Source organism: Coffea arabica, chromosome 11e (assembly GCF_036785885.1).
Source record: "Coffea arabica cultivar ET-39 chromosome 11e, Coffea Arabica ET-39 HiFi, whole genome shotgun sequence".
Lineage (NCBI taxonomy): Eukaryota > Viridiplantae > Streptophyta > Magnoliopsida > Gentianales > Rubiaceae > Coffea > Coffea arabica.
The window spans coordinates 17112496-17184584 of NC_092331.1; the positions used below are offsets into that span (position 1 = coordinate 17112496).

Genomic DNA, 72089 nt, shown 5'->3' on the forward strand with positions numbered 1-72089 from the left:
TCTCTTTCTTGATAAAAGGATTATATTGTGTACATGTGAGCTCTTCCTAAAGGAGACTATTCACTTGCAAAGCACTATGAGGATCTACTTGGAGAAGTGGTCAATAGAAAGTAAGTTTTATTTACATTCTAATAATAGGACACATAACTTAGTCTTCAATGTTCCTTTTTTTTATTTTTACTTTTAAATGTATATCCATTGTGTCATTCTCTTATAGTTATCTAGTACAATCTTTGGTTAGAAACTACACGAAAAGTTTCAATAGATTTGTAGCACATCTTACCAGAGATGAGCAGAAAAAATTAGTTAGTGAGTATTCAATGACCACTATACAATTTTTTACATAGGTACTATTCAAACAATATTACATTGTACAAAAGTACTCAATTTTTTCTATTTGACTACAAGACACAAAGATGTAGTGTCAATATTCCCAAGTGAAACTCTACAACTTTACACAACAAATCGTGGGACTTCATGAGTCTTCCTCAAACAACCAAGCAAAATCTTAGCATTGAGAATGAAATAATCATAGGGGTTATTGATATTGGAATTTGGCCAGAATCAAAAAGTTTTAGTGATGAAGGTTTTGGCCTTATACCAACGAAATGGCAAGGAGCTTGTGAAGGTGGTAAAAACTTCACGTGTAACAAGTAAATTTTGTAATTTCAATCAAATTTATTACTCTGTACATCAAAATATTAAGGTTATTCATGAATTATGTGACAGCCCCACCTCCCCCTAAGGCGAACCAAAGGGTTCGGCAGACCGCCTCCCCAACTCTTGCCAGGACTCACTCACTCACTACAGTCCTCAAATAAATTACAAAGGATATCTCAAAGTAATACATCAAATTCTCCATGAATTACATATCAAGCGAAACGAAAATTAGTTTCCAAGCGTGGAACGTACACATGCATCCGTTCGATTCCAAACATTCATACAATCCTAACTATTACACAAGATAAGTCTAAAACTCAAACTGTACAGGGGACAATCCATCCAGTCACACGAAGAACTTAATACAAGCGCTTCCCTTGCCTCGAGCCCTGTGGAGAGAAAATATATTTTGGGATGAGCTAGAAGCTCAGCGAGTGACCAGTAAAATTAGTAATCAAATAAGCTTTACAGTAGTGCATTTAAATGATATCAAGAATCAGTGATCAAATGTGCGTATATTGCTCTTTTGAGCCAGTGAAATCCTTGTACTTAAATATCCAATGCTCCATTAGATCAGGTAACAGATAAACAGAAATAAGGAGCCATCATGCTCCAAAGAATTTGTAAACAGTAGTGGAGACATTGGTCTAAGCACAAGATTTTCCAAGAACTCATTGGAGCCAAAATGTCATGGCACACACACAAACACAAATGATATGCAATCGAGTAACCAATGCAAGAATTAGTTCAAAAGTAACTTTGAAAATAGTTGAGGGATCACTCACCAACCATGGCTCACGAACCGTATCCATCATACATCATTGCCTTGCTCAAGTCGAAACCCTAGATTACAAATATTAGGTCAAGCAAAGGAATTCTAACATTATCAAGCTTCTATCACCTTTTGGCACTTTAATCACAATTGAAGCTACAGTTACCGGATTGAAACGAATCTTATGGCGTTACGAAGCTAAGACATATACCAACATTTCTTATGAAGACCTCCAAAGCCAAATCGTACATTTTCATGGACAAATATCGAAATCTTAGAGAAAAATGGAAACTGTCCGTGAAACAGGGTTTAAGGGCAGTCAAGGGTATTTCGGTCATTTCACAAGCTATAGTACTCCGATCAATCTGAAATTTTGCAGGTAGGTAGTTAACTCAAATGTCTACAACTTTCATGTTTTCAGCAAAAGCTGGTTCGGTCTAAAACATAGAGAAATTGACAGTCCACTTTGAGTCCAGAAATATCACTAATATGGAACTTATCCTCCCAACTTCCAATTCACAAGAATTTCCATAAAATTAATCAAGATCAACTCAAATTCAAAACAATCAAATACTGTCAAAGATTGGACAACATTTCCCCTTAATTTTCTTATTTTCCCTCCTACAATACAATACCAAATATATCTCAATTCAACCACATTTTCACATACAAATCATAGCCTATAAAATACACCTAATGAGGGCCACAATACCCTTAAATCTTAACCAATTAAGAGCACAAGAACCAATCATAAGAAAGCCCCAAATCAAAACCCTAAATCTGAAATTTTTTGCACAAATCTGAAATTTTTCGCAAACAACTGCAATTAACGCACAAAAGCTCCATTTAACACAATTTAGAGCTATCAATCCAAGGCTAATCATAACCATCATGTGAAAACAGAAAAATTCCCCAAAAATCAGAAAAGTACTATAATACTACTTTAAATCAAGAAATCTCTCACAAAACTATGCAGTTAACAACTATAACCCACTACTATACAATTATTAGAAGTAAAAGAGGGGTTCTTGACAAGTTACCTTAGAAACACTAGAAAGATGATAGCTGAGTACTTCCCCCTCACAAATCACTTCACTAACACCTTTAATCCTCCTTAGCTAGCACTTGTACGGAGTAGATTGAAAAACAAATGGTGAAATCCTAGGATTTGAGAAAGAAATTGAAGTAGAATTTGAAGGCCTTTCTCTCTTATTTTATCTCTCAAAGTGCCAGCCAAGCTGAAGCAAAAGAATGAAGAAATCTCAGCCAAAACAAGATAAGAATAAAAGAAAAACAGCCGGTCTAAGTTGGCTGCCAGACTGCCACGTCACAATCCAGCCGGAATCTAGCCGGATTTCAGGCCGAATTCAAGGCAGTGGCTGACCAATTTTTTTTCAAATTCCAACAACAATCCGACCAGCAATCCGGTCAAGAACTGGCCGGATATGCGGCCGGATTTGGTACAAAATTTTTCCTCCAAGAAATTTTCTTTTTTTCAAAATCAAATGACACGCTCGTCCGTTTTTCCAACGAAGAGACCTACATCCTCACACTCATTTTTTTCGGGGCGTCACAAATTACTAGTTATTTTTGCAGCAAAATCATTGGTGCTTGATACTATGAAAGCTTCTTGGACTTTTCTAGAAATGAAAACGGTGATGGATCACATGCTACTTCAACAACAGCAAGGAGCATTGTTGAAGGTGCTAGTTACTACGGAATTTCAAATGGTACTGCAAGAAAAGGGGTACCTTCAGCACAAATAGTTATATATAAAGTTTGTTCTACTAAGTGATGTGCAAATGCTGATGTACTAGCTGGATTCGATAATGCAATAGTTGAGGTGTTGACATCATTTTGGCTTTTAGAGAACTACGATATCCCAAAATTTTGAAAGATGATGTTATAGCAATTGGTTCCTTTCATGCAATACAAAAAGATATCCTTATTGTAAATACAGTAGGAAATAACAATTTTGATGCAGGAGCTACAACAGGCAATGCACCGTGGATATTTACTGTTGTAGCAAGTAGCACAAATCACAAGATCATTACCGAAGTTGTCATTGATGATGGAACTTCATTAGTAGTATGTGTTACATATCAACTTATTTTCGTTTAGGTGCAAGAAATATGATGTGTAATGGTTGATACATAATAGTCAATCTCTAGAAGAATTTGGTGAAATTATTTTGAAAAATTAATTGGCTATTTTGATTTTATTTTTGACACTAAACGATACAAGGTAATTCTATCAATTCATTTGATTTGAACGAGACGAAACTTCCTTCTATAGATGGAAAGAATTTTGCATCCTATAGTGACCAATAAGCCAAGTAAATTTAAATTTTTGTTACCTAGTTATATGCCATCTTTTGTTGTCAAAGGCTTAATATGTATTTCTTTTATATTTTAGGGCTTGTTTTGGGAGTTGTATGAAAGAGGAGGTAACAGAGGGAAATATTGTACTTTGTGAAGGTGCAATCACTACTAAAGAAACACGGATAGTAGGAGCTCTTGAGTAATTATACTTATAGATGAATATGATAATGCCTCATTGGTTTCTTCTCTGGCTTCATTAGTTCTAGATTATGACCAATATGGCCTAGTGGAGAGCTAAAAAAATTCTATTGATGCGAACTTGAATCTCCAAACTCCTGCTCTTGAAGAAATGAATTGCACAGGCAACGGAAGGATCTCTATCGACCAGGTTATGAATACAAAGATGGAACAACCTCGACTCCTCTAACTTGCGAAATTACGAATCTTGAACTTAATCTTAACCCACAACTTAACAAGATAGTGATCCAAGATGCGATGGTAGAATAGTGCCACAATTCAACGTGGTCTTAAATTGATGAGCCAAACTTGAATAAAGAAGATACAATTCACTTTGTATCAAGGGACGCTCCCAAAGGAATAAGAAAGAGAAACTCTCAATTTTTATTCATCTCATAATTGTCTAACTCCTGAAAAATTGCATAAGGTTGGCTAGTTATAGTCTTACAAGACTCAAAAACCTAATCTAAATTGGAAACAATACAAGTTTCCTTATTTGACTTAGTTTCTAAACTTGACACAACTTCCTAAATAAATTTGAAAGCAATTAACTACTTTCCTAAAACTCTAACTCGACTAGAATAGGAAATTAGCTAACTCAAATTGGCTTAACTATAGTTAACATGACCTTAACCTTTATTTCTCTTATTAATGACTCAAAAATAATTTAAGACTAACTCTAATTAACTAATAATTATTGCTAAAAACTTCAGATTTTCAATGATTCTTGAGCCCGATTTCACCATCAACCATCATTAGAATGTGAAGATATATAAAACGAATTTTCTTGGACTTGAAGGGGATCCAGATCTTCATGTTCTCATCATTAGTTTGGAGAATCGAGTTCACATCAGTTGGTATCAGAGTTTCGACTCTTGATCTAGATTAATATCTTTTTCTTTTCTTATTTTCCTCTTTGTTCTTCTACCAAACCCTACCCAATTCAAAAAAAAAAAGAAAAAAATTCTATTCATCGTTCTAGGATTTGAATCTCATGTGATCACCTTTGTTATCATTTGATCAATTCTTATTTCTTGTTGAGTCATCTTTGTTTGTGTTTTATAGAGCCAAAAATGTTCATGGAGTACTGTTCATGGCACTGTAGTAGTTACTGTTCATCCGCGTACTGCTGTAGCAGTACTGTTCATCCAAAAAAAGAATTTGCTTTGCTTACCTTATGTTTATCTCTTGTTGTTGAGTCTTGTAGTTGGTTTGGTAATTTCTTGAAATTCTTGGATTGCATAGTGGGTTTTTGAAAAATCTTAATACTTTGAAAATCCTAAAGTTCATTTTCTTGAATCTTGAAATGCAGCTACCTTGTTTTCTTGAATTGGCAAGTTAAAAAAAGAAAGGAAAAAAAGGCTGCCTTGCGTTTGGATTTGGAAACTGAAAGGGATTTGAAATCTTGTTTCCAAATTCTTGATTTCTAATTCTTTTTGGACTTGGTTCATATTATCAACTGCCAAAATCCAAAAATACACTTAGGAAAGCTTCCAAAAAAAATAGCATTTTACTTTCCTAAAGTGCATCCATAAACCATTCAAACTAATCTCCAAATTCCAGTCATAATGCATACAATCAGGTAGGAGTTCTAGGTTCCTAAAATTTTTGTCGAATTGTGTCTTTTTTTTTAAGTTTCATATTTGATTTGTCCATCCTTGAATTGCCTCTAATTTTCATTCCTTGTCACATACCATCATGAGTTGAATTGTTGGTCATTCTTGATCAATTGTGACAAATTCATATTGTTTCAAGGGTTGTGATTGAGGACTTGCAAGAGTTGGTGAAATCAATAGAGTGTAATACACTTTAGTGATACACAAGTGACAAGTATATACATGTGAGCTTGTGCGGTGGCAAAAATATCTTTTGTTTCACTAACTTTTTACAGGTTCCCTCATACATCATGGCAAGCACAAGGTGTATAAAAGCTAGTTTACAACTCGTCTTCTTGATCCTAAAGGAGTCAAAGAAGTTGCGTTACGTGGTATAGATGAGAAGTTGAACATTGTCAAATCTCAGTTGCATGATTGATTTTATACTCATTGTGGTGTCAAAGATAAAACCTGTAGTTTGGCCATTGATGGGAGCTGTAAAGTCAATCTTGCAAGTGCTATCATAGTTGAGAAATTAAATCTTCCAACCATTGATAATTTTCAACCATATAAATTGCCGAGTGCTCATGGTGATGTTTGGGTTACTATGCACATACTTTTACCTATTCAAATTGGCAAGTATGTGGATGAGGTGTTGTGTGATATAGTTCCAATTCAAATGCCACATGTGTTGTTGGGAAAAGCATGAATGTTGAGGTGAGAAGTTAAATATGATGGATATACTAATAAGTATTCCTTCTTATTTAGTGGTCGTCGTTCTGCACTTGTATCACTTACTTATGACCAAATTTGTATTGATCTAGTATACGTGAAAAGTGAGCATGAGCTTGATAGTATGAAGGAAGAGCTAAATGAGGGAATTGTGACTGATGATGTAAAATCCGAGGGAGTTGAAAAAGAGAAAGAGACTGAGTGTAATGGGACAGAAAAGTCAGCTATTGAGTTAGCTATTGAGCTAGAAAAAAAGAGTGAAATTTCTAAAAATGAGCTGATTTTAAATAAGGGTACGAGATCCTATGTTTTTTCTAACAATCTTAATTTTGCTTTGTTTAGTGTTAATGGTCTTTTGCAGGTTGAGCGAATTGAAGTAAAGATGGTTTTGACATGCACCATTTCTAAACCTTTTGATGGATTGATGATCTTTCAAGAAGTTGCAAATTTCTATCATCAATCTATGGCAAAGTGCACTGCCTTCATAAACAAGTCTCTTGCGTTGGAAGGGAGTTATCTTTTGAATAATTTTAAAGTTGAAATTCCCACTTTAAATTCTGATTTTTGTGTTTGTTTGCATTGTTTAATAGTTCTAGTGTATAATTGAGTCTTTTTCAGTATTGCAATTGTTTGTGTTATAAGAATCTTGTTTTGAGTCCCTATAATTCATTTATTGTCCTTGAGTTTTGTGACCATTGTGTTAGTAATTGTGATGCATGTTTAATTAGCAATTCTAGTGTGCCGTTAGGGTTTGTTAAAAGTCAGCGAATGATGCATGGAGTCGAAGTCTTTTCTACTTCTTATCAACTAGGTGAGTTTAGCATTTATGAATCTTTCATCATCATTCATTCCTCTTCTTATGTGTTTGACCTAGGTATCGATTCAAGACTAAATCATTTTCATAGGGGAAGGAATGATAGAGGTATTAAAACTGTTCTTTGGCAAAAAGACCAAATGATTCGTATTCATGATCAAATTGAGTTCCCGACATGCTTCTTGGATTGCATTTATCAAAACATTCCCCGAGTTACTCCTTTGTAATCAAGTACTCAATTTGAGGACAAATTGTGTTATTCTTGGTTTTGATGATCACAAAGTACTTTGAAATGTTTATCTAACTCTCTTCAAATATAAGTATTTTTTGCCTATCAAAGAATCAGGTACGAATATGTCAAGTAATGAAAATCAACCAAAAGAAGAAGCAAAAACAGAGCACTCATGTCGGATGTCCGAAAGGAAGCTGTAGGACGTCCGAAAGGATGAAGAACATCAAGAAGTAAAAACAGGGCACTCATATCGGACGTCCGAAAGGAAGCTGTAGGATGTCCGAAAGGATGAAGAATATCAAGAAGGAAACTCTGTCGGACGCTCGTAAGGAAGCATCGGACGTCCTGAAGGATCGGACGCATGCTTCAGACGCACATCAATCTCATCGGACGTCCTAAAAATTCCACAAAGCTTTGATAACTCTCTGGACGACGTTCGGACACAGAAGCTCGGACGATAAAATCCCATCAGACGTCTGAACAACAACTTGACTGATTTTCGGACGATGGGATCGGACGATGACTAAGCTGTCGGACGTCCGACATCCCCAACGACTAGCTGACTCTTCATCTGCCTTTTATCCGTTTGAAGCATTAATGAAACCCATTTTTGGTTCCCTTCAAATACAAACGATTCAGAACAAGACAGGGACTTTTGCACATTTTGTTTACAAGATCTCAAGAGATATTTTAGCTTGAAAATAGTCTCCAAGACAAGATTTGTTCTCCAAGTGGTGTGAATTTCTTGTGAGCATTTCTCTTGTGGTTGAAAGTTTCATTAGTGTAGCTTTGTTGAGGGTTATCTGAGTGATTGTAAAACTTCTTAGCTTGACTAAGTGTAGCTTAGGGCAAGGAGGAAGTGCTCCCTCTATTGTACATCTAGTTGATCATCTTTCATCAAAGAGAAGTTGCTCAACCTAGTGATTGGTTTTCAAGTTTGAGGAAAGCTTGGTAGACAATCGGTTTGATATTCTATCTTGTTCTTTTTGTTTAATAAAATTCTCATTGCTTATCTATACTTGTTTTTCTAATCAACATTGCTCTCTTCTTCTAATCTACTTGGTTGATTATTACTAAAAAAGAAGGTAAATTTTTATTAAGGAAAAAGTGCATAAATTTGATTAAGATTTTAATCAACCTAATTCACCCCCCTCTTAGGTTGTCTTTGGGCCTTACAATTGGTATCAGAGCTTGGTCTCCTAGAGATTAAGCTCAAGCGGATTGGAGTAAAGATGACAACTAATCATGCCATGTTTGTTGAGGGGCAATCTGTCACTAGGCCTCCCATGTTTACTGGTTCCAATTATGTTAGTTGGAAAGAAAGAATGATTATCTTCTTGCAATCCATTAATATTGAGCTATGGTTTATTGTAAATGAAGGACCGCATGATGCTAACTTTCTTGATGCAGAAACAGGTTTGTTGCTGCCAAAAACTAGAGCTGAGATGAATGCTCAAGATAGAACCAATCTCACGTTGAATGCCAAAGCCATGAATGTTCTTTATTGTGCCTTAGACTCAAATGAATCAATTAGAGTAAAAGGTTGTAAATCTGCTAAAGAAATGTGGGATAAGCTAAGAGAAATTCATGAGGGTAGTGACAACGTGAGAGAACAGAAAAAGTCTATCTTGGATACAAAGTATGAATCATTTAAAATAGAACCCCTTGAAAATATTGACAAAATGTATTACAGGTTCAATGACTTGATCAAAGATCTCGAGGTGTTGGGCAAAGAATACACCTTGGGAGAGAAAAATAGGAAAATTCTTAATGCATTGGACAAAGAATGGGAAAGTAAAGTGACTGCAATAGAAGAGGCTAAGGATTTGAATTCTATACCTATTGAATCTCTCATTAACTCACTAACCTCCTATGAGTTGAAGTTGAAAACTAAATTGCAGGAGGAAGAGGATGCGAGATCAAAAAGAAACATTGCTCTAAAGGCAGCTCAAGGTGAAGATGATCCAGCTCTGTTGGATGATGAAGACTCGGATGGTGATGATAATGATCTTGCTCTCATCACAAAAAGCTTCAAGAGAATCTTAAATAAAAGGAAGTTTAGAAGGGGAGGACCTAGCAATCAATTCCAGAATCAGTCCTCAAATGCAAGGTACAAAGGAAAACAAGAATTCAACAAGAAACAATTGGACAAATGCTACGAGTGTGGACAGTCTGGACACTACGCAAACGAATGCTCTCTAAAGAAAAAGAAAGATGGAAAAGCTGATCGAAAGCCAAGGTTCAATAACTTCCAGATTACATGGAATGAATGTAACTCAGAAGGTGAAATTGAAGAAGAAGAAGAATCAGCTCAAATGGCCTTCATGGCTATTGGAGATAATGAGGTAACTTCCATACACTCTCAATCTGATAGTGATGATGAAGATGATGATGATCTTGAATCCTTTGTTGAAAAATTGCATAAAGCCTTGAAGGAATCTTGTGATAAAAACAAGCAGCTAAAACAGAAAATTGTCTTTCTCATTCAAGAAAATGCAGGTCTTTTTCAACAAAATAAACAACTAAAAGCTGACAATGAGTGTCTTGTAAGAGCCTGATTTGATGTTCAAAATGAACTTGATAGAAAGACAAGTGTTTGTAAAATGCTAAAGGAAAGACATGGAGATTTGAATAAAAGGATGGACAAGCTGGATGAAACCTTAAAAGCTAGAAAACAAGACTATCTCAAAAAGACCATGTCAACCACCTGTCTTTCTAATCAGAAAAGAACATTAACACACAACAAAAATGCACATGGTTTCACTACACATAGAAGGAGTGGATTGAGATTTATCAAACCATTACATGTTGAAAACTCTTCCATTATGTGTAATTTTTGCTGTCAAAGAGGACATTTAAATGGAGATTGTTATGTGAAAAGAAATCTGAACAGAGGAATGAGATGCATGTGGTTAGTTAGACACAATGCTAACTATTGAGGACCCAAAAGTTAAAGGGTACCAAACACTCTTTCTTCTCAGGGAAAAGGCTCAAGCAATTCCAAATGGTTTTATTGATCAAGAAATATATGTGAATCAACCCCCCGGTTTTGAAAATTCAAAATTTTCAAATCATGTGTTTAAACTCTCAAAAGCATTGTATGGGCTAAAACAAACTCCAAGAGCTTGGTATGAAAGATTGAGTGGTTTCTTGATTGAAAATAATTTCAAAAGAGAAGTTGTGGACACCACACTGTTTACTAAGCAAGTGCTAAATGAACTCCTTATTGTGCAAATATATGTAGATGATATTATTTTTGGTGCTACTAATGAGTATCTATGCAAGGATTTTTCCACCATTATGCAAAGTGAATTTGAAATGAGTATGATGGGAGAATTAAATTTCTTCCTTGGACTTCAAATACATCAAGCCATAGAGGGCATTTTCATAAATCAAGCAAAATACACTAAGGAATTGTTGAAAAGATTTGGCATGGAGGATTCAAAGCAAGTTGGAACTCCAATGTGCACTTCAACAAAACTTGACAAAGATGAAGAAGGTAAACACGTGGATGAAAAGCACTATAGAGGTATGATTGGAAGCTTACTTTATTTAACCGCAAGTAGACCCGATATTATGTTTGTTGTTTGCTTGTGTGCTAGATTTCAATCTTGTCCAAAAGAATCACATTTGAATGCTGTTAAAAGGATTTTTAGATATTTGAAATGTACATTAGACTATGGTCTTTGGTATGCTAGATCTAGTGAGTTTGCACTATATGGATATTCGGATGCTGATTTTGGAGGTTGTCGTATGGATAGAAAGAGTACAAGTGGAACTTGTCACTTTCTTGGTAATTGCTTAGTCTCTTGGTTTAGCAAGAAACAAAATGCAATCTCTTTGTCTACAACCGAAGCGGAATATATTGCCGCTAGTGCATGTTGTGCTCAACTTTTATGGATGAAGCATACCTTAAATGATTTTGGATTGTTATATGACTGCATGCCTATATTCTGTGATAATACTAGTGCTATCAATTTGACCAAAAATCCAATTCAACATTCTAGAACAAAGCATATAGATATAAAGCACCACTTTATTCGCGATCTTGTTCAAAAAGGTGAAATATATGTAAATTACGTTTGTTCTAAAGATCAATTTACTGATATTCTTACAAAAGCTTTGCCATTAGATCAGTTCATTCATCTAAGATCAAAATTAAGGATAATCGAAAAATCATCTTAAAATTTTTCAAAGCCTTCGGACGTCCGAAAGAATATGAACGGACGTCCGATAATGTTCTTCAGCTATTTTTCCAGAAAACACCTGTTCGGACGAAGCTGTCGGACGCACGACTTTGTTCGGCCGTCCGACAGTGCAACGGCTCACTTTTTAAAGTAACTTTCTTCCGCATTTGCTTCAAACTCTTCTTCTTCTATTTCCTCTCGGACGAAAACTCTATCGTTTCTCACTCTCAAATTCGTACCATTCTAAAGCTCTCATTCCCAAATTGACTCAATCAAAACTTTTCCTGATCGATTGCGACTCGTTTCTCCTGATCATTTCACCGAATCGCATAACATTTCGCAAATTCCCAAATTTCCCTCAAAACCCTATTTTCTCATAACCGCTCTGTCCAATCTTCTTCAAGGCCTTTTTGTCCCAAAATTTCTGTGTGATTCACTTCCATACTACTGTGTGCATCATTTGCATCCTTCATTCTACACATTTCGCACAATGGTGAATCTAAGAGGAGGGAAGGTCACTGCCGGACGCAAGCATCCACTCAGGGATGAGGATGATGATGTTCCTACGGTCAAACGATCATCCAAACGCGTCAAGAGGGGAGCTGTAAAGGGTCAAATGTCACAGCCTACACCACAACCCACCCCTCTGCCTAAATCTGGACAGGGAACCTCATCTCAACCGCCTCCAAAATCAACCACAATCCCTACATTCTTTGATGATGCTACAAAAGACAAACACTCCTGGATATCCCAGAAAGGTGTCATCCCTCAACGCACCGTAAATTCTTCTGAATTTCGCCAAATAGGTTTAGAATCCATTCTGAGTCTGTTTGCTTTCCAGAAATGGTCACATCTCATTTCTATGCCTAATGTCTATCATCCTGAAATGTTGTTTCAATTCTTTGCCAATCTTAGGAAAGGCACTGATCAGACTGAGATTATGTCCAGGGTTAATGGGGTAGACTTAGTCTTTGATTCTGAAATTGTGAATGATATTTTAAAAACTACTATTGAACCTGGATGCAAAAGTAAAATTGCAAATTTCTTTTCCTATGAAGAGCATCCTACTGCTGATAATCATTTTGACGGGGCTAAGATGTTGACTTATTTTAAAAGAAGTTTTTCTGCCCCTGCTGATGCTAAACTGAATGATCTTGCCCCTGTGAATCTAATTGCCTTTTCAATCATTTCAAACCTGCATGTGCCTACTGATGGCCATAGAACAGATGCAAACAAAATGGAGTTGTATCTCTTTTACTGTTTTCGAGAAAAGATTCGTATTGATTTTGGTTTTGTCATGTGCAAGTTTTTACTTCGCTATGCCACTGATTCTCGCAGAAAATTATCTAATGGAAAATTTCTTCAAAAGATTTTTGAGTTTTACAAAGTACCAATTCTAGGTGTTTGTCCCAAAGAAACATCTTCTTATGCCTTTACCAAAGGATATTTTGAAAGGAAAAATCTTGTTTTTAAGGATAATCTATGGGCTTATAAGGGGGCATCATCTAGTGAACCTAGGTCTAAGGCTGCACATGATCCACTTCACACTCTATCCTCTGTTGCACTGACTTCTATTCATCCCAGGAAGTCTGCCACTAAGGCATCTTCCTCCTCCAATGATGAAGTGATTGAGCTCCTTCGTGAACTCAAATAGCATGTTCTTCTTCTGGAACATGGTCTAATGCTCACCATGACCTCTGAGCAACAAACAGCCTACCTAGACAAAAAGAACCTTCTTTTTCCCCCACCTGTGATTGAGGAAGTTTCCCATGGCAAAGAACCACGCCCCACTGATCCAAGTTCATCAATTCCAGACCCGAGTTCATCAACTCCCGTGACTCCTCATGGCCCTTCCACATCAGATAAAGGCAAGGCACCAGTTGAAGAAGCTGCTGAAGATGATGAAGAAACTGAAGATGAGGACCTCTCCCAATATCAGTTTTCTCGAAGGACACCTGGATCCACCTAGTTCGCCATTTAGGATCACATAAGGTCATTTGCATTTTGTTTGACTATTTCATGTGTTTCTAGTGTTTGTGGTGTTCAACAATGGATATGTAGATATAATGCTTATGTTTATGTTGTGTTCGTTTAGTACTTTTTGATGGATGATTATGGCTGTAATGGTTATGGATATGTGAATGGATGTTTTTGTAATGGTAATGATTATGATTATGGCTATTTCATGAATGTTTTTGTTATTGGTTCTCCGTGATATATGTGATTGATTGGCCTTTTGTGATGACAAAAAGGGGGAGAGGATTGGATTGATTGATTGATGATTTAATTGAAATTGAATTGGCTTGATGGATTGAATTGGATGTTGGCTGCTTAATTGTTATGTTTTTTGGATAATTGATTATTTCGGTAGGGTAGCCAAGTGAGGGGGAGTTTTTCAAATTTTTGCTCTATGATCCACTAAGTAATGGGGAATTTTTTGTCAATTGAGAAAGGGGGAGCTTATATTGCAATCATCAAATCTCATTTCAAACCATTGTTTTGTCATCATCAAAAAGGGGGAGAATGTTATTCTTGGTTTTGATGATCACAAAGTACTTTGAAATGTTTATCTAACTCTATTCAAATATAAGTATTTTTTGCCTATCAAAGAATCAGGTACGAATATGTCAAGTAATGAAAATCAACCAAAAGAAGAAGCAAAAATAGAGCACTCATGTCGGACGTCCGAAAGGAAGCTGTAGGACGTCCGAAAGGATGAAGAACATCAAGAAGCAAAAACAGGGCACTCATATCGGACGTCCGAAAGGAAGCTGTAGGACGTCCGAAAGGATAAAGAACATCAAGAAGAAAACTCTGTCGAACGCTCGTAAGGAAGCATCGGACGTCCTGAAGGATCGGACGCATGCTTCGGATGCACATCAATCTCATCGGACGTCCTAAAAATTCCACAAAGCTTTGATAACTCTCTGGACGACGTTCGGACACAGAAGCTCGGACGATAAAATCCCATCGGACGTCCGAACAACAACTTGACTAATTTTCGGACGATGGGATCGGACGATGACTAAGCTGTCGGACGTCCGACATCCCCAACGGCTAGCTGACTCTTCATCTGCCTTCTATCCGTTGGAAGCATTAATGAAACCCATTTTTGGTTCCCTTCAAATGCAAACGATTCAGAACAAGACAGGGACTTTTGCACACTTTGTTTACAAGATCTCAAGAGATATTTTAGCTTGAAAATAGTCTCCAAGACAAGATTTGTTCTCCAAGTGGTGTGAATTTCTTGAGAGCATTTCTCTTGTGGTTGAAAGTTTCATTAGTGTAGCTTTGTTGAGGGTTATCTGAGTGATTGTAAAACTTATTAGCTTGACTAAGTGATTGTAAAACTTCTTAGCTTGTACATCTAGTTGATCATCTTTCATCAAAGAGAAGTTGCTCAACCTAGTGATTGGTCTTCAAGTTTGAGAAAAGTTTGGTAGACAATCGGTTTGATATTCTATCTTGTTCTTTTTGTTTAATAAAATTCTCATTGCTTATCTATACTTGTTTTTCTAATCAACATTGCTCTCTTCTTCTAATCTACTTGGTTGATTATTACTAGAAAAGAAGGTAAATTTTTATTAAGGAAAAAGTGCATAAATTTGATTAAGATTTTAATCAACCTAATTCACCCCCCCCTCTTAGGTTGTCTTTGGGCCTTACAAATTATCTTTCAAAAGAAGGGGAATGATGAGAACATGAAGATCTCGATTCCCTTCAAGTCCAAAAAAATTCGTTTTATAAGTCTTCACATTCTAATGATAGTTGATGGTGCAATCGGGCTCAAGAATCATTGAAGATCCGAATATCATGATTATTTCTCGTTATTGTTTATTTAATTAAGTTTTCAGTAGTAATTGTTAGTTAATTAGAGTTAGTCTTAAGTTATTTTTGAGTCGTTAATAACGGGAATAAAGGTTAAGGTTATGTTGACTATAGTTAAGCCAATTTGAGTTAGTTAATTTCCTATTGTAGTCGAGTTAGAATTTTAGGAAAGTAGTTAATTGTTTCCAAATTTGTTTAGAAAGTTGTGTCAGGTTTAGAAACCAAATCAAACAAGGAAAATTGTATTGGTTCCAACTTAAATTAGCTTTTTGAGTCTTGTAAGCTATAAATAGCCAACCTTATACAATTTTTCAGGAGTTAGACAATTATAAGATGAATAAAAATTGCGAGTTTTTCTCTTTCTTGTTCCTTTGGAAGCGTCCCTTGATACAAAGTGAGTTGAGTCTTCTTTGTTTAAATTTGGCTTATCAATTCAAGACCACGTTGAATTGTGATGTCATTCTACCATCGCATCTTGGTTCGCTATCTTGTTAAGTTGTGGGTTAAGATTAAGTTCAAGGTTCGCAATTTCACAGGTTAGAGGGGTCGAGATTGTTCCATCTTTGTATCCATAACCTGGTCGATATAGATCCTTCCACTGCCTATGCAATTCGTTTTTTCGAGAACGAGAGTTTGGAGAATCGAGTTCGCATCATCTACAAATTAAATAATCTTTGTAGTTTACAAATTTACATACTTGTCATGGTTGATTTTAATATATTTCGTGACAATTAGTCAACTATATATCTAAGTTCTTTTTCATACTTAGGAATCCCCAAGCGACCATGTTGAAAAGTGAAGAGACAAAAACATAGTTGCTCCTGTAGTTGCATCTTTCTCATCAAAAGGGCCAAATGCAATCCTTCCAGACATTCTTAGGTAATCAAAACTAGAATTATGCTTTCATCTTTCTTCTTAATCAGTTGTTCGCATAGAAATGTTGATATCTAAAAAAAAATTATTTGCAGCCTGTCATAAGTGCTCTGGGAACGGAGATCTTGGATGCTTTTCACCTATAGGTTAGCCTTCAGGATTTTTTTAGAGATGAGTGATCTGTAGCTTATGATTGTAGAATCCAAATTTAAGGTTTCAATAATGATTGTTGCATGCAGGGTTACAGAATTGAAAGAATAAAACGAACACTTAAAATATATGTGGAATAGAAGAAAATAATAAATTCAACTCATAATATTATTTAAATCTCAAATAATAAAAAAAGTCACACTACAATAAAAAAACCTTACAAACATTTCCAAACTCTCTCAAGAAAACATCCTAAATAATATCTTATTTATAATCTACCAAACTTGTTAGGAAAGAAACCACTTGTATAAGAAATTTGTAAAACACACAACTATTAAGAACATAACTCCAATAAAACTAATAAATACTTCTAGACTTGATTTAGTTTGCCAACATTGCCTCCTTTAAACCAAACTTTTCATTGAGACACCTCCAACACCGTCTTGAACAAAAATCTCTATACAAATCTCTATTGCAGTAGAGTTGATATGCAACTCCACCTTGCTACTAGTTTTTTTATAACAAAATATATTTCGTCAACGGATTTTTGGAAATCGTCCAACACGATTGATATACATCGTTGCCCTAATGGTAGATAAAACATGTACTAAAATTGTAGATCTCCAATTTAACAGATACAAAAGACCTAAGAAATTAAGAACAGATCTAATGAGCATCATCAATTTTAAAATCATCTCCTTATAGAATAAATCATTGTAGCCCACTCTGTGCATGTTGCAATCATTAGATCTGCTAATCAACATTTGTAAACTCCAATAAAGATGATGAGATCTGATGACATAGACCCAAATCTGAAATAAATTCATATATGATAACCAGATTTGAAGTAAATTCAAATTTAAACAACAAAATAAGAAAAATAACACAAAATCTCACTAGGAACTCCTAAGAGAACAAAAATTCTTACTAGGAACCCTAGGAGAAACAGAGATCTCCCACTAAGAAAATTTAGGACTAAGAAAATTTAGAGGAGATTTTATTAGAAAAATAGCAAAAATGAAACGTATGGGAAGGAGACCTGAAAGACCATGGTGGTCTCCCTCCCTTTCTAGAGAAGTTGAGCTTTTAACTTGTTATCAGTTATTAATTCATCTTTACATGTGGCAGTGGACGAATTTGTATTTTGCAAACAATTTCTTCTTGATCAAAGTACTTACTCATACAAACCCATTCATCACCAAAGTCACAATATTTACCACTAATGTAAGTGAGCAAGAATACAAAATCATAAATTACTCTCTTACTAAAATTATCATCACCAAATAATTTAGAATAGCTACTATTACAATCATCCAAAAATTTCATACTGTCAATCAACTTTTTTGGAGCAAAAATTTTTCGAATTTCAATGAAATTCATATCTATCAAATCAAATATTTTTGCATCACCTTGAGAAGAGACCAAACAAACCATTTTTTCAATAACATCACATACAAAGTCAAACTTTTCTTTTTCCATTACCAAATACCACATTTTTTTCTTCAACAAAGTTATCACTCCTAAATTCTCTAAAGAAGATATACAAATCAAAATTCTCAACAGATTCAAAATTTTTAATATTACGTATATCATCAACAAATCTATTATTCTCAAAATCCACAAACCAATACGAACAACCAAACTTCAATTTGAAAGCATAATTCTTCTCAATTGTCGGCAAAACATAGTAAATATCCTTCCAAAATCTCTAAAGTATTTTAGTACGACGAACAAAAGTTTTATAAATACTTTCTGTCATTGTTTTGCTGTATCACTTGAAAGAATAATCATGTTTTCTTTTTGAAAATATATTTTGACAATTCACTTGCATCAACCCAACAAAAATATTATCCAAATTACAATGTTTAAATTTTTTTTTTTACTTTTTAAAACTCAATCAAAATATGTATGTCTATTTATGCTTATGGAAGTCAATATGACAAAATTTTCACTATCAATTAGATATCTATAAAATTCTGTCATTAGTTAGCAATTCATATACCTGATAATTGTTTTCCCCTTATGTTAAGTTTTCCTAGTTTCCTTGGTTGATTGACCAATCAAATATTTCAATCTGGCAGCCATAGCAATCAACAAATCACATAGGATCCTTTTTCAATTTTTGTCTTTACACCCGCAATAATCTGACAATTCAAGACCAATCTTATGGTCAAATTCTTTACCAATCACGCGCTTTAGAGCCAAAACCTCGTGGCCTAACTCAAATAACTGAATATCCTTTGACAACTTTGTGTCCTAACTCTCTGACAGCGGAAGCATCAAGGACTAACCTCATTGTTTGGTTCATGATACCAATTGTAGAACCCAAATTGAAAGTTTCAATAATGATTGATGCATGCAAGGTTACAGAATTGAAGGGATAAAACAAACACTGAAAATATATGTGGGAGAGAAAAAATAATAAACTCAACTCACAATATAATTTAAATCTCAAACAATGAAGAAAGTCACACTACAATAGAAAACCTTACAAACTCTTCTAAACTCTCTTAAGAAAATATTCTAAATAATGTCCTATTTATAATCTACCAGACTTGTTATGAAAGAAACCACTTGCATAAGAAATTATGAAATAAAACACAAATTCTTAAATCACCTAACCACTAAAAACCTAACTCCAATAAAACTAATAAAAAAATACTTCTAGACTTGATTTAGTTTGCCAATAATGATGTTTTATCCAGAACATCCATTGCTTGTCCTCATGCTGCAGGTGTAGTTGCTTATGTGAAATCATTCCATCCTAGTTGGTCTTCTTCAGTAATCAAATCTACTTTGATGACTACATGTAAAATCTTTACCTCCATAGAAAATTTAAACTTTTTAACTGTTGTAAACTAATTGTATTAATTTTTCTTCTATTTCTTGTAATGTTTACCAAGACCATTTGTCATGAATCCGGTTGATGCATGTATTGTCTCACAATAGGACAAGGGACCTGGATGGTTGCTAGGCCAACCGAGTAGGAACTTTTGATGATATAGATAAGGTGGACTAATATCAACACACAAAATGAAGCCATATCACCAAGTAAAAAAAAGGGAAGATTATGACGTCATTTAAAATAGTGGAATGCAAAAAAAAAAATGAAAAATTCTAAACAAATACCAAATGCCGTTTGTTACAAGTCCCAAACGTTTTTTCATAGTAAACATTGATCCCGCCCATAGAAGAGCCTGTTGTCACCAAATAAGAATAAAATTCTTTTTGTGAATGGAGACCAATATTATGCAAAACCTTTTTTGAAAAACCTTTATCTTGGAGTCGTGTGTATCCCTCTTGCGATTGAACTCACTCCAAGCAAAAGCGGGCAAATTGCAAAGGGACATGAGATCAGCATGTGGAAAAGCGGTGCTTATCATATGTTTGAGCGGATATCGACAAATCGAAGAGGGAACCAACTATGAAATCACAGCAAGAGAGCAACGAAAATGGTGCACCAGTTGAAATTGCAACCAAATACTGTATAGTCCAAGGGTCTATAGTTACCAAAGGTAGGAATCTTAGTTTGCCGTATTTTATCCTAACACTGAGTTTTAGGGTTTAGAGAAACAAATAAAATCGAGTTTAGGGTTTATAAAAAAATATAATACAAGTTGAGGGTCTAAGGAAACAAATTAGTTATGATAGATGGTTATATCATTTGTACCAATTGCTATTTACCTTATACAGATTAGTTATTATGGTTTACAAAAGAGTTCTAATAAATTATTAATACAGTTTACACATTAGTTATTATGGTTTACAAATTATTATTGGTGTTAATTAGTTATTATGATTTGAGGCTTTGTAGCCTCAACAAAGATTTCAACTCGAGATGAGGGTTTAGAAAAAATAAATAGTTGTGATAAATTGTTATATTGTATGTACCAATTGCTATTTACCTTGTACACATAGTTATTATGATTTACAAATTAGTTCTAATAGAATTATGGTTTACACATTGGTTATCACAATTTGCAAATTGTTATTGCTATTAATTAGTTATATGGTTTTGGGTTAAGAGTTTAGAAAATCAAATTTGGCATGTTAGATAGTTATGTTGTTTGTATCAATTGCTATTTTCCTAGTACATATTAGTTATTATGGTTTACAAATCCAAAGTATGGTAAATAAATAGAACGTTGTTTAGCTTGTGTACATTGTACAAGATAAAGAACAAACTCTAAGTGTGGTTATTTAGTTGGTGATTTTCTAGCTACCTGGGAGTACCTTTCATTAGGGAACCTCAGGAGGTCCAATGTGTATGCTCCTATTCTTCTAATTTACATTTCCATTTTTTGCCTTTGGATAAATATACTACTCAATTTAGTATATAAAGTATAGGTTTTGTTGAGTTTTAATTTTTATAGACTTTATATGAGTTCTAATTTTAGTTCAATTGACCAGCAACTCGGTCCTCTTATACTTATATTGTAAAATTTATTTGAGCTCTAATTTGATATGCTTACAAGGTATTTAATTTGATTAGTGAAATCATCAAGTAACCTGCTATTGTTTGTTTTGAAGGTTTTTGAAACCATTACTTTTTGAAGTTTTTAGTCTCGGCTTGTTTAATTTGTGATTGCATACCACAGTCATTTTTTATATGATATGTTTTGTGAGGGTCTCAAAATTTCATTAATTTCTGAAAATTAAAATAAATATTATTTAAACTTCAAAAATTATTAAATAATATGAATTTATATTTAAAAATGTGTATTTATATTATTAATGATGTTGTCACTTATATAAATGTTATATTTTAATTTACATGAATTTTCAAAATTTATTTGACGGTTCGCGTTCGACTAAACATTAAGTTGGATTTTCGCACTCGCATACGCAATATAGCTCTAAGTTGAACTGTATGATATGTAGAGGTTATAAAAATGTATAATTCAGTTGAGAAAATGTTAGATGAGGAATTTCTACTAGTAGATAAGAATTTCGCGCTTAAACGCGATTCAAATTCAAAATTGTCACCATTAATGGCATGCCCAAAAAAGTCTTCAAACCTATACCTCTAGCTTACCTTCATTTTCAACCCATCTTATCACCAACTACCATCCGTTTCTCTTCTCTTCAAGCTCGTTCCTCTGGTGCAAGAAGAAGCAGAGACCGCTGCCATTCCAAGCTTCTAACAGCCTTCCATCCTCAGCCATTCACACCCCAATCTTCAAGCTTCCATTTCCAGCTTCCACCTCCATTCTTGGCTGCTGTCTCGACCAAGCAAGGAGGAGGAAGATCGCTGCTGCTGCTGCCGGCGTTGCGTCGGACCAGGGGAGAAGGAGAAACCAACTGCCATTTTTCTTTCCTCCAACCACAGAACCTTCCAAGCTGACTCAAAAACCCCAGACCCAAGCTTCTCTTCACCTTAACGTTTGCTGCTGGGTTGCTGCTGTGGGTGGTCAAACCGAGAGGGAAACAGAGTGCAAGGGGTGCCGACTGACCTCAGTGATTCTAGGAGCGAACTTGGGGAACTAGGAACTTCATTTAGCTAGTAAACAACCACCAAAGGTAACCCAAAAACTTCCGCTTCACCCCCTTAGCCAAAATTTCAGATTTGTTGCAGCTTTTGGTTCTTGAAGTTTTAGCTTGTCTTGGTGAAACATGTTGGGTTGCTGATCCTCTAAGCTAATGATTGATGAAGCTAGAGGTGTTTTATGTGCTATATGTATGTTTTGAGGTGGTTAAATGTTGGAAAAAGTTTTTTAGAATGAACCTGGGGTGCTGCCGAGAGAAGGGAAAATTTTCCAGATTTGTACCTGTTGATGTTTTGCAAATTTCGCTTAGGTAATGAACTGGATTGTTTGTTTGGGGGCTAGACTAGTTAGTGGTGATTTTTAGGGACTTAAAGTATGAATTATAAGTTGGAAATGGTTGATCAAAAAGAAGAGAAAAATTCTGCTCTGCAACAGAACCAGCAGGCCTGTTTTTCTTCCAACTTTGCCCAGATTCTAGAACTGGATTTTGTGAAGTTATTGAGCTATTTAAATCATGTATATGTTCACCTATATGTGTAGAGTAGTTTTGGTGAAAATGCAGCTTTGGTACAATGGGAAATTTCATTGAAAAATACCCTTTGAGCTACCCGAAAATTCTGGAAATTTTCCAGATTTTGGTCGAATTTTTGGGGGTTGATTTCGACAAATTTGTGAACTATTTGGGCTGTATACATTTTTACCAATATGTGTAGTATTGTTTGGGGGAAAATGTAGCTTTTGGGTAGTTGAAAAGTTTTGGACAAATTGAAGAGAAAATGGACTTCTTGTACCAAATGCACTTGGAAATTTTTCCAGCTTTGCATGAGACATGTTAAATGATTTTCACGTTAACATGAACCCAATTTGACTTGTGTTTAGTTAAGGGGTGTGTATAGCTCAATTTGGGACAAAAATCTAGTAAAGTTTACGTCCAAAAAGTGGACCAAAATTTTATTCTTCACGACGCTGCCCAAAACAGAAATTTTGTTTGAAATTAGAAATGATTTTGACGTTTGGATTTCGTTTTGGTTAAATGTGGACTAAATTGTCCCGAAAATGTTTTCTAGCATTAACCTTCGTTACTAGGTCCACTTCGAGTCAATAACCTTGAATTTTATTAGACCAAATGTCCTATTTCGAGAAATATGCCAAATTTGGAAATTTTCTTGAAAACTCAAGTTTTTGCCTTCATGAAAATCCTTGAACCAAGTTGGTCAATGGAATTTGGCAAACTTAAGGAGTTTCTATTTTATAGAAATTCCAACGACTAGTTTTACTTGGTTTATATGATTTCCTCTTAAAGGAATTTCCCAAGATATTTTTGGGGAAAATTAGAGGGGAAAATTCTTCTAAATAGTTAAATGTGATTCTTCTCAACTTGTGACACCAAAGTGGTGTTAATAGCTTATATGACTCTAGAACTTGGTTATTGGAATATTTGACGAATTTAGCAAGTTTTTGGTTTTAAAGAAACCTTAAAATTTAATTTCACTCGAAATTGTGGATTTCACTTTGAGAAAACAATTAATGCTAGGTTGGGATTTTTGAGTGAAATTAAATGCTAGTTGACTCGAGTTAAATTCACCAACTCAAAAGTGGAAATTTATGTGAATTATTTGTATGATTTTAGGAGTTGGTGAAGAGCACAATCTCGATCAAAGTTTGGAATTCTAGACACTTCACTTGAGGTGAGTGTCTCTTGCGTGAATCGTGTTTAACTGCTAGTTGAACTACTTGTTAAAAGTACTTGCTAGAGATATCATGAAATGTTATATGCTATGTGATTGCGTGAAATATCACAAGTACAAGTGTTGCAATGTCGATTGGAGCGTGGTCTCGTCGACTAAATAAACCAAACGGATGCACGTACCACGCTCTATTAGGGTGGGAGGTACCTCTCTGCCGTCTTGGTAAAAGTGCTTGCAAAATTCGTGTTGGAGTCGGGCCCAAAAATAAGGGGGAAGTCGTTGCTAGGAGACAAGTAGAGTAAGAAATATTCTACATGGAGGTTAGGTAGTGAAAGTTGACGGAGTGTCAACTACTAAAAATTTCCTGATCAAGCACGTGGACTTTGGCTCCTGAGAGCCCCGTATCCTTTTCTTGTCATGTTACTTCGATTTCCTAAATTATTAATTGCTTACTTGTCCATTTGTACTTGTTAAATTGCCCTATGTGAATTGCATGTTTCGAGGCACCACTGAGCTATTGGCTCATCCCTTCCAATTTGTTTTCCTTGACAGGTTCTGAGTTGCATGAAGTCTTGGAGAACTAGAAAAGAAATGTTATATTTTGAATGCCCACTTTTGTATAGGTACTTAGGGAAAACTTTAGTATATTTTGGATGACTTTTGTGTCTTTGGGAAAATGTGAATCCTGTGGTGCTTCTGTGCCCTGGATTAGGAACTTTAAATTGTAAATTAAGTATTTTAAGCTCGACGTTTTCGTTGGTACTTGGAATTGTATTTTTGGGCTGTATAAGTTGAATTGTATGATTTACTTAACTACTTAGCTTGCTCGAGGAGTAAGGTTTATTTTCAATTTATGTTTGGTGATATTAGTTGCTAGAGTGAGTGAGTCCTGGCGAGAGCTAGGCAGGCGACCCGCCAACCCTTTGGTTCGCCTTAGGGGGAAGTGGGGCCGCCACAGGTGGTATCAGAGCATTAGGTTAGAACGTATTTGGGAGAATTGTTAGGTATTTTATTCCTAGAAATAGGAATGAGATACTTAGATATATTTTAAGTGATAATTGATCAAGTTAATGGTGCTAAGGTTTAACTTTGAAAGTTTTGGCTGTTTTGTAGGTATGGAGAACCCTAATGGGAACGGACACGCTGCTAATGGTAACGGGCACGTGAATGGTCACGTGCCGCCTCTTAGGCCTATATTTTACCAAGTTCAGGGTGGTGGAGCTCGTGGTCAGTACTCGCCCGACACCAGGGTTCCTAGATGTGACTGTAGGTTGACCTTCTCTTACCCCAACCGCTTGGTTCTGGCTATAGACGATGAGCGTCGCCAGTTGGTGAATTCCAATCTGGCCCTGATTCAGGACGTGGATGAGTTAGGTGCCATGGTGACTCATCTGCAGAATAGGGTAACAGAGCTGACTGGACGGGTGATAGAGGAGAGAGCTAGGGCTGAGGCAGACCGTGAGGAGCTGCAGAGAGCAAGGGATAGTGTGGCTAGAATGAGAGACATGGTTCGTGAGCGAGCTTTTGGGATACTAGCGGATGCTACCATGCTGGTGGATGAGGTGATGGACGAGGCCTCAGAGGTAGCTCCTAGTGCTGAGGAGGATCCAGAGGAGGACCCGGAGGAAGATCCAGAAGAGGATCCTGATGAGGGGAATCCATCTGATGGTCCCGCTGAGGACTAGGCTTAGTTAGACTCTCTTTTGACTTGTAATCTGTAAACAATGGTTGGGATGGTGCTAACTCTTGGGCCATTGTATTTTTGTAACTGTATGGCTTGCTTTTGTGGTGATTGCACATCTTTTGATTATGAATGACTGGTTGCACCTTGTAGCACCTTTGGGCTATATTTTTGTAAAATTCCAACGAAATGCTAATTGTAGGAATTTCGAATGTTAATATATGTGTTAGTTGTGGTTATTTTTATCGCCCTCAAGTTGATCTTCATTTGGCATAATTTTTTGCTTTGTTTCTCAATTTTATGCAATTTTCCTGCGTTGCTCTTTAAATTTTGCGTAAATTTCTATATACTTATTTCTTGTTTTGCATTAGGAATAACTAGGTATGGATCCCCGTGGTAGAGGCCGAGGCCAAAATCGAGGCCGAGGTCGAGGGAGACGGGCTGAACCCCTTCGTGATCAAGGGGGCGATAGAGCATCGGAAGTGAACCAAAATCGGGGACTCGAGGGCGGGGGCGGAGATCAAATGGCCACCGCTATTAATAGGATAACCGAAGTGCTAGAGCGTTTGACGGACCGTCAAGGTCCTGGACCGTGCATCAACAACCTGGTGGGCAGGTAGATACTAAAGATAGGGCCTTGGAGAGGTTCCTGAAGTTTGGGCCGCCTAAGTTTCAAGGTGGGCCAGAGCCTGAAATAGCTGAGGGATGGTGGGAGAGAATATCTGATATTTTTGCCACCTTGGATTACACTGAGACGCGGAAGGTGACTTTTGCGTCATTTCAATTTGAGGGAGCTGCACGGTCTTGGTGGAATCTAATTAAGGATAAGTGGGATAGAGACCGTACCCCTAGTACTTGGGCAAACTTCACCCGTGAGTTTAATGCCAAATTCCTTCCACCTCTAGTCCAAGAGAAAAGGGAGGACGACTTTATTAAGTGCAAACAAGGGGCCATGAGTGTAATAGAGTATGAGACCCACTTCACTAAATTAGCCCGATATGCCCCTGACCTGATAGCCACTGAGCAGAGACGCATTAGGAGATTTGTGCAAGGGCTCAATGTGGAGATTCGAGAGGGGCTAGGAACTGCTCAAATTAACACGTATAGTGATGCCGTAGAGAAAGCTCAGAGGTTTGAGACGACTAGAGCCCAATCTAAGTCATTCTTTGCTAGGAAAAGGAATGCCCCTAGTGGTAGCAGGGACCCAATTTCTACAAGTGCCCCATCGCCTAAGATGGGTAGAGGAACTGGGGTAGTGAATATCCCTCTTGCATCGAGAGGTGCTTTAACAAGGGGTGCTGGAGCTAGAGGCTCTGGGGCGAGAGGATCTGGAGTGAGAGGAGGTCAAAGTGGAAGGGGACCCCCTAGGAGTGCTCCACAAGGTGTACAAGTGTCAACCCCTCAGATAACCTGTGGTTACTGTGGAAAAGCCAATCATACCGCAAATGAGTGCTGGAGAAAAGAGGGCAAGTGCCTCAGGTGTGGGAGTGCTGAGCACCAAATTGCTAATTGTCCTAAGATTTCCGAGAATGGGGGAAGCCAAGGAGGTGCCACAAGTTCTAGGCAAACTGCTTCTGGAGGGAGTCGGCCAAAGGTCCCGGCCAGGGTTTATGCCCTAGATAGTCAACCTGTACCTGACCCTTCGGAGGTAGTCGAAGGTACACTTCCAATCTTTCATCGATTAGCTAAGGTTTTAATTGATCCCGGTGCGACTCATTCGTTTGTTAATCCTGCTTTTATGTGTGGAATTAATGTAAAGCCTGTACGATTACCCTATGATTTGGAATTTAGGACTCCTACGGGTAATAAAAGCATACTCACTAGTTTGGTGTATAAGGAGTGTGAATTTTGGGTTGGGGAGCGAAAAATGCTAGTTGACTTGGTGAGTTTGGATCTTAAGGGGTATGATGTGATTATAGGAATGGACTTTTTGTCTTACCACCATGCTAAACTAGATTGTAGAGCTAAAGTGGTGGAATTTTGCATCCCAGGAGAGGCAACTCTCAAGCTAGATATAAGGGGTAGATTAGCTTCGTCTGCTTTGATTTCAGGGATTCGAGCTAGGAAAATGCTTCACAAGGGAGCCCAGGGTTTCTTAGCTTTCTTAATTAACGCCCCTAGTGACCAAGTGAAATTAGAAGATGTGCCAATCGTGCGAGATTTTTCCGATGTCTTTCCGGAAGAATTAACATCTTTGCCACCTGAAAGGGAGATAGAGTTTAAGATTGACTTGGTTCCAGGAGTAGCCCCAATTTCAAAAACTCCTTATGGAATGGCTCCTGCGGAGTTGAAGGAACTAAAGATCCAGTTGCAGGACCTACTAGAAAGAGGTTTTATTAAGGAAAGTAACTCACCGTGGGGAGCTCCAGTTTTGTTTGTAAAGAAAAAGGACGGGAGTTTGAGATTGTGCATTGACTATCGAGGTTTGAATGAGGTGACTATTAAGAATAAGTACCATTTGCCCTTGATTGATGGATTATTTGATCAATTGCAAGGATCGGTGGTGTACTCTAAGTTAGATTTGAGACAAGGGTACTATCAATTGAGGATTAAAAAGAAAGACATACCTAAGACTGCTTTTAATTCTAAATATGGGCACTTTGAGTTTGCGGTAATGCCTTAACACGAATTTTAGGGTTAATTTTAGGGTTAATTTTATGGCTGGACTTTTATATTTGGAGGGCAAATTTCTTTGTTTTATTTGTTGTTTTTATGTTAATGTTAGTTATATAGTTAATGAATAATAGAATTTAGTCACTTAGTGCTTTAATTATTTTTTAGAATGATTAATAATTTGCATGGCATATTTAAGGCATAAAATAATTTGGATTCGAGCATTTCGAACATGTTCGCGAACGGCTCGTTTATGTTAAACGAGCCGAACTCGAACTCGAACTCGAACACGAATTTTACTTAATGAACCGAACACGAACACATGTTTGGAGTTCGAATAACGAACGAACACGAACATTGTTCGAACTGCTTAACGAACAGAGCTCAAACATGAGATACTCGGTTCGATTCGGTTCGTTTACAGCTCTACAAGTATACAATAATTTAATGACAAACAAGCCACAATCATGAAAGATAAATGACACATAATATTTAATGTGGTTCGACTCTACCATTGAGTGTACGTCTATGGAAAGAAAATCCGTTCTTTATTATGAGAGAAAAAATCCTATACAAGAATACAACTTAAATCCAAACACAACCCTTATATGTCATCTCTCATCTCCCAAGAACCCTCTCTTACACCCCCATGTATAAGGTTACATATCGTCCTTGTGTGCTCTTTGTATATCTCTTGTGTGTCCATTGTATGTCTCTTTGTAGTATGCTAACCCACCTATTTATAGACAATATTATTTGATCAAAAAACCAATTAATAACAGGAAATTAGTGCTAATTCTTAGACTTGTATAGAATAAGAAATAATTTCTAAATTCTAAACAAAATGAGATATTTCTTGGCTACTATTTCAAGTAACTAAAACCAATTAGAAAACTAGTTACTTTCACATAAATTAAAAAACCTGCCTAAAAGAAATTAAATCAATTTCTTAACAAATCTCTATCTTCGCAAATATTTTTTTTAGCAATCATTTGCTTTCAACTACCAAATAATATGATAGCGAACTACACATTCGAATCGATATAGTCATGACATCAATTCATTCAATCGACAAATGAACATGTGTAGTTACCCCAAATCTAACTTCCAATTAACTCGTGAGAAGGTGTTTCAATTCACCATCTCTCTTTGCAAGATTTTTTCTCACCACCACTTACAATTTGGGATTCCCTTTTATGACTTCTAACCATTGAGGCGATCAAGTGATAAAATCACCATACTTCCTCCCATTCTCAGAACTGTCTCACCATGTATGGTTTCCAAGACTCCACCTGCAACGTAAAACTTGTAGCCATCAGATATTTATGGCGTTTGAAAATAGATTCTTTTACTTTTTTTAGAACACATTCCACACCACCTAAAGGATATAATTTGAATCTAAAAATCATTTGAGATGAAGTATCAACCGTTGGAGTTGTGAGAAAGTCTTCACCGATTCACATTCAAAATCAATATTGGACTCCACCTTTTTTTTTTACCCTTGAATCACCTGTCTAGATTCACCGTCAAGTATCTCCATGCTTTTCGAATTTCCATCTTTCACCTTCAATGTTTTTTACCAAACTCTTAAAACAATGATATCACCCATTAAATTGTTTAATTGGTTATAGCCATCAACCCACTTGATCTCAATAGTTAACCAGGATCCAACTATGAACCCCACTCTGATATCAGTTTGTTGGGATTCAAGTGCTTGTGAGCAACCAGTTTTGCAACCAAACTCTGATACCACTTGTTAGGACCCAAACGCGAAACACATGACTATTGAGGTATCAAGTATACATCAATTTAATGACAAATAAGTGACAAGCATGAAAGATAAACGACAAATAATATTTAACGTGATTTGCCTCCACCATTGAGTCTACGTCCACGGAGAGAAAATCCGTTCTTTATAATGAGAGAAAAAATTCTATATAAGAATAGAACTTAAACCCAAACACAACCCTTGTATACCATCTCTCATATTCCAAGAACCCTCTTTTACACCCCATGTATAAGACTATATATCGCTCTTGTGTGCTCTTGTGTGTCCCTTATATATCTCTTTGTAGTATGTCAACTTACCTAATTATAGAGAACATTATTTGGCTAAGAAGCGAAATAACAACTGGAAATCAAAGCCAAGTTGTCAGAACCAATGTGTACTAAATTGTACAAGGTAAATAACAATTGATACAAATGACAAAACAATCTATCAGAGCTAATTTGTTAGCCTAAACCCTCAACCTGTACTGTATTTGTTTTCGTAAATCCTAAACCTGAATATATTTGTTTCCCTAAACCGTAAACATCAGTGTTAGGATAAAAGAGGGAAAACCAAGATTCTTACCTTTGGAAACTGTAGACCCTTGGATTATACAGTATTGACCTGCAATTTCATTTAGTGCACCACTTTTGCCACTCTCCCGTTGTGATTTCACGATTGGCTCCCTCTGTGATTTACGGATATCCGCTCAAAGATATGATTTGCACCACTTTTCCTTCTGCCAATCTCAGCTGGAGTGAGTTCAATTGAAAGAGGGAAACACACAACTCCATGGTAAAGGTTTTTCAAAAAAGGATTTTCATAATATTGATGGTCGAAAAGAATTTTAATTTTATTTGGTGATAACAGTTGGTTCTTCTTTGGTCGGGATTAATTTTTACTGTAGAAAAGGCTTTGGGACCTTCAGCAAACAGTGTTTGGTGTTTGTTTAAAATTTCTTGTTCTAATATTTTTAACCATGACGTAATTTTCCATTCTCATCACTTGGTATGTTTCCTTCATTTTGTATGTTAATGTTGGCCCAACTTATTTGTACCGTCAAAAGTTCGTGGACCGTCTAGGCCCACGTCCATCCTTTGAGAGAAACGTGCCCAGCATCAGCGTCAGGCTTTTTTCTCTATCCATTTAAAACGTCACCTCTTTCTCATCTTTTCTCGTTTCCTCTCAATTCAAACAAAGCCAAGTTGGAAGTTGGGACGGACTGCTTCTCCAATTGCATTGGACCCAAGGTTGAAGAATATAAGTTGGGTAAGTTCTTTGCTATCTCCCTCTTCTGAATTCTTAATTCACCATCGTAGATCCATTGGATTTTGATGAAATGATAGTGATGATAGAATTTCCATATTTATCTGCAACATCTGTGGGATTTTCAAGCTTTATGCAGAAAAGAAACTGATGGGCTGCCCTGAGTTCTTGAAAAGCTATACAAACAATATCAGAGTGCAAATTTAACTGATTTTCTGCTGTATTTATTTGTTTCATCTAGTGCTATATGTTCTTCCTTTTTTCTGGTTTTTTTTTTTTTTTGTGGAAAGCAATTAATGGGGTGCTCTGAGTTTTTGAGACAAAAAGAAGATGAGATTTCAGCTCTAGCGTGTCATTTAATTCTGCGGGATTATTGTTTCTTGTGCTTCAGGGTATTTTTATACAGTACTTTAGGAAGCTTATTGAGAAAACGAATCAAAGTTACGTTGTTGATTTTGTTGTGGAGCAGCTGGATGATAGATGATAGATGGTGGAGGACCTTGTCATTTTCTCATGGTATAGATGAAAAAGATCCACATGAACAGATTGATAATTTGAAAGTGGAACTGAAACTTTTAACCAACTTTACTGATTTACATAGAATTTTGACCTATTCTGATGACAAGTGGGTGTTGGTCAGTTGGGATCTCTATTCTTGAACCTTGAAGAGGGACTTTCATGTTGCTTTTGAGAAAGATATGCATTAGGGGATGTATGGTTATGTCCTGCAACTCCTAAGTTTCAATCAAATATTGCATCCTTGAGGCAGCGAATTGAAGCAGAATATGATTCTACTTCATTGAACAACTATTCATTTGATCCCAGCCTCTGCTGAGGGATTATGATCTTTGGAAGCAATTTATTTCCTCTCTTGGGTGAAAGTCTGCGGGATCTTTACAACGGGAAAGATGAGTTGCTTCAGCCTCATAGGTTTACAGCTGCGTGCCATGCTAGAGATGCTAGAATCCTTGAGGTGCTTTATCTTCTATGTTGAAGGTAATTACCTATTCAGATATCTCTCAAGTCATGAGCTATTCTTGTCTGCTCAGTACATGTATCTTACTTGTGGTGGCTTGAGAGAATGAAAGAAAGCATGACCTAGTAATTAGTTTTTGATGCCTTTTGGATCTTCTAAAGATGTTGAAGTCAAGTACGCCACAAGTAATAGAAGAGTATCTCAAATTATTCAAGATGTCATTGTCCTTACCGACTGCAACTACTTATGTGGGCCATGTATTTTTCAGGCTTCTATTCCTGAGGAGGCTGAACTTTGATTCCTTTTTAGACGGTTCATGCACCTGATAATGTTTGTGCTGGTGAGCTTGTTTTTTCACTTAGCGGTCTCATGTGGACGAAACAATAGCTGGCATAGACAAGAAAGCTGATCCAGCTCCTGTTAAGTTGCTTGAAAAGATGGGGATTCCAAGGTTGAGGTGTTCTTCTGGAGCTGCTAAGCCAAAATATCCATTTGGAGTCCCTTGTGGAGAATATTATTGATTCTCTCAATGATTTACATGGCTTTTGTGAATCTTTGTTGCAAAACATATACACCTTAGGGGAACAATAATGTTCCTAAACCAATCTCAATGAATGGTAAATCTAAGGCTAGGAAGTGTAACTCTTTCTCTGTCTCATTTCATGCCAAGTCAATGATTGAAGATATGGCCAAACATTGAGCTTCTTAAGTTTCTTGACCAGCTTAAGCTGTTAAAATGGAGCTGCTTCTGGAAGTGCCTTTTGATGGGCAAGCACATATGATTTTAAATTTGAAAAACAATAGAAGCCTATTGTGAGGGGCCGCAGTATTCTACATTTTTCTGCTGTGTCTACTAGTGGAGAATGATGTAATGATCTTGAAACAGTTGGAATTAGCAGCAAATGACACAGCTTCAGTTTATTATGCTTTTCATGCTAGAGCTATTGTAGAAGATACTGAGGAATTGTTGCAATTTGCTTCCCAAAAGTATAAAAGATTAAACTTGTCATCACTCATCAGAGATCAAATGGATTAATCCACCTGTTCAATGCATTCTGCTTTCACCAAAACCTGATGGATTTGGCTTTCTGGATTTCCTTTTAGGGAATCTGACAGAGCTGCTGTGTCACTCTCTCCTGAACTGAGGTGAAATGATTTCCTTTTCTTGTGCGAAAATTGAAAAGGAAAAAACAAGAAACAAAAGACAGCTTTTCAGAGGAAGGAACCAAACTTTTCTCTGGATCTAATGCCACTCCTCAACCTTCAAAGTTCAAACTTTTTCTGGTGGGGAAGTTGAAGAGAGTTTTAGGAAAGTTGAATTATGCAAATCTGATCTATTTCTACTGTACTGAATTTTAGGAAAAGATTTATTAGATGGAGAGGAACTAAAAAGTTTGAATCATGATTAAAAATAACAATTTTTTTGAAGACAAGATGGCTGGAACTTCATAACCAACATTCGAAAGATCTTTCCAGGTAACTCTTGCACGACCCAAGCAATTGTTTACAAAATATTTTCTAATGTCTTGGCTCTTAGAATAACAAATAATATGCAGCCTTAAACTTTGGCCTTTAACTTTAGTAATTGATAGGTCATTTTAGCAGATCTGGTAATATTGCATCACATCTGGTAATAACAAATAACAAAATTTTCAGTTTTTCTTTCGCTTTAGAATCCAAGGAAAATATTACGAATACAGGAAAAATCGCTAAGAAACTTGTGTTGGAGGCACTGAAGTTGTAATCATAGAATTATAGAGACAATCAACTCTTTGATTATAAAAGAAATGGTCCATAGGCAATACATAGCTGGATACCAGTATATCTGAAATTATGCATGAAGATATATCTTGCAAGCGCTGATGTTGTAGCTAAAGATTTATTCATTTTTATGACAGGATACTCCTGTATTTTATACGTACAATTATTATTCTCAGAGCTTTCATCTGTGGCTTGTTTGATTTCTGTAAAATATTTGTAGGAAGTGGCAATCCTTTCTTCGGGTTGACTGTGATTTAAGAACAGAGAAAGGGAGAGAAAGTAGAAAATATGGAGCACTGCCTTGACTTTAGCTTGTTGTGGCATTTGTTAGATATCCAGTTCCAGGTAAAATTTAGACAGTTGTCCTAATTGCATCCTCGATGACTCCCTCAAGTATCATAACAGGAGTTAATAGAAAATCATATAACATTTCATCTGCTTTATGGATTATTCAGTGGAATTCACAAGACTTTCAGACTTTCAAGTACAATGACACCAATCTATTAAGTTTCAGTTTTCTTTTGCTCAGAGAATTTCATGTCTGAGACCTTACGGCGTCTTTTTAATGGTGCTAGAAATCTATGTACTAACGATAATAAGGGAAGAATTAAGAAGGAAATAACCACACGTAGATTCTGTTTTTTTGTTCCTAGACTTCTGGAGAAAATTCACAAGTGCTTCAGTATCTTCTTGTCAGATCAAAGAGATCTAATATCACATGCACACTCGAATACTTTCTGTCTTTGTGCTTAGAGCAGTTGAAATGATAGATTTGAGCCACTCAGTTTTTTGTCCATAATATTGCGTAGCCGGTCAACCATCGATGGGGTCATATGATTGATCCAGTCTCCCACCACACCTTTCCTAAACAAATCCTTGTTTTCAGAATCAGCAAAGATAGCCCCTTTTCCATTTTTGTTCACTTCCATATCTTTCAGGGTTTGGAAGCTACACAGCCTTGATATCTCATCAACAACTCCTCCTTTTTCCTCTTCAATTGAGAAAGGGAGTCCTAAGAACTCAGCCAACTTCTTCAACTGAGAATTAGTATCTTCCTTCATTTCCTCATACTTGAGAAACAACACCTTTTGGGTCCTTTGCAAACTCTCATTCCAGTACCCCAGCAAATGGTCCCAATAGGGACCAAACCCTACAACTCCGCTGCAATACATATCAAATGCTTCTTCAAAGGATAGGCAACCAAAAGATTCCGGTCTTAGTTTCTCCATGAAATGCCATATGGAAACAAATGTGTCAAATGGATTCCGTGCAAGGTAAACCACTCGACAACCAGATTCTTTGACCGACTGGGGCAAAGCAGAAAAGGGCATGTGGGTTGCCAAAAGTCTCGGGCATGGAATCGTCGAGAAATCTGGAATGCAGTTGTCCGCATAAAGTTTATATTCAAGAAAAGGGACGAGCTCATGCGGATTGGAGGTGAGCAACGGATGATGGTCATTTTTGACAGGAATATTCTTTCGATTCATAATGGTAAAAGCAATTGCTTTTAACCAAGTGGTGCCAGATTTTGGTATGGTGGCAAGCACAACATCGCTGTCTTGAGCTATGAAGTTTCTCTGGACAGACATTATGGCCTGAATCTCTTTTGGTTGGCACCAAAATCCTTGGAAAAGATAGAGATGCTGTGTCCTCCATCCTCGTTCTTTAGGAAGAGTATTCAGCAACTCCTGGCATTCTTCGCTGAGCTGCTGCTGCTCTCCTTGTGCTTCATTCCTTGACTGGCTTTTATTCAATTCGGTGATGGCCATTTCCTTTTCTTTAATGTATATTCCTTTTTACAATATCCCAGATCAATTTGTGCACAAACAAGGTAATAAGCCACTACAATATATAGATGTTAATTCCCTTTACTAGATATGTGCATCATGCTCATTTAACTCCTCCTTGATATGATTTTGATAAATGTGTCATCAAATTGAGGGCCACCTTGTCACCTACTACTTCCCATTGCCGACCTCATTCTGAAAGGATGAATTGATGACCATACCAAAGAATCCTGCATTTAGATCAGTCGGCAATGTTAGCCGCCGTAGGAACACTTTAAACATGTGCTGACTAATAATTCTCCTTCTGCCCATCAAATACAAGGACGCCACGTTTTTTTCTGATTTGTTCTGTCCCCTCTGATTTTGCAGACAGCAAACTATCACAGCTTAATGGCCAACAACCAACTATAAGAAAAATGCATATTTAATTAGTTTAGTACAACAGAAAGGTCTTTTCTATGTTACTTTGAACATAAGTTTTGCAAAATCGGGCCCTTGGAATGCGAAATGGAGAGCAAAATTCTAATTTTCGTTTTGGTCGTCATTATTGGTGTTCTTTGAATTTTATTTTCCTGTTACACAGAACCTAACATCATGGATGTAAATAAATTGCTGTTAGAAAATAATTTTGGAAACCACACTGAAACACCAGGTACAGTCTATGATTGTAATAGAGTTTATCTAGTTTCCAATTAATGGTAGAAATGGCCTCTTACATCTTGACATTTTTTTCACCTAAATCCTTCACATTCAAAACAGTGTCCTATTTGGATTGCAATTTTCTAGAGTCTTTGTAGAAAATATTCTGTAGTGATTTGATATATGTGAGGTAAAAGATTGATTGAAAATTGTGTTCACGGAAAATGTAGAAATTTCTTAGTGAAAAATGGCTTTTCAAACAAGGTGTAAGAATTCAAATATAGAAATGCATCAATTTCTTTGGAATTAAAATTTAGCATTTTATTATTTTTGGGTGTAGGATACTTCAAGCTCTACAGGGGGAGACGAAAGGAAATGGCTTCAAAGTCAAGCCAGAGATTGTGTGTGATTTAATTAACCTCTCTATTGATTGAATTGGGTCTTGGGGACTTTTGGCCTAATTTTTTGATTGCGAAAAAACACGTTCAAACCACATGCTTAGAGTGTCAAGGGCATAGTGACAATGACAAATTAATGGCGGAGTTGTCCATCACATTTATAAAAATTATTATACTTCTTTGTTATGATCTTACTCTGCAACCTTTTATAATTGTAATCACGTGAAGTGGTCCTTATATATGTTTTTTATTTAATTTGATTACAATGTACCTACAATGGTGGCAGGAAAAATTCATACATATTATAATTCAAAAATATTACAAAAAATGACCAATTAGAAAAAATAACATTTTAATTTGAATAAACTCAGCTTTGAGTGAGACTTGACTCTAAAGCCTTTAATTCCTAAACGCCACCATAAAGCAAAGGCTTCATCAACACTTTCATATATATTAAATACACAACATATTGGTATTCCTCGTGGGGTAAATTTAGCTTGCTTCTTGCAACATATTGTTGACAAAAAAAAAAAAAAAAATACACAAGTTTTTGCTCCATGGACAGTTTAGTTCTGTCTTCCAAACTTACAGCCTCATGTCCAAGCTATATGCATAACTGGAAAGGCACAATAGGAGTAATGGATCTGTCTCTCCAAAAGAAAACTAAAGTGCTTTGCAGTCAAATAAGAAAAAAGTGTAAAAACCAAACTTCCGCTCATCAATAGAAATATAGCTCATGTATAAGTGGGTGGCTAGTGAGTCCCAAAGTGTGCTCAAAGGAAAGAGGTTTCAGAAAGTTATAAAAAATCAGTAGAAAATCTTATATATACTAACAGTGTATATATTATCACCATTGAATTCATAACACGTGCAAAACTTGGAGCTCGAATTCAAATTTTACATAGTTGTCATTCATTTAAAACCGACAGTGTATACACGGTTAGTGTAAGAAAAGATTAATACATGAATCAAGTCATAGTTATGAAACAAGATGTAATTAACCCTAGAAAGTTACAATAGATCAAGTCATACTAATCAAACAAGGGAAACTCACAATCAACAAAAGAGTGCTTTCCTGAAGAAAAGAGGAAATTCAGAAAGCAAGTCATATTTATAACCGAGTGTTGAACCTTTGCAAAAGCAGATAAGCAGAACTTAAATGATACAAGACTTGAAACCTGTGAAAGTTATGATTCAGGAGTAGTATAATCTTGGTTTGAATGGTGACCAGAAGTCTAACAAAGCTGAGGTGATCAGAATCATAGCAAAAGATTGATTTTACTCACCTGAAAATAGAATAACACGCTAAAGTTCTACCAGAAATTTCACAGGTGATCAGAAATCCACGTCTCAACGATCAATATAGACCTCCAGCTCATTCCCCATGTCGAGTTGTTCCTGCTGAAGCCATGTAAAGTTGCATTGAATCGAGTCAGAGTCCTCAAAAAAGGGAAACTAAAAAAAATCTTTCAAACATGTATTAGTAATCTGGTGGAAGCAGTAAGACATAAAATTTCCCAAGTTGTGACCTTTGTCAGAATTCAGAACTCAGTCATGTAAGATCATCCAGATTCCCATTTTCCAATATCTGCCGAGACTTCCATTTTCTTCACCTTGAGAGGCTTGCTTCTCTTTTCCACAAGCAAGCTGAAACATAAAAGCATAGTAGTTCTGCTTAGAATGTCCAAATTGTGGCCTAAAGTACCAAAATTTGGCAACTAAGAAACATTTGGCCAGAACAAAATTTGTGTTTAAATCTGTCTTTATTGCATTTAGTGCAATTCTTCTCTTCTGCTGGCATTAATTCTTTTTAGCAGGTTATCCAAAAGTTTTACCAATAATTAACAGGATCAAAACCTCTTAGAAACTGTACTTCTATTGGAGCAAAATTAAACTGAAAATGCATAACCTATGAGTGATAATTCAAGAGTAAACTGATCATGATTTGAGGATCCAGTAAACTGGTGATAGAGGAAGTAAACAAAACATAACACATACAGACTGAACAAAAAATTAAATTTACTCACCTGCAAACAGAATGACAAGCAAGAGTTCTATTAGGAATTATGGAGGTGATCAGAAATCCATGTCTCAGTGATCAACAAGGACCTTCACGTCATTCCTCATATCAAGTTGATCCTCTTGAAGCCTTCTCACAGATTCTTCAGGAGAGCTCACCTAAATCATCTCCAGAGTAGCGCTATCCCCAAACCCACTGGGGACCTCCTTGAGCTGCCTGCTACACAAAATTAGTGTTGAAGCTGTGGCAGGTGATTACTAGAGGCATTCCATTCAGCAATGTTCCGGCTGTTGAGCTTCAAAAATTACAGGTTGGGGAACTCTCCAGCTTTCATCTCCCACTCTTTCTCCTCAAAGGTAGAGAGTAATTTGAGAACCTCAAAATCTGGTAATAGCCAGCTAATTTTAAAACAATCCAACCTGTGAGCTAAACGGAATAGCCACACTTTCTCCACACAAGTATTAGCTAATTTTAAAGTCTGGTAATAGCCACATTTTCTCCAAAATACAATCCCAGGGCAGGCGAAATTTGGAGAGTTAACTTCCTGAGATTCAATGGGAAGTCAAATTTATAAGGAAAAGCAATCCTGCTCGAGGAGAGTACATTGAAGGACTCGAGCTGTGTCAGAAAATCAGTATAACTGATTGTACTTCTTAGTTTTCAGAAAACAGACATCTCAGTTTTCAAAGTTTGAGCAGCCTCCTCATGATATTCTCTGTACCTTCACCACAAAGGAGATATCAAGAGGAAAGACTGACCAGATTAAGCACTTGGGGAAAAATTGTCCTTTAACCATCTTGCAAGGTGGTGGCAGCATAATTATTAACATGGACGTCTCAACTTTTCCATGCTCCAAAGAGTATAAGGTAGTAAAACTTTACCTTTTAATCCCTTCACAATCAAGTTCTCAAGATCCCTGAGATGGGATACTGATGCTGGAAAACTATCTGGATTGCCACAGAGCTAAAAATCTCAGACCAACCAACACTAGTACTCCAGTGGGGAAAGAATTCCCCATATTGACGCATTCCAAATTTAGCACTCTTAAATTCATGGTTCGAAGTCTCGGCCGAGACCAAGACGACTCGGCCTAGTCGTCACCGTCTCGGCCCCTACCGATACGATACCGTGATGAAACGATACAGAAATACTTGACTCGCCGAGAAATCGGCCGAGTCGTCACCGCGAGGGATTGACTCGGCCGAGTCACACCGAATCACTCCGAGTTATCCCGAGTCAAGACGAGAAATCAGCTGAGTCACACCGTGACGGATTGACTTGGCCGTTTCTTTTGCTATTTTTTAATTATTTTTATTTAGCATACTTTTTATATTATTAACAATTTTTAGAATATTAAATACTTTAAAATTTGCGTCTCACCGAGACCGTGACCGATATACCGAGACCGATGTGGAACGTTCCGGGCCGCGACCGTGACTTTGAACCATGCTCTTAATGTGCAAAGTTGTCAAAAATGAAGGAGATGTCATAATGAACGTATGACCCTGAAAAACTTTTTTTTTTTTTTGGGCTCAACCATGAATTTTAAAACTATAATTATCTCCATTCATAAGTTCTTTATTTCTGGTAGAAAAAAACCAGAGTTACATCTCTAGATGAGGTACAATGGAAATTATTTGGACAGAGTGGAAGACTAATATATATCCTACCCCTGCAGGTAGGCAGTTTTATTTATTACATTCCGAGAATACTCTGAGATGTTACTCTGGAATCTGGACATAGGCGACTAAATTTAGATACTTCCCTTGATAGCTGAACTGTATCCGTTGTCAAAAAATTTGTTCCAGATCATGACCCCTCCGTACTTGGGTGACGACTTGATGGATGGTAGAACCTGAGAAATGAGCACATCTGATGGAATAAACCCACCATTGGCAGCCCCTGGAGCTGCTGGTACACCTAGGAAGATCTGATTGGACTGAACTGAAGTCCATTGATTCCAACTCGCTATCAAGCTATCAGCATTAGTCCCATACTGACACTGTCCATTGTTATAAAATTGTATCCAGACGTAATCGAAAAGGCCAGTGCTGATGGCCGTGTTTAGATTAGCATCAGGAAATGGACATTGTGGAGCCGCAGATAAGTACACCTTTTTCTGCGAGCTGAAACCAGAGAGCGCCCTGGCCAGATCGTCCCAATACTGGCCTGTCCCGGTTTCAATATCAAAGTCTATACCGTCTAAAACAGCATCACCAAGCGGGCGGGAACCTGATTGACCGCCCAAGAAGGTGTTCCATAGGTAATTGGCAACTTGTCCTGCATCATCGGCAGAAGTAAGGCCATAGCTTCCAGCCCCACCTCCAAGGGAAAGCAGCACTTTAATGTTTTGGTTCTGGCAAGCTTTTATTTCATCACTTAAGGAGGTGCAGGTGCCTGCGTCGGGGTTGCAGTGGTCTGCTAAGTTCAATACTGGTGTTCTCCCACCGCCAAAGGTTGACAGAAATGCCACGTTCACAAACTGATAGTTTCCACTGGCGCATGTGTCGGCCAAGCTTCCTTCACCGCCGTTTTGACCCCAGTAGACGGCAATTCCTGCAGCTTGTGAGGACTGGAATAAGGATACCATCAACAGTGAGGATGCCAAGAACGACAATAGCCATTTTAAACTCGCCATCTTTTCACGTTCTGAATCTATCTATATAATATACTACCACAGCTTATTTGGTTTTGTGAATGTCTATCCCTCTTGGTGATTGTGTTGCCCCCAAAGATCCATCCATTATATAGGTTTAAGATCATGCAAGTTCACACATGTTTCGAGAAAAATGTAAACATGCGTGTTCTGACCGTAAATTATCGTGACCAGGACGCCATTCTGGTATTGACAAGTCATTGAAAGAGAATACACGACCTTCATTTTTCCCGTCGATTGCCACAACTAGTCCAAATTCGTACCCTTATAAAATTGAATAGCGATTGACTAAGTGCAGTGGCGGAGGGAATAGCCGCGCCCAAGATCTGAGATTTCTTTGCACCTACTAAATTTTATGCCTAACGTTTGGCTTATGAAAATTTTAAACTTTTATTCATCTTTGAACATTTTTTACTTTGAGTCATTATTAGTTCATTACTTCTTATTAACTGTTCTAGTATCATATTTTACATTGTTAAAATTTTATCATTGTTTTAAGAAAAATCTCTTAGTAGGTAAATTGTGCACACCTTTTAATTACCTAATTTAATTTAATTTTCAATATTGATCAGCCAAATTTCAAAATTAAGTATTCATTCTACATTTATGTGATATTTTAAGTGTAAAACAAGAAAATTAATAAAAAATACATTTTAGAAATTCCCTTCCTAAACATTTAAAACCAACATTTATAGCTAATTAGAAATGTATGTTGTTGATGCGTACCTCTAGACTTAATAGGAGACTCAATTGGAAGTAACTCATAAATGCTATATGGTAAACATTCTCGCAACTCCTGTATTGCCATCGATGAAAGATGAATCAATCTACTTAATACTAGAATCAAATTCGGTTCGATAAAAGTTCATTCAAATTTGGTTCTTCAACTAATCAAATCAAGTTTGAATAGCAATTTATATTTGATAAACTTTCAAGTTTGGCTCAATTAGAATACAAATAAGATTTACATTTAAAAAATTCAAATTAGTTGAACTCGACTCTAATTTGATTTAGTAAACACGTTCAAGCTCGACTCGAGAAATAAATATGTCAAATTTAAAAAAATATTAAATTTATCAAAATAATCAAACAAGTTTGAACATTTAGGTGTTTGATTTATTTAGACTCGTTCGCACCCTTAACTACGCATGTTAACATCACTACTCCTGCTCTCCTACATCCCCCTCCCCCGGGGCCGTTCGCCTGGGTGTCTTCGTTCCAGTATCCTTGCGTCTAAATCCATATTCAGGACTCAAGTTCGTCATCCCATCTGTCTCACTTAATTTTTTTTTTTTTTTTGTTGAGTCTTGACTACGGCAAGTCTGCAAGTACAACGCTTTAATGAACAACTGGAAGTCTTTTAGGCATTGACCGACCTATAAATAAATAAAAACTTCTAGGAAACAACCCAAGAATTTGGTGGATTATTATATGATTTATGACCATATTTTCTAACTCGTATTCCACACGCAAAATTGTTTGGAATTAACTGTGAAATTGATGGTGTAAGGAGGAGGAAGGAAACTTCCATTCATCCTTAATATTACTGAGGTGGTTTTGTCAACAAGTTCGAGCATGTTGTCTTAGAGAAAGACTGGAAAACTAGTCCTTGTCCTGCATTCTCCTTTAAAAAATTTTATTATTGTTATTCTCCTATTTTTGGGTCTAAGTTGTTAGAGATTTTGATTCCGTTAAAGCTAGAGTTGCATATGAACTTTCCACGATTTACGTGATTAAATTACATGAAAATGTAACACGGTTCACACAACAGGAGCGTGCGCACACGTTTTTCCATCTTCCTTTTTTTTTCTTCTAATTTTTCATCTTCTTTAACCAATTGCCCTTATAACCGTTATTTTAAATTGAAAAAGACCGGTCGTATTTCTCATTTGTTAAGATTTCTTTGGGGATTTTATTTGAATTTATAGATTTGTGAACTTTGTTTTTTAGCTTTCAAGAAGTTTTACTAATGTTACACTGGTAATCTTGTTAAACTTAAATTATAATATTAAAGTTTTTTATACACAAAAAAAAAAATTTTTAGTCGAGAAAATATGTGTGTGTGTGTCTATCAAGCATGGGAGCAACAAAACACAATTTATTGTACTAATAAAGTAAAAGTTAAAGCTAAAATATCAAAATCTGGAGGGGCATCACGATCCATGTATTTGCTTATTTTATTTTTAATGTTTTAGGATATTTGTTGTGCTATTTTTTCACCCTTAATATCCCCTCCAGCATACCCTAAATTTCATTTGTTTGATTTCTCACATAGTCATGCCAAAATTATTAATTAGTTAGAGTACAAATATGTCTGTTTTTGAAGCAAAAGAACTCATGACGGACTTTCAACTGAAATTAACAAATTTCCACAATAAACAAAAAAGAAAAAGATTTGATCAAATATAAAAGGATTTGACAAAATATATTCTAAATGGTATAATTACAATATTGATACTTATAATTACTTCTTTTGTTTTTTCATGACAAAAAATTATGATAATATCATTAGAATAGTTTGTTTTTTAATTAGATATCTGAACAATTTTTATTTTTCATTGGAGTTCAATGACTTGAAGTTTCAAGCTAAGCAAAAGTTAATTGTTTACATTAATATCATTTGCATGATCTACATTATTATTTTTAAGTTACATGAGTTAAACTGTTTTTTGTTAGTATTTTGATGAAATTCCTAAATATTAAGTTAAATGCTCTGTTTTTGAAATATAAAGAGATGTAGAGTTTTTGAAGTTGAATTCTTTGTATTATTTTGTATGCTATTTTTGTTAATAATAGAGAGTGAATAATACACTAGATATAAATTGTTTCCATCCCACTGTTCATTTTTTGACAAATGAAAATTTCATTGGTAGAGGTTGACTTTTTCTGTTTTTTCATTTTTTATTTTTTGACCAAAATCTGAAAAGGCACAAATGACAAAGATTCCATTCTCCTAAGAGCATCTTATTTTGGTGTCAAATAGCAATATGTTTGACAATTTAAATATTGAATTAGATTGTGATTAATCAATAACTTTAAATTGAAATAAAAATTAAAAATAGAGTGCAGCTTGACGGATTAGATTGAAGTATTATATTTTGCTTATTGCCTTCATAATTAGAGTTCAATTAAATTTACAGCGTTCTCTTCATGTTGCTTCACTTATTGATATTATTAGAGTGCAATGAATCTAATTATTAGGGACTAACACTCTAATGCTACCATTTTGTCATGTCATCAATCATTATTTGTTTTTAATAAATATATATGATATAATGAATTTCAATTATCATAATAATTTACTAGAAGAATAATACGGAACTTCAATAATCAATAATAAGGATATAATTGGAATAACAAATTAAAACTAAGACGACAAAAATGCTTACACTCAAAGTTATCACGACTCACGATACTGTTATAATAGTAATGACGACGATAATGATATTGATATAAACACACCTATATATAACACATAAATCCAATTCTTAAGAGTTTTTGGGGTAAATATAATGATTAAATCTTATATATACTAACAGTATACCGTTGGATCCATAACGTATGTGCAAATGTTAAATTTCAAATTTAAAATTTGTATAATAATTATTTATTCAACGCTAACAGTGTATACACCACTAGTGTAGAAAAGATTAATCCAAATATAATTGGGATCAACAACGTAGTCTATATCCTCATGAGAAAAACCAATAAGTTCATCATACCCATTTTGGAACTGCAATAGGTTTTCTCTTCAGATTTTCAGATACATAAGTTACATAAAATGTCATGTGGACATGACATGTTTTGACTCGTCTAAGTGATCTTCTTCTTCTTCTTCTTTTGGGAAGGCATTACTAAGCTTCTTCCAATTAGATCCCTCAAGTACCTCTCTGCAATATCTTCTATGCTTTCTACCCCTGCATCTGGTTTGAATCCTTCCACTCTCCATAACCATGCAACTCCCTAACTAGAATGTCTTTATAGTTTATCCTCCAAAAAAATTTGCAATATAAAGAAAGCAAGGTTTCAAATAGTTGCGAAAATACCCATAGCTTAGCACTAGGATGTCCATGCATCTCATTTCAAGATCATTGTCAATCTGTGAGCAAATACTTTCTGAAACTTGTTTCCACCTATCCTGTATCATTTCAGTCATTTCAAGGAGACTAGATACTGCAACAACAGCAAGAGGGAGGCCTTTTACAACCTTCGACAATTTGCTTTCCAACTACCATGAGTTCATTAGGACAATCCAAACAACCTCTGCTGTAGTAGCTTCCAGCTTTCATTAACAGAGAGTAGCTGAAGGGGATGAGGAGCACAATTGATACGAACCCACCAAGATGGTCTGAACTTGTATTCCATAAAGCCTGGATCTAAACGAAGAATCAAGTTGGAGTTACGAAAATTCTTGACCCTTCTAACTCACGTAGTTGTGAATCTATTGAATTTAATCTCAATCCACAACTAAATGGAATAGCGAACCAAGAATGTTCATAGATGACGTCACAACCAATTGTATTTATTACTTGATAAGTCATGAACATTCAAGTAAAGATCTCTTGGACAAGACAGAGTGGCAAACTCACGAATTTTGTAGGAAATTTCTCTGATATTATTATGCTCAAAATAATGTGACTAAGGCTATATTTATAAACTTTTACAAGATACAAGAAACATACTCAAATTTGGAAACAACTTGCTGTTAGATTTTAGGGACACTATGCAGCGGAAAAATAAAAAATTTTCCCTAAAACTATCCAGGAATCACCCTAGATTTTACGTATGATGCATTAAAAGTAGGGTTATAGGGTTACCTTAATCCTTGCGGCGACTCCTTGTAGCGTTGTTGAGGATGGTCAGCCCTTGAGCAGTCCAGTCGTCCTGCCTCTACTGATATCCACGCTAGAGTAACCCTGGATCGTCTCACGAACTATGTATATAAGAGAAAGAAAAAGGTGCTAGCCTTCTTACTCTTTTCAAACGTATTTTTCTCTCTCTGTTGTATGTGACGCTCACAGACCCTCCTTTTCTTTTTGGTTACGATGACCCAAAAAAAAAAATCTCGTTAGTCCTCTTCCTGTATCTGTATATCAGGGATAAAAGGAGAGAGCGAGAGATGATAAGATAGAATGATGAGTCTGATTCAAAATCAAACGATAAGACTTCTCATCACATATGACTCTATCTATTAGTTATCTAACAGATAAGAGATAACCGTTCACTCTTATTTGCTCAAATAGGTCTGGGATTAATTTTCTTTTAAAATTAAACCCCGATAATTTATATAGTTTTAATCCAGGATTAAATCTCTATTGCGTGTGACCCAATAGGTCCCGAATAAATTGGCAATAATTATGGTTTAATAATTAGATAAAATAAACGACTTTATTTTATCATAATTTATAATAAATAATTAATCCATAATTATAGATCACGAGCGGTGTCTAGCAACACATCGCAACTGCCCAATTACTCGGAATTAGTCAAGGTAATTTGACCTAACCTTTCCGTGAAAAATTATCATGTAATTATTATTCTTTCACCAAAGATATCCAATTAGTCAGGAATAAGGAATAAGTGCCAATTCCCTGATGACTAATTAAGTTTTCTAGTTCCCGAAATTTACCCTGAATTAGGTTAAATTGAAGACATTCTTCAATTTACCTAATAGTCGACGTTAGGGTCAATTTCCCACTAGTGGCCATCCGGATATCAACTCCTTCTATCAGAGTGGTAAATCCTATCTCGATCACCCATTTTCTTTACATGCTTCACACTACATCCAACTTCTACACTTTAAGGCACTCACGAAAAGTAACAAGTAATTAGAGTCAAAATGTAGCGATTCACACTCAAGATACTATGGTGATCTCAAGTCGTAGGATCACTTACACAATTTTTCACTGGAGATACACCATTGGCACTAGATAGATATCCTAACGGGATCTCTAAATGGATCACTCAAATGCATTTGTACTTTCCAAATCATCTACACATTAGTCTAGGTATCATCATACCATAGTTGATGAGAACAACCACTAATTACATTAATTAGAGGCTAACTGTGTACTAGTTTTACCGTACTAAAGATGTCCTATTTCATTAGTATTATAACTAGGGAATTTTAAGAATATTACTATAAATGCGATTGATATCTCATAGTCATCAACTCTTGTGACTACCATTACATTAGTAAATATTCTAAGGACTTTATCAGTTATATCTAATATTTAACAGATAAATAAGAACTTATTAAAATACAAAACATATAATTTAGGAATGTATAAAATAGAAACAAATACATTGTTTTAGGGCATACATTCCAACACTTGCCACTTTCCTAAAAACTCTAATTCGACTATAGTCTTGGTTAACATGACCTGGACTTTATTTCCTGATTCAGATGACTAAGTTAGCTCTTAAATTAACTCCTAATTAATGATTAGCACGCTAGAAACCAAACTAAACAAGACGACATAAAGAATTGAAACAAGAACAGCTTCGAAACTCCTTTACTTGCACCCGATGGCAAGTTCTTCACTCACACTTGCATCAATGACTTGAATGAGTGTATAAAGTGTCGAATCATCTTGCTCAAATCCTTGAATGCTACTTGATACACCAACTTGCGCTTGAACATTTCAAGCTAAGGCTTGAAATGACTGTCGAAACTTCTTAACACGCGCCCTTGTCATTGGACCGCTTGGAACAAGTGGAGTATCACTTGAACTCTAAACTTTCAAGCCTCGAGGAGTTTGGTCAGCCATGGATCCATCATCATTCCCCTCCTCTTAAATGCGATTTGTCCCCAAATCAAGTGTATAAGACATGATTCATTAAATGCATGAAGGTGCTAGGTGCATTAGTTAACCCAAAAGGCATAACTAAGCACTTATACAAATCATATTTAGTTTTAAATGCAGTTTTCCATTCATTCCCTTCTTTCATCCTTATTTGATGATATCCACTTTTAAAATCAATTTTAGTAAAAATCATAGCACCATGCAATTCATCAAGCATGTCATCAAGTCTAGGGATAGGATGGTGATACTTTATCATTATAGCATTAATGGCATCACAATCGGTGCACATCCTCCATGTTCCATCTTTCTTTGGCACAAGCAGAATTGTGATTGCACAAGGACTTAGGCTTTTGCAAACCCAAACCCTTGCTCAAAAGCTCCTCCACTTAGCACTGCATCTCTTTGATTTCTTCAGGATTGGTTCTATAAGGTGGTTTATTAGACAAGGATGCCCCAGGAATAAGATCAATTTGATACTCAAATTCCTCTTATTAGGGGTAAACCATTAGGCATTTTCTCGGGAAAAATATCTTGATATTCCTACAAAAGGTTAGAAATAGAACAAGGCAAAGAAACATCAAATTGGTTAGTCACAAGAAACTTTTTACAAAGGAGTAAGAAAGGTTGAGTAGAAAGCAAGGCTTTCCTTATAACTTTGGCTTTTGCAAACATCACTTGTTTTCCCTCTTTTCTGTCCACAAGAGCCGAGCTATTTTTAGCATTTTTCCTCTCATTTTTGCATTGGATTTGCTTATTTTCCTCTCCTCTCAAGTTTTCCTTTCTTTTTCCAACTCTTAGGTTTTATTCTTTTCCACTAGCTCTCGACTTTTACTAGTTGCCTCACCTCTCGATTTTTCTTGCTTTCAAGTTCTAAATCAAATTCTTTTTGAAGGCTAGCTTGATCCTCATACACTTGTTGAAGTGTAAGAGGGTCAAGTATAACCTTTTTATTACAATAAGAGAAGGAATACTTATTTGTAAAATCATCCCAACTAACCCTCCTATCAAATTGCCAAGGACGACCAAGAATAATAGAGGTAGCCTGCATAGGCATAACATCACATAATACTTCATCCTCATAACGTCCAAAGCAAAAAGAAACAAGTACTTGTTTAAGTACATGTACCTCTCTACTATTGTTGAGCCATTGCAATTTGTAAGGTCTAGGATGGTTGATTGTAGGCAAGCTCAATTTCTCCACCATGAGTGCACTTGCTACGTTAGTGCAGCTCTCTGGATCAATCACCACACTAAAAACCTTGTCCTTGATGCGAGAATATGTGTAGAAAATATTTTCATGTTGAAGTTCATCCACACTCATTTGTGTAGCATGGCTCGCTAAGCTACTAAATCAACTTTGTCAAGTGTAGGAAGTTCTTTGACCTCCTCCTCATCATCTTCTTGAATCAAGGGCAGCATTCTCTCATAATCCTCTTCATCTTCATCGGTCAATATTTCTCCATTTGGCATCATAAGCATCGTTCTTTGATTTGGGCATTGAGAAGCAATGTGACCAGAACCTTGACACTTAAAGCATTTAGTGTTGCATTTTCTAGGTTTAGGTACTTCTTGATTAACCTTAAATCCTTCTTTTTGGCTTGGTTTGGAAGATGAAGCAATCGGCTTTGATGAATTTGACGTGACACTGCTCGGTTTTGCTATACTTGGAGAACTTGAAGGTCTATCTTTCCTCTTTGTGGACTGGTTTCTCCAATTTCCAGATTGGAAGTTGGAGTTTTGTCGACTTATTCCCCTCCTCTTGAGCCTCCTTCCACCTTGACTCTGTAGACACCAAATTTTTGACTTTATTTTTTCTTTATTAGTTTTATTGATATTTATTTTAGTTTGGTTTTACTAATCTCATTTTTAGACATTTTAGCATAAAATTTGTAAGGAAAAAAAAAGAAAAAAAAGAAAAGAGAAAAAAGAAAAGAAAATTGTTCGCAAAATATGTTTATTTCTTTTAAATTCAATCTTTTGGCATTTTAAAATTATTTTTGAAAAAAAAAAAAAAAAGCCCGTAGCATGCAAGCTGCATTTTTTCGCAGCTTACAAGGGAGGGTTTGGTCAGCCCCTTGGCTGCAAATATGGAAGAAATGGTTGGGAGTTTAGGGTTGAGGTCCTATATAAATAGAAAACAGCGGCCGCAAAAGAGAGAGGATGGGGGAGATAGAAGTGACGGCTGAAATCTGGAAAAGAAAGGAAAACCAGAGAAAGGGGGGAACGACTGTAAATCTGCAAAAGAGGGAGAGCAAAACAAGAGTTAACGGCTGCAGAAAGGAAGAAGGCTACGGGGGTTTCTGGGGAAGCTGGAGGAGGTTTTGGGAGCAACGGCTGAGAGAGGAGAGAAATAGAGAAAGGCTTTCGGCCAAAAGAAAGGAGGGGGCTAGTTGGCGTCTGGAGTTTGAGAGGAACCTGAAGAGCTGAGGGTTTGGAAAATCTGAGGGAAGGTAGAGTAGCGTAGAAGGTGAGAAGCCAAGAATTCCATCAGAGTAGGTCATTCATTTTTGGGTGGTCCTGTGGCGTTGCTCATCCCAGAGTGCCCACAGTGGTTCGCCTTCCAAAGCATCAACTGAGGTAACATTGAGTTCTCCTCTTGTGCATTTCTCTCCCTGAGGTTCTTGTTTATTGGCCGGACTCTGTGATCGTGATTATGCAGACTGCATTTCTTTTAGCTTTAAATGATGGCTGTCTCTGCTTTTCTATCCTTCCCCTTCGCTTGTTTCATTCTGTCCAAGGATTCATTTTACCCGTGAGTGGATTGCCCAGATGATGCTTGGCGATCTTACTAGCAGACTGTATAGCCTTTGGGTTCAGTACATTTGCAAAAGTTTAATAAGAAAACTAAGAAGGAACTTGTGGGTTTGATGTTTTCCTTATGTTTCTGAGCTTATATGCTGCTATACTCTCGGGTTGGGGTCCATTTTGATTCAAGTTGAAGATGCATGCCTTTGATTTATGTTTTAGATTCGGTTTTCAACCTCGTTAGAATGGTTGGATTTGGCGCTTAAATTACTTGGCTTTTAATAAAAGGACAACGCTGATTTTTCTGTGTTAAATCAAGAAGCCAAGAAAATTGCAGAAAGTTTGAAAATACTGTCATGCGATGCTTGCTAGATTTCTTTTCCGTATGAATTTCTGGAGTTTAAGCATAAGCTTTTATGTTGAAAAGTTAAAAGAAAGCTTGGTTATTTTGTCACCTTGGTCTATTTGTCATTGGAAGAGACATGAGCTGCAAAGGGGATTGCATCTTAGAACTTAGTTGCAGAAGTTTTTTTTTTCCACGATAGTTTGCATGAAGCTGCGTTAGCTTTCATGTTTTGACTCTCACGGCAGCTCACAAATTGGATTTCATTACTCTGTTTGCATGATCAATCCTGTGTCAATGACTGGTGCATGAACTGTTTAAAACCCAAAGAAAACACCAGGGGAGTTTGCGGCAAAGGCTGCAACAAGAAAACACAGGAATGGTTCCAATGCTTGTTTTTTTTTTCAGTAGCTGTCTTCCTTGCATTTCTGTGTGCTCAATAGCTTGTTTGAAAGATTTTGGGGATGTGTTAACATCAAGTGAAGTTTCTGGTGGCTGTTTCCCTTCACAAAGCGTGCATGTGTTCATTGCATTAAGGATAGGCAGCCATCAGTTTTTTATCTTGTTTTGGTTTGTCTTCTTGGAAATCTGGTTGAGGCAAATGATCATGGCACTCCATTGCAGTCTTCTCATTTTCTCCCTCTCCCCCTCCTCCTAAGTTATTGCGTTCCAGTTGAGTGTTGAATCCATTGGGCTGCTTTATACAAAAGCATTTGGGCTAAGTGGAAAAGTGACCGAAAGAATGGTAGCTGGAAAATTTGCAGAATGCATGAATTTCTTTGTGTCTTTTGCATGAATTTCCTTCTATGTTTTGATTGTCTAAATGTTAAAGTTCCATACTCGGTTGCTTGTATGGAACTTTGATGTTCCATACTCGGTTGCATGAACTTTGATGTTTGCAGCAAAGATGTTAACTGAAACTTTGCAGAAGAAAGAGCTACGTGGGTTGCATGCATTCTGCATGAAAGTATTTTCTAAATTTTGCCTTTTGATCCCCCAAGTTCCCCTTTGTTTCACTATGACCCAACCAATTGAATAATTTCATCAATTTGATCCTTCACTGTTTTGATTTTGTAACTTCATTGCCTGTTTGCTTTAATTAATTGCCATAGCTTGTTTAATTGCATTTAGTTCGTGACTTTAGGGGCTTTATGATCAAGTGAGCTTTGTTTTGCACATTTCTTTTAATTTTTCCAAATAAATTGGTACCTTGACCATTTCTTTTATTTTGGAGGATAAATAAGTGATTTCACTCCATTTAAGGCATCGATTCAAGGGAGGTACACTCTATCCCTTATTTGCACTTTATTTGACCCTACGTGCTCCTACGTGTTATGTGAATATGCATGTCTACTTCGCTTTCCTTGCCTTTCCTTAATTCCTTTCCTTTGTTTCATTTACTTTTGCTTTTTATTTAAGTTATTCATTATGGGGTATGTGTACACCTCTTGGCTTGTAATAGATAGGGCTTGGCGAGCATTCTTGTCCATTCTTCCCCTTCCCCTTTTGTTTTAGTTAGCAAATGTAATAGGTTCATTAGCTTGGTTATTTGCCTTTGTTGCTATGTGTTAATTGGCTTTATTAGGTTCTTGCATCTAGTCGAGCATGCTAAGTGTTATGTGCTATGTGTTTATAAGTGATTCGCATGTCTACTCGCTTTTTATAGTCATGAATGAATGTGATGGATGAATGGACGTCACCACACTAGTCCAATGCTAGTTGTGGCCCCCTTTCTCGTCACCACACTAGTCCAACGCTAGTTGTGGTTCATTGTCCCGTTTTCCACTAGTCCAACGCTAGTAGGAAATTCATAGAAAGGGCTAGTCCAACGCTAGACCCAATAGGCCGTCCCTTTTCGTTAGTGCATACTTGCATGTTCACTACATTTCATGCATTTTTCTTAGTTTTTATCATTTGGCATGCTCCTCGAACCCCTTTTCCCCTCATTTTAGGATTCTTGCACCTCATACTAGTTATAGGGTACATTTGCCTGAAAAGTCCCCTTTCGATAAGGGAAACAAGTGTGGCTCCAAAATAGCCTTAGCACGCTAGTTCTCCTTTCTAATCAAAGGGAAGATTAAAGTCACAAAGTTAGGACTCCCGTTCCCGTCTTGATGCATTCCTATAGGATTCATGCATTTTATTCATTCACTATCACATACACTTACTTTATAGTCTATCCCCCTTTCTACATTCTCACTTCACACCACTTTAATTTTGCACGTTTTCATTCAACTACTCACACTCTATACCATATCACTCGCACACATGCACTTTATGTTATTTTCACATTATCATTTTTTACTCACCTTACCTTGTAAAGACATTTGCACACCTCCACTTACATCCTATTATTTTTATCATTTTTCTTACTTCACACAAACTCACATTTTCACATGGCATGCATTCCACTCATTTTTATGTCATTTAGGATTATGTGTGACCTCTCCAAAGGATCATTATTGGGCTTCACAATTAATGTGATTGGCACCACTCAACCTTTGAAGAGAAATTTCCCCCATGTCCCCCTAGGTCTAGGTTTTTGCATTCATATAGACATATCCAACACGCGATACATACCTTGGATAGAAAAATTAGGAAAAGTTGGGTTAAGTCACGCAACTAGCCTTGGCTAGGGTGAGGGAGTGCCTTAGGCCTTGCCTTTGCCTTCTCCCTCATCAAATGTGACCCCCGATCCCTCTTTTTGGTTACGTAGACCCAAAAGTTCTCTAAAAGGGTTTATTTACTTTTTTCATTCAAAAACAAAAATCATTTTTTGGGTGACTTGGTACACCCTAACTCTATACCAAGTGACGACTCCATTTTCATTAAAAAAAACCCTTTTTTGAACTTTGTTTGGCCAAATCGTCGCATTCTTAAGTCCCATGGCCTTTTACTTTTCATTTCGCACACATTCACATGTATATCATACACACTACTCACACTCACACACCACACACACAACATCAAAAAGTGGGGCGCGACAACTGCTTTATCCAACAATTCTCTCATGTCAAGGTAATGTTGAAACTCCACAACATCAGCAATTTCTGCCCTCAATCCATGCAAAAACCTAGCCATATTGCCTCCAAATCCTCATGGACATCAGCCCTCATTATAGCCATGTCTATCTCTTTAAAGTAGTCTTCAACCGTCATACTACCTTGAGTGAGAGTTTGTAATTTATGGTACAAATCTCTATGGTAGTATCCTGGTATGAATCGCTTTCTCATGACCCTTTTAAGCTCCTCCCAAGATCTAATGGATGGCTTCTCATTTCTCCTTTGTTTGGTGTGAAGTTGACCTGCATGGGCCACCAGTTTGGCATTAGAGCTAGTTGACGGTATCAAGTATATCTTTTCTTTTACGTCTTCCATCATAAGTTTTCTTTTTTTTTTTCAAAATCTGTCCATGCTTTTTTCTTGTGAGTTGCTAGGGTTTTAGTCGCATCTTGGCTATTTGTGTCTTGTTCCCTTGCTGTCTGCTTCTTGTGTCTTGCTTGAATCCTGTTTGATCTTGTTTTTTTGTCCTTGAAGTTGTGTGTTGGTATAATCACAAAAAAAAAATTTTTTGGTTGTTATCTTTAAACTTCCGTGGCTAGTCCTTCTTGTTTTAGTGGAAGTCCGTGGCTGAACATCTTGAATTTTGGAAATTTGAAGTGCTCTTACACATTCTTGAATAAACTCTAGCAAGTCTTGATGTTCTTGGGAGGTTTAATTGGGGTTCTTGAAAGTCTTGAAACAAACTTTTCAAATTTGAATACTAATTCTTGAAAGTACCTTTGCGGCAGTTGAAGTGACTTGTGGCTATTGTTGTTTGATTAAGCGAGCTTAAACAAAAACAAGACAAAGAGAATATAATCCGTGAAATAAGGGAAACTGATCAAAGCATTAAAAGTTCACAATTTTGGAAACCCATTGTGACTTGGAAGTTGCCAATTCTGGTCGTAACTTCTTGTCCGAACTGGTTTTGGTTGAGCCGCATAAGACCTACACTTGGGAAAGTTCTTGAACGACATCTTACCTTTCAAAAGTGAGCCTGAGAAATAACCCAACCAGTTTCCAAACTCCAGCCACACATACATATGAGTAGAGTGTTTTCTAGGCTTCTAAATTTCTGCCATTTGTGTCTTGTTGCTTCAGTTTATATTTTTGTTGTTCTATCCAACCACGAAACAAGCAGTTTTGTAGTCATATTCTTAGTTATAATCATGCCTTTCCAACCCTAAATAGGTCCGAATCAGTCTAGGACTAAAAGAGTCATAGTTTCCTAATTGAGTCCAAGTTAGTTACTTCCTAATCTTGTGTCTCACTTGTTCACACTAGACCTGGAAATTTCCAGCAAATTTTCTGCAATTTTGAGTCATCAAAACCTACCAAATTCGTGTTCATCTCAGCCCAAGTGAGTTGCATCAGAAACATCACTTCCCTTCACGAATTATGGGTAATAAGTCTCAAACCACTTGAGAATTTTCTGAATTCTTCAAGTAGGGAAATCAAGGACTTAGAGAGTTGCTTGGTGAGATCATTTGGGTGATACACAAGCATGAGTGAAACATGTAAGGGAGTGACTGAGATGTTTTCCACTCATTTGTTTGTTGTTTTACAAGTTTAAACATGGCCAATGAAAATGAGCTTACCATTGCCCAACTTGCACTAAAAATGGATGCTATGTAAGCAGAACTTCAAAGGAGATTCGGCCTTAAGTTCGAATCCATACATGAATGAATTAATCACTTGGATTTATCAATAGTTCCTCTAAGAAAACTCGAGGAAAAGCTTCTTTGCATGAGTCTAGTGACTCCAATTTGGAAAGGGAGTTCTATGAGAATGAATGAGGACTTAGGGAAGCATGCCATAAATCTACTCATGGGGATGAAACCATCAAAGGTGTAAAACTGAAAATTCCCTCTTTTCAAGGGAAATCTGACCCCGAATTGTGCTTGTAGTGGGAAAGAAAAATTGAGATGATTTTTTATTGCAACCACTACACGGAATCTCAAAAGGTGAAACTCACAGCCATAGAATTCATCGATTATGCAGCCATTTGGAAATGATGATGGATCCATAGCTGACCAGACTCCTCAAGGCTCGGAAGTCTTGAGTTCAAGTGATACTCCACTTGTTCCAAGCGATACAATGATAAGGGCGCGTGTTAAGAAACTTCGAGAGTCGTTTCAAGCCTTAGCTTGAAATGTTCAAGCGCAAGTTGGTGTATCAAGTAGCATTCAAGGATTTGAGCAAGATGATTGAACACGTTATACACTCATTCAAGTCATTGATGCAAGTGTGAGTAAAGAACATGCCATCAGGTGCAAGCAGTAAAGGAGTTTCGAAGCTATTCTTGTTCAAATTCTTGATGTCATCTTGTTTAGTTTGGTTTCCAGTGTGTTATTCATTAATTAGGAGTTAGTTTAAGAGCTAAATTAGTCATTTGAATTAGGAATAAAGTTTAGGTCATGTTGACTGAGACTAGGGTTTTAGGAAAGTGGTAAGTTGTTTCAAATTTGAGTAGGTTTCTGGTGTCTTGTAAAAGGCTATAAATATAGCCATGGTCATTTTATTTTGAGAATAATAATATTAGAGAAATTTCCTGCAAAACTCATGAGTTTGCCACTCTCTCTTGTCCAAGAGATCTTCACTTGAATGCTTGAGAATTGTTCTTGAGTGTTCATGACTTGTCAACTAATAAATCACAATTGGTTGTAGCTTTACCTACCAACGTTCTTGGTTTGCTATTCCATGTAATTGTGGGTTAAGATTATATCCAATAGGTTCACAACTACGCGGCTTAGAAGGGTCAAGAATTTCGCAACTCTAACTTGAGTCTTCATCTAGATCCGGGCTTTGTGGGATGCGAGTTCAAGCTTTCTTGGTGGGTTCGTATTAGCAATTTGCTTTATTTTTTTTAGCCAGATCAGAGTGATGACTTGTGATGAGTATTCTGCTTCCATTGTTGTCATTCAAAAATGATCTTTTGAAATCATACCATGCCTCAATGCTCTAGATATTGTCCATAACAATAAGGTACCTATTTCTCTTTAGGCATCTATACAACTTCATCTTTAGTTCTTCATCACTCATTTTAAGGACATCCTCTTTAAGTTCCACATAATCACCTAAAAGCTGAAAAAAAAAGAAATTTGCTTCTTTGATATGCTTGGGAGACACAATACCATGCTCGGATGTGAAACTGATGGATAACTGAAGGATCATTGTACATCTTCCAAGATAAAATAGTCTTACTGAGTCCTGCCATGCTAATGGTTGAGACAACATCTGGCTATGATGATGCTGCTATAAGTCTATCAACAATCAATCATTTATGATCAGCAAGGCCAACTACAACTTCATCTTATAATGTGAATCTTGTCTGGTGATATGACCTTCATTGAAGACTTGGGCTAAATCATGGATGCTGACCCTATGTGCATTCTTACATATTTCTGTTGCCTGAACATTGATGAGGTTAAAATCTTCTAAGAGATCAAAAAGCCATAATGGATGATACCATCGACAATGTCCAAGCATAAATGACTCAATGAGATATTCTGCCTCAAGTGTTATTTGTATAATGCACAAAACAAGACTCTTCAAATCTAGATGCTTATTGTACTGCTCTTCAATGCTACTTAGGAATGATTTAAAGAATCCTATCTGTGACGCCCCCACTTCTCCCAAGGGCGAACCCAAGGGTATCCACGGAACGCCTGCCCAACTCTCGTCAGGACTCAATACAATTCAATTCAAACTTAAGGATAACAACCAAATAATAAAAATCGAAACTTAGAAAAGCTGCTTCCTTAAATAAATATTCAAATCTTATAACACAGGTTCTCAAAAGTAAATCACTTTCCCCAAAAGTACAATCACTAGAAGTCGGCTAATCAAATACAACCCAAAATACTAATCAAAAGTAATCAAACGGCTTCTCCAAAAATTCTTTCCATTCCAAGCTCCTGTTAAGGAAAACAAAGCAAATGGGGTGCGCTGACACTCAATGAGGCCAAGAAAACATGCAAACACATAGTTCAAGTAGCAATAGCACTTAAGCGAGAAATAAAGCTGTAACATTCAAGCAATTCACAATTTAAAATAAACACACTCAATGAGGATACAGGAGCTCTCAGGAGTTAGGTTCCACTTGCTTTATCAAGACTCGATCAATTACCTTCCCACGATGACACTCCGTCAACCGGGTCGGTATTGGGTTCGTAGAACTCCACTTACTCTTCCCCGTTCATAGTTACAACCCCTAGTCCAGGGCCCATTCTTCTATAAAAGACACTACTACTCAAGTAGGCCAAGCGAGATCTCTTAATAGATCAAGCTTACGATTATCTCATGGTTCACCGAGCTTCTCGACCAAGCTCTTGTTGGCTCGAGTCGCAAGGTCGGCCAATTAAGATTTGGGCATCCCCCAATTACGGTTATGAGTCGATGAGATTCACTCCACTCGACTAATACCGTTATAGGCTGATGAGATTCACTCCACTCGGCATTCAATCAATCACGTACAATTCAATTATGAGCAGTTCAGTTATACAATCAGTTAAAAGAGAACGAGTGCGATAAAGTATACATTCGACTCAACAATCATGAATCATTTAATCCATAAGAAACAATTTGTAGACACCAAATTTTGAAATAATTTGTATGCTTCGTTTTAGTGATAATTCTTATCTGTTGATTTTGTTAATTTCATGATTTTTTGTTTTAGATGGTTTGCATTTTAGTTCATTATTGTTTGTTTAGCCCTTTTAGGTGTTGTTTTATTTTAGTTTTATTCACTTTTTAGCTTTTAGTTTTTTTTTTTAGTTTTTATTTTTTTTAAGTTTAGCGTAGAATTTCTAGAAAAAGAGAAAAAAGAAGGAAAAATATTCAAAAAATATGCTGAGTTGTTTTAATACAATGTTTTCTTAAAGAAAAAGGAAAAAGAAAAAAGAAAGGGAAAAGAAAAAGGAAAAAAAAACATGGTTTAGGGCATATTGGTTTATTTTTGAAAAAGTGGAAAAGTTTGAAATTGAAGGAAAAGCTTTTTAGAAATTATTACTTTTTGATACATTTTAACTATTTTCAAAGAAAAGAAAATTTTCAAAAAATATTAATTTAGGGGAAAGTTGGTTTTATTTCAGGTTACAAGCATTTTGATTGCATTTTATTTTTGTTTCTATTATTGTTATTATTATTTATATTTTCTCACTTTTGTATTATTAAAAAAAAAAAAAAGAGATATGCGCATGCAAGCTGCATTTTTTCGCAGCTTGCAAAGGAGCATTGGGGGGCAGCCCCTTGGACTGCAAATATAGAAGAAAGGACTGAGGTTTTAGGGTTAAAGGGGGGATCATTTGATATAAAAAGAAAGCAGCAAGACAGCCGCAAAGGAGGAAGAAAAAGGAGAGAGTCGGGGGAAATAGAAAAAAACAGCAAAGGGAAAAGAAAACAGGAGGACTGAGGGTGACGGCTGAGAGCAGGGGTTTTGGAGGGGATAGAAAGAATCAAGAGGGCATCGAGCAGAGGCCGAGGTGAAAGGACGGCTGGAAAGGGTCTTTTTGAGAGAGCAAAAGAGAGAACGAGAGAGAGCTGTGAGGAGGGCTTCGGCTGCAAATCAGAGAAGGAAAAGGAAGGTATCGCCTGCATCAGCACTGGAGCCTCTTGCAACCCAGTTCGTGGATTTAAATTGCCAGAGCTGTGTGATTTCCAGGAGTCTCTACTGCTTCGCCTAGCAGCCAAGGTGCGTTCAGGTAGTCATGGATCCTTTTCAATCTTAGTTTGGCAAAAAATTTTCTTCCTTTCCTAAGTGTTGTCGATGTTTGAGAATGAGGACTGTAAATCATCCTTCTTTTTCTTTAGTTGTCGGAGTTGTGACTTGTTTGTCGTTCTTATTTTTGTTTGATGCTTGACTGAGGATGCCATGAACTTGTTTGCTATCGAAGCTGTGTTAGAATCTTCTTGTTGCAAAACTTAGGAATCAGAAAGCTATCAACTTTCATGTGATTTCCCCGTGAACTTTGTCTGAGGTTTCATGCTGAAGGTGTAAAGAATGTTTGATCAATCTGTTACCTGGGTTTTATTCACCCAATTTGCTAGTTAAATCTGGTGCAAAATGTTTGACGAGGTTGCATGTTTTTGATCCAAAGCATCAAGCGAAGTGGCGGCAAAGCTGCAACTGGAAAATGCAGAAATTTTGGAAATATGGTCATTCGATGCTTGCTAGATTTCTGTTCCGTATGAATTTCTGGAGTTTAAACATAAACTTTTATGTTGAAAAGTTAAAGAAAGCTTGGTTATCTTGTTACTTTGATCTATTTGTCGTTGGAAGAGACATGAGTTGCATTTGAATGAAAAGGAGATTGCATCTTAGAACTTAGTCGCAGAAAGAAAATTCTGGAATGAATGTTGCAGCAGAAAATTTGCTTCGTAGGCTCCTTTTGTTTGATTGATTTCTTTTGTTGCATTGTAAAGTGAGAAGATCAGGTGGTGATTGGTTGTTGAGTGTGAACTGCATTTGGATTGGTCCAAAAACTTAAAGGAATTCCCGAATGCAAAATGGAAAGTGGGCAGCTGCGTAGTTCATGTTGCAGAAATAAGAATTTGTTCTTCTACGTGGTCTTGCATGATTCAGATTCGACATTTGCATGATTTCCTTCAATGTTTTGTTATGTTGGATGAGAAGATTGTTTGTTTGATGCTTAAGTTCAGAGTTTGGATAGAATTGATTTGTAAATGAAAATGCAACAGGCTATGAATCTGTGTGCGAAAATGCAGCGAGTTTTGTTACAGCAGCTTCATCCGTGGACTTGCATGAAGTTTTAAGAATTTGCATGGTCTTCTTCTGTGCTTGTTATTTGTTTGGGTTATGGTAGTGTTGTAGTTTTTCTTTCCCTTAGCCAAAAGCTTTGATGTGTGGCGGAAATACCCAACTCCCTCTTCGTTTGCTAAGGTTTCAGCACTTAGGAAGGATCGCAGAAAGTTGCAGTTTCTTTTCTTTTTCCTCCTGTTGCTGTTCCTTTTGTTTAGTTTTTTTGCACCTTTGATAGTCAACTCTGATTCTCTGTTTTAATTCTGCATTGAAGCCGCATGTTTAGTTGATGTTGGATAAGTAGAATTCTGGTTTCTTGGTGAATTAGTGTGCTAGAGGAAATGAAAAGGAAATGGCGGCTGGATTGATTCAATTTGCAGAAAGCTTTCTACGTGGGTTGCATGCTTTTGCATGAAATAATTTCCAAAAAATTACATTCCAACCCCCTAAGTCTCTTCTTGTTCCACTAGGACCCAATCAATTAAAGAATTTCATCAAATTGGTCCTTGATAATTTTAATTTGTGCAACTTCATTGCTTGTTTGCTTCAATTAACTACCACGCTTTGTTTCAATTGCGCTTAAGTCATGACTTTAGGGACTTTACGATCAAGTGCGTTTTGTTTTGCACATTTCTTTCAACTTTTCTTGAATAAAGTGGTACCTTGACCTTTTTATTGTTTTGAAGCCATTTTTACTTCATTTGATTACCGTCGCAAGGGAGGTATACTCTATCCCTTATTTGCACTTCATTTGGCCCTACGTGCTCCTACGTGTTATGTGAATATGCATGTCTATTTCGCTTTCCTTGCCTTTCCTTAATTCCTTTCATTCCTTTCATTTACTTTTACTTTTATTTAAGTTTTTCATTATGGGGTATGTGTACACCTCTTGGCTTGTAATAGATAGGGCTTGGCGAGCAATTTGGTCCATTTTCCCCTTCCCCTTTTGTTTCATTGCTTGTTTTGGTTGCTATGTGTTTAATTGCTTTATTAGGCCTTTGCATCTAGTCGAGCATGCTAAGTGTTATGTGCTACGTGTTTATAGATGATTTGCATGCCCACTTGCTTTCTATAGTCATAAATGAACTTGATGGATGAATGTACGTCCCCACACTAGTCCAATGCTAGTTGTGGCTCCCTTTCCCGTCACCACACTAGTCCAACGCTAGTTGTGGTTCTTTGTTCCGTTTCCACTAGTCCAATGCTAGTAGGAATTCATAGAAAGGGTTAGTCCAACGCTAGACCCGATAGGCCGTCCTTTTTTAGTGCATACTTGCATGCTCACTACATTTCATGCATTTTTTCTTAGTTTTATCATTTGGCATGCTCCTCCACCCTTTCCCCTTCATTTTAGACTTTTGCACTTTCATACTAGTTATAGGATACATTTGCTTGAAAAGTCCCCTTTCGATAAGGGAAACGAGCGAGTGTGGCTACCCAATAGCCTTAGCACGCTAGCTCCCCCTTCTAATCAAAGGGAAGATTAAAGTCACAAAGTTAGGACTCCCCGTTCCCATCTTGATGCATTCCTATAGGATTCATGTATTTTATTCATTCACTATCACATACACTTACTTTATATTCTATCCTTTTTCTCACTTCACACTACTTTAATTTTGCACGTTTTCACTCAACTACTTACACTTTATATAATATCACTCGCACACATGCACTTTATGTTGTTTTCACATTATCATTCTTTACTCACCTTACCTTGTAAATACATTTGCACACCTCCACTTACATCCTATTATTTTATCACTTTTCTCACTTCACACAAACTCACATTTTCACATGACATGTATTCCACTCATTTTTACGTCATTTAGGATTATGTGTGACCTCTCCAAAAGGATCATTATTGGGCTTCACAATTAATGTGATTGGCACCACTCAACCTTTGAAGAGAAATTTCCCCCATGTCCCCCTAGGTCTAGGTTTTGCATTCATATAGTCATATCCAACATGCGATACATACCTTGGGTAGGAAAATTAGGAAAGGTAGAGCTAAATCACGCAACTAGCCTTGGCTAGGTCGAAGGGGTGCCTCGGATCTTTATCCTTGCCTTCCCCTTCGTCAAATGTGACTCCCGAACCTTTTTCGTTGGTTTACGTGGACTAGGAGTCGTTTAAAAGGGGTTTCTTTCTACCTTTCCTTTAGAAAATTTCTTTTTTGGTGACTTGGTACACCCTAACTCTATACCAAGTGGCGACTCCATTTTTTTATTAAAAAAACCCCCTTTTGAACTTTATTTGGCCAAATCGTCGCATTCTCAAGTCCCATGGCCTTTTACTTTTCATTTTACACACGTTCACATTCCACTACTCACACACCATTTCATCATCGAAAAGTGGGGCGCGACAGTTGGCGACTCCACTGGGGAATTTCCTAAGTGGGTCCAAGCATTTGATTTGGCCATTCTTTTCCATTTTCTACCCTTTTTATGCATAGCATTTGGATATTAGGATTGTATTTTCTATTTTAGGACTTTTTGCCTCGCGCGCGTATCAAACTATTCCCTCACTCACGTATGTATGATTGGTTGATTGGATGTATATTTTACTTGTTTCATGTCGCGCTTTGCATTGCATTTGGGTGGGGGACATACCCTAGAGCCTCGCGTGGGTTCTTGATCCCTCCCCTCCAAACGAGCACTAGCATACGAGCATACGCTTTATTTATTTATCTCTCCTTTATTTTTTTTTTTTAGTGGCTTGTCACGCCACTCCACCCTATTAGGATTTTAGGCGACCTACTTGGACGTGTGATCGTGACACGACGTGTGCGTAGCACGATCCGAGGGGTCACTTGATCTTCCGCTTTAAGCTTTGGGTTAATAGCCTATAGCTTTTAGTCGAAAATTGAGGATTTTTGATAGATTCACTCAGACATGTGGCCGTGACACGACGTGTGCGTAGCAATGTCTGGGGAATCGTTCGAGCCACCGACAAAGAACCTTGGGATTGATGACCCTTAGTTTCCTAGTCTGAAGGCTCGGGGACCTAAAACCTATCGAGTCTAGCTGCATTAGTGAGCCAATACCTCATGCATCCATGTTAGCTTGCCTAGGGTAGAGTCTGCCTTGCCTTATTAGGGACACGATTCACGAGGGGAGGGATCCAACCCCTCTTTTCTTTCATCGGTTTATCTCTTTGTATTGTTTCGTTACAATGTGTTATGTGTATTTATGTGATTGAGCTAACCTTTCTTGGTTTTTGTCCCCATTGCATTCACAAACCCTAGCGAATAAAAGGTCTGGCATGACCTTCTTTTTAGAACCCACCCTCATAGATAGGCTATTGCACGTTTAAAGATTTTGGTATATTGCATTTATAGATTAATAATTGCATATCATTCTAGGCCTACCTTGGCGTACAAAGGGTCCTTTTAGGTCATAATTGCATATTTTACTGCTTTAATAAATGGCATCACGCATAAACCCTAGAAAGGGAATGCCACATAGGGAATTCCGTGTTTAGGAATAAGCCACCTTGTGTCTCGGATACTTAATCCAGTGAGACTTGCATGTTTACATTTTGTACCATCCGAAGGGGTAGTGCACGAGGTAAGGTAGGATCTGATCATGTTCATAGAGTGATCTTTGGAATATGAGCATCTAATAATCACTTTTTGGCCATTTTATCAAAAATTGGTAAAAATCCCTTGTGTGAAGGACATTAATTTGAAGAAATTCACAAATGATTCCTCCTATTGAGATGATAAATAAATTGAGGCCAAAATTTGATTTTTAGAAGGTCATAGACTAATGCCCCTCAATAATTTTGAAATAACCAATGGCCGGACAATTCAACCAATCCATTTTGCCAATTCATTCAATAAATCGTCAATTCATTTGACCAATTTACCCTTTTTAGGGTCACCTAGTTGATTTTGAATAAATCATCAACTTCAATCAATTCACTTGACTAATTTACCCTTTTGGGTGATTTGGTCGATTTTTGAATAAATCATCAATTTCAATCAATTCATTTGACTAATTTACCCTTTTTGGTGATTTGGTTGATTTTTGAATAAATCACCTAATTTCATTTGATCAGTTTACCCTTTTTAGGGCGATCTGGTCAATTTTGAATAAATTCTCGATTTCATTCAATTCATTTGACCAATTTCATTTTTAGGATGATCCGGTCCATTTTGAATAAAATTCTCAATTACATTCGATCAAGTTCCTTTTTTAGGATGATTCGGTCAATTTTGAGTAAGTTTTAAATTTCACTCAATTCATTTAACCCGTTTCCCTTTTAGGGTAATTCGGTTAATTTTAAATAAATTGTCAATTTCATTCAATTAGGGTTTCGATATCGAATTTCAAATTGGGAAATCTAGTCGATTTTTGAGAAAACCATCCATTATCTCCAATAATTTGATCAGTTGGGGTTTTGACTCATGCTTCACTGAGAAAATTTGTCAACGAACTCCAATCTCTTCGATAGGAGGTTCGTCAAGGTCAAACCCGTGCGTTTTGCAAATCAAAGGTAATCAATCTATTCGGACATTGTTCTCATTTTGACAAATCTCTCGTCACTCCAATTGACCAAATTCTTTTAAAAAATTATTTCTCACTCAATGAGTTGATCAGATCCATCAGGTATGGTATAGTGCCTACCTCAGAGGATTGCATCCTCATTCTAGGCCTACCCTTGGCACAAAAAAGGCTCCCCGCATAGGACATGCATCCGAATTTTTTGTATATTTACTAACTCTTGCCTTTTTTCTTTTCCTTTTCTTTATTTTTGTTGAAATAATTAAGTGAGGGTTAAATCTAAAGTCAATTCCTTTTAAAATTCTCAGGTAATATTTAAACATAGCTTCTCGTCGAAGCCCCATCGTAACACGATCCCGAAGTCAAGCCCAGAGGAGTCGTGTAAACATGAGTTCACAACCGGAGTCGTTGGATAGGTTTGCTACTACAACTCAACCCGAAACTGCAAGCTTGGGGGCCCAACTGACCGAGATGCTTACAAAGTTTGGTGAGATAGCCACCGAGTTGGCGGCCCAAAAGAAATTAATCGATGAGCTCATCAGTAGCGGAGTTCAACCCGAGCCTGTACCCGTCAATCAATCGGGGCCAGAATCATTGGTCATGCCCACGACCCAAACCCCTTTTACTCCACCCTTTATCATTCCACCCGAAGGAACTTTTACCTATCCCACCATAAATTTGTTATACACTTACCCTCCTAACCCTTCATTCTTTCCTACTCACATGCAAGGTCCCCAACCCCAAATCACTTTGAATATGCCACCTGAGCCACATACCTTTTATCACACTACTGTTGAGTCATTCTTACCAGACCATACTGTTCAAACCAAGCCGGCAATGGGGGAATCTTCCGCTCCCGTTGATATAAAGCTGTTCAAACGCCTTGACCGTTTTGATGAGTTTATGAGGAAGAGTCAGGGGTTGAACAAACAAGGGGTCCTGGATTACCATGAGCATTGCCTCTTTCCAAATGTGCAATTGCCTGAGGGGTTCAAAACCCCTAAGTTTAACAAGTACGATGGAACTGGCAATCCCAAAACGCACCTCCGTCTGTTTGCCAACAAATTGGGAAGGCCCATAGACGACGAGAATCTACCTTTACGGTTGTTCTCAAAAAGTCTGGAAGGAGATGCACTCGACTGGTACTCCAACCTGAGGCCCGAAGAAGTGAAAACCTGGATTGATTTATCCAATGCTTTTGTGAGACAATACGAGTATAACTGCGAGTTGGCTCCGACACGGACCACGTTGGAAGGAACAAAGAGAAAACCCTCTGAGGACCATAAGACTTATGTTAAGAGATGGAGGAAAATAGTCGCAAAAGTTGAGCCACCAATGACTGAGGACGAAATCATACGCACCTTCATTAAGGCGCATGATCCGCCGTACTTTGAAGAAATTTTTCGAATGACTGGGTGTTCCTTTGCCGAGATTGTCAATAAATTGGAAGAATATGATGAGTTTATGAGGGCAGGAAAGATTATTAACGTGTCGGCTCTGAAATCGCAATTGGAAGCGATGCAAAATCAAGGCAGCAGTAACAAGAAATCCCCATTCAAAAAGAGAGAAGAGGAGGCTTCATTTGTCTCGAATCGAAGCCCTGCCCCCCAACCGAGATACCGACAGAACCCCACCTATTCACCCCATTTTCCGTACCAATCACACCTTCAACCTGTGCACCATACCACTAGTAACCACCCTCGACCTCGATCAAATTACCCAAACACACCTACAACACCATTTCATATTTCTCCACATAACTTTCAAACTAGACCTCGCTCTCCTTATCATCCAAGACCCACCTTACCCGTCAACTATAACTACAACTATCAACAGATCGCTGGCACCCAAGACCCGGCCCGATATAGAACTTTTACCAATTTAGGTCGGCCCTTGGATCAACTATATGAACAGCTCAAGGCCGCGGGGAAAATTGGCACAATACCTCCTAAAGTCTATGCTAAAGGAGTTCCCCCTGGTTATAATCCTCAATCTTTTTGTGCCTATCATTCTGGAGCTCCTGGACATTCTACTGCCAATTGTTGGGTACTTAAACACAAAATCCAAGACATGATTGAGGCCGGAGACATAATTTTGAGAGGGAGAGAAGAACAAGGACCAAATGTAAGTACAAACCCCTTTCCCAAACACAAGGACACATTTGAGGCATCCACTTCCAATGACGAAATTTGAAAATCCTGAAAGAACTTTGCACAAATTGGATGGCCGAATATCTTCCCTCTCGAAGGGAATTTCGGTAAAATCTAGGGGTTGTTATTTACTAAAGTTCATGAAAACTGTCTCTTGCATATGTGAATAGCTTAATGAAAGCATCTTTTGCAATTAAGTTTTGACTTATTTCCTCTTTAATTTGGAGTTTCATGAAAAGCCCAATTTGTTTTATTTATTTATTGGATTATTGTCCTGATTTTTTTTAATTCTTTTAAGATGGCCAAAGATGAAATTATTTGATCCTTTGAATATCACTGTACTGGAATCCGATGATGGCTTCATTGAAAAAACCCTTCATGCAGAAATTCCTTCATTAAAAGATCGCTTCATTGAGGAAATTCCTTCATTAAAAATCCCTTCATTTAGAAATCGCTTCATTGAGAAATCCCTTCATTGCGTATTCTAGCAGGAGCCAAGTTAAAAGAAGCTAATCGGTTAAAGCGGTGTCATGAACAATTGGCCCTGATTAATGGAAAGCGTCTGAATGATATGGCCAAGGTTATTAGGAACGCATGGCCTGGGCCTACAACAAGAAAGGTCCACCGGCAATCATTTGAAGAATGGGACAAAGTGCTAAAACAAATTTTTTCAATACAAAGATGAAGCCAAAGGCGAATTTGCTCCAAGTTGACAAGGGCCATTCGTTGTTCAAAAGGTGTTACCTGGCGGGCATTCATTTTGGTAGAGATGGATGGACAAACATTCCCTCGACCTATCAACTCAGACATGTGTATGAAATTCTTTACTTTTGATTATGCAAATCTCTTTTGGAAAACATGCAAAGGGCGAAACAAAAGTCAGGCCATCTTCCTTTTCAATCAAAACATTTCATCCCTCGTCATCCCCTTTGAGCTATCAGAACAATAATTTTCGTTTGGCAGCCCCTGAGAATTGCAAACCCCACACTGGAGCAAATTTATTTTGAGAAAAATGATCAAGAGGGAAAAAAAGAAAGAGAACCCCCACACTGGGGCGAATTTATTTTGAAAGAGAGATGATCAAAAGACAAAAGAAAAAGAAAGCAGAAAGCCCCACACTGGGGCAAATTTAGTCTTAAAAGAAAAATGCAAAAGTGAGGAAATACAATGAAAAATGCAAAGAGAGAAGTCCAATCAAACTGGGGCAAATTTTTCTCGGTTTCGTTCAAAAATTGGAGATAATTTCAAAATGATGCAATCTCAGGTAATTTCACACCTTTCATCAAATTTGCTTTCAAGCCTCAATCTTTTTCAAAGCACCCCACCTAACCTTTATTACAAAAGCTCAAAAGCCCTGGCTTTCGTCATTTGCTGTATTTTTATTAGGGATTTTGCTAATCAACTGGCAGGTGATGTTCGTAATGCCTTCACTTAAACTTATAAGGGAAACGCATTTTACTGATGCCAGAAACCTTCAAACTCACACTCCTGAGTCGATCATGGACGAGCTTCTCCATTGTTCCTTGGGTGAAAACCTGGAAGGGCATCTAAAAAAAAAAAAAGGGGGTAGGGGCAACCTTGGTGAAAATCCAGAAGGGCGCCAAGGTGAGTTTTGTAAACACGAGGAGGAATAGTTGGTGACTTGGTTCACTTGGATCTCCCTTCATTTGGAATACTTCTGCCAGTGTTGAATTCCAGAACAAAGATATCCAGGGTGTCAAACATGACATCTGTTGGCCGAAAATTGTGTCATTTTGTAAAATAAATATTCTTTCGCAAGTACATTTTTGGGAAGCTCATTTTTTCCAAGGTGCCTGCATTTATGGCATGTTGTAGGCACCAATGGTTATGTTTTGCATTCTTGTGCACATTCATTCCTTCGTAGCATGTGAATTTTATTGCATACCTCATTTTATTTTAACTTCTTGAATTTCGGTAAATAACAATCCCGGGGTTTATTTCAAGAGGATGCTTGGATTTAGTTGTCTTTTGGAAATGGTTGAGATTCAGCAAGGCCAGCCACGCAACCTTCACAGTATGGCAAAACACATACCTGGTCAGTTTGAGAAATCGAAAAAGTTTTGGAATGAGAAATCCAACTCAATCGGATGCCGCAGCGGAAGTTGGCGAAAAAAAAGGAAAAGGAGAAAACTCATGTTTACACGATCCTCAAAGGAAAACGGATCAAATGATGGTGGCAATTTCTTTGTTTTTTTTCTCTCTTGCAGGAAAGTTGCATGCACAAATGAAAGTAATCACACCTCGCATTGGAATCGGTGTCGGAAAGAGTCCTCCGGTGAACAAAGGCGGATCGAAAATGTTGCAAGCAAATTTGATCAAAAGGTGTAACAACATGGCGATACAGAATCAACTATGGACTCAAATTGCAAAAATTCATCATACATGGGGCAAATTAATTGTTTGGAAAGATTCTCAAAAGTAAAAAAAAAAAAAAGCAAAAAGAAAGGAAAAATCATCGAACAAAAATCAAAAATCAAATCAAGTTTCATCACGGCAGGACCGGGTTCTATCCCGCTGACCGTTCATATTTCGTTCGAGACCGGGTTTTATCCCGCCAACCTCGGCAGGACCGGGTTCTATCCCGCTGACCGTTCATATTTCGTTGGGACCGGGTTTTATCCCGCCAACCTCGGCAGGATCGGGTTCTATCCCGCTGACCGCTTTTTATCTACGTTGGGACCGGATTTTATCCCGCCAACCTCGGCAGGAGCGGGTTCTATCCCGCTGACCGTTCATATTTCGTTAGGACCGGGTTTTATCCCGCCAATCTCGGCAGGATCGGGTTCTATCCCGCTGACCGCTTTTTATCTATGTTGGGACCGGGTTTTATCCCGCCAACCTCGGCAGGACCGGGTTCTATCCCGCTGACCGCTTTTTATCTACAATCAAGGCAGGCTTGGGTTTAATCCCACTGACCAAATTCATTACATTGGGGCAAATTTTTGGATAATTTTCCGGGCAAGTCTTATGCAGTTTTTTCGTACATACCAGTACTTCATTTGCATTTCATTTTCATTGCCGCTAGCCGTGGGTCAGTCCCACTAGTGTGCATTTCATTTTACATCGCCGCTAGCCTCGGGTCAGTCCCGTTTTAAATTCCTGTTCGGGTCAGTCCCGTTTTAAATTCCTGTTCGAGTCAGTTCCGTTTTAAATCCATGTTCGGGTCAGTCCCGTTTTAAATTCTTATTCGTTGGAATCCTTTTGCAGTCAAATAACACAGGTGAGTATTTGGTGTCTACTTCTTTGTCTCAAGTTTTTTCAAAACTCGGACAAAGAGGGGCAAACTGTAGACACCAAATTTTGAAATAATTTGTATGCTTCGTTTTAGTGATAATTCTTATCTGTTGATTTTGTTAATTTCATGATTTTTTGTTTTAGATGGTTTGCATTTTAGTTCATTATTGTTTGTTTAGCCCTTTTAGGTGTTGTTTTATTTTAGTTTTATTCACTTTTTAGCTTTTAGTTTTTTTTTTAGTTTTTATTTTTTTTAAGTTTAGCGTAAAATTTCTAGAAAAAGAGAAAAAAGAAGGAAAAATATTCAAAAAATATGCTGAGTTGTTTTAATACAATGTTTTCTTAAAGAAAAAGGAAAAAGAAAAAAGAAAGGGAAAAGAAAAAGGAAAAAAAAACACGGTTTAGGGCATATTGGTTTATTTTTGAAAAAGTGGAAAAGTTTGAAATTGAAGGAAAAGCTTTTTAGAAATTATTACTTTTTGATACATTTTAACTATTTTCAAAGAAAAGAAAATTTTCAAAAAATATTAATTTAGGGGAAAGTTGGTTTTATTTCAGGTTACAAGCATTTTGATTGCATTTTATTTTTGTTTCTATTATTGTTATTATTATTTATATTTTCTCACTTTTGTATTATTAAAAAAAAAAAAAAAAAAAAGAGATACGCGCATGCAAGCTGCATTTTTTCGCAGCTTGCAAAGGAGCATTGGGGGGCAGCCCCTTGGACTGCAAATATAGAAGAAAGGACTGAGGTTTTAGGGTTAAAGGGGGGATCATTTGATATAAAAAGAAAGCAGCAAGACAGCCGCAAAGGAGGGAGAAAAAGGAGAGAGTCGGGGGAAATAGAAAAAAACAGCAAAGGGAAAAGAAAACAGGAGGACTGAGGGTGACGGCTGAGAGCAGGGGTTTTGGAGGGGATAGAAAGAATCAAGAGGGCATCGAGCAGAGGCCGAGGAGAAAGGACGGCTGGAAAGGGTCTTTTTGAGAGAGCAAAAGAGAGAACGAGAGAGAGCTGTGAGGAGGGCTTCGGCTGCAAATCAGAGAAGGAAAAGGAAGGTATCGCCTGCATCAGCGCTGGAGCCTCTTGCAACCCAGTTCGTGGATTTAAATTGCCAGAGCTGTGTGATTTCCAGGAGTCTCTACTGCTTCGTCTAGCAGCCAAGGTGCGTTCAGGTAGTCATGGATCCTTTTCAATCTTAGTTTGGCAAAAAATTTTCTTCCTTTCCTAAGTGTTGTCGATGTTTGAGGATGAGGACTGTAAATCATCCTTCTTTTTCTTTAGTTGTCGGAGTTGTGACTTGTTTGTCGTTCTTATTTTTGTTTGATGCTTGACTGAGGATGCCA

General features: G+C 37.0%; 3 protein-coding genes and 2 long non-coding RNA genes across 5 annotated transcripts; 2 read left to right on the forward strand and 3 right to left on the reverse strand.

Moving 5' to 3' along the window:
• Window positions 1-25639: 25639 nt before the first annotated feature.
• LOC113715920 (uncharacterized) lies at window positions 25640-28042 on the forward strand. Its single transcript, XM_072071946.1, has 3 exons — window positions 25640-25738; window positions 25873-27586; window positions 28038-28042. The coding sequence occupies exons 1-3, from the start codon at window positions 25640-25642 to the stop codon at window positions 28040-28042; spliced, it is 1818 nt and encodes a 605-aa protein (XP_071928047.1).
• A 2724-nt stretch (window positions 28043-30766) lies between these two features.
• Window positions 30767-32891, forward strand: LOC140021550 (uncharacterized). The gene is made up of 3 exons (XR_011825406.1): window positions 30767-30906; window positions 31295-31899; window positions 32148-32891. It is a non-coding gene; the product is annotated as an uncharacterized lncRNA (long non-coding RNA).
• Window positions 32892-34034: 1143 nt separating this feature from the next.
• LOC113717238 (cytosolic sulfotransferase 15) lies at window positions 34035-35712 on the reverse strand. Its single transcript, XM_027241957.2, has one exon. It carries the CDS (start codon window positions 35407-35409, stop codon window positions 34390-34392), a length of 1020 nt encoding a protein of 339 aa, XP_027097758.1. The 5' UTR covers window positions 35410-35712; the 3' UTR covers window positions 34035-34389.
• Window positions 35713-37701: 1989 nt separating this feature from the next.
• Window positions 37702-39486, reverse strand: LOC140020967 (uncharacterized). Its single transcript, XR_011824926.1, has 3 exons — window positions 38492-39486; window positions 37994-38111; window positions 37702-37865 (listed from the first exon to the last, which is right to left on the reverse strand). It is a non-coding gene; the product is annotated as an uncharacterized lncRNA (long non-coding RNA).
• Window positions 39487-40023: 537 nt separating this feature from the next.
• On the reverse strand, window positions 40024-41157 carry LOC140020973 (acidic endochitinase-like). Its single transcript, XM_072071645.1, has one exon. The coding sequence runs from the start codon at window positions 41120-41122 to the stop codon at window positions 40238-40240; it is 885 nt and encodes a 294-aa protein (XP_071927746.1). The 5' UTR covers window positions 41123-41157; the 3' UTR covers window positions 40024-40237.
• Window positions 41158-72089: the final 30932 nt, after the last annotated feature.

What these genes read in the sequence shown, in the direction of transcription:
- LOC113715920 (XM_072071946.1), top strand. Translation starts at nt 25,640, where the DNA reads ATGGATCCCCGTGGTAGAGGCCGAGGCCAAAATCGAGGCCGAGGTCGA. An exon ending in GGGGCGATAGAGCATCGGAA is followed by an intron (nt 25,739 to 25,872) that starts GTGAACCAAAAT and finishes CCTGGTGGGCAG; the next exon opens with GTAGATACTAAAGATAGGGC.
- LOC113717238 (XM_027241957.2), bottom strand. Translation starts at nt 35,409, where the DNA reads ATGGCCATCACCGAATTGAATAAAAGCCAGTCAAGGAATGAAGCACAA.
- LOC140020973 (XM_072071645.1), bottom strand. Translation starts at nt 41,122, where the DNA reads ATGGCGAGTTTAAAATGGCTATTGTCGTTCTTGGCATCCTCACTGTTG.